Source organism: Chlamydotis macqueenii, chromosome 8 (genome assembly GCF_036417535.1).
Source record: "Chlamydotis macqueenii isolate bChlMac1 chromosome 8, bChlMac1.mat, whole genome shotgun sequence".
Lineage (NCBI taxonomy): Eukaryota > Metazoa > Chordata > Aves > Otidiformes > Otididae > Chlamydotis > Chlamydotis macqueenii.
In genome coordinates, this window is record NC_141563.1 from 20842910 (window position 1) to 20914998 (window position 72089).

Sequence of the window (72089 nt, forward strand, 5' to 3'; positions counted from 1 at the left end):
TATCCTGGGCTAAAAACCAAGACAGACAGGAACAGTTCCTGGCCGGACTGAGCACACCAGCAGCAGTGAAAAGGAGAGCTACCAGTGACTCTGGGAGCACCTCAACTGGCCGTGCCTGCCCTCTGCCACGTGGCCCATGTTCCTTGTGTTTTAAGGCTTGTTGCCCTTTCATGGGGACACTTGGTGCCCTGTGCTCCAGCCATGGGGTGCTGGGAGCATGAGGGGGAGACTGGCTTTGGGAAACTCACCACTTTGGTCATCTGCTGGCCCACTAAAGGAACCTGTTTGGTTTCTGGAGAAAAAAAAAACCCTATCAATAAATATTTTGCAAGACATCGGACACAGAAACAATCAGGTCTGAAATTTTCACATTTAGGTGTAACTTCCCTCAGAGAGCGTGTCTTAGCCTCCTGTGCCCTTATGAATGAGGACTCTTGAAGCCTACCTAGCAGGAAATCTGGGCTGCAAAGCTGGAAAAAAGAAGAAGCTTAAGTAAACGGAGGCCTTTTTTTTTTTTTTTTAATGAAAGCCCCAAGTGTCCTAGTGGTGCTGAGGGGCGGCAGTGGGAGCCCCAGGCCACAGTCTGGCCATTGGCATGGGTGCTGCAGTCACCCCGTCCCACCACCTCACCCAGGGTCAGCAGGGCCCACCTGTCCGTGGGCGGCCATGGGCCTTCCAGGGCACCCGAGGCAGACGCTCCCTGATGCTAGCTCAGCCTGGACTGAAAAGCAGCAGAAAAGGAAGCTTGTGCCGATGGCGGGTGCTCCTTGCATTGCCATGGCAACACACCTGCTTCCTCCATTTCCCCGCTCCCTGCCAAGGGAGAGCTCCAGCCCTGCCGGCGTCAACACAAGCCCAGAAGAAGTCCAAGTCCCAACAAAACACCTTTTCACCGGTGCCTCGCTCCCCAGGCCACAGCCCTCTCTTCAGTGACTGGAAAAACCTTTACTCTCCTACAAATAACTTGCCTTCCTGCTGCTGCCCTACTCATGCAAAAGCCACATAACCCCTGAGCACTCAGGTGCCCTTGCAGCACGGGAGCCAGCAGCACCCTTCCCCGCCATGGGTGTCATCACACCCCACAGGACACAGCAGCCCCCGGCCCCATCACCTCATGTTTTTCCAGGCCTGCCAGCTTATATTAGCCACCCTCAGAGGCTTGATGAGGGCCAAGTTTTTCTTTCAGCTCCTTTTCCCAGATTTCCCATGAAAGATCTTTTGCTTTGGGAGATTTATGGCAAACCTCCACTGACGAGTAGGCGCAAGGTCGAGCTCCTATTGATGCACCAGTTTCTCACTCACCAAGTCCCAGCCTCTCTTCCCTGAAGAAAACACCCACAAGAACTTGAGTGCTCACACAACAGCATGGGTTTTGGTGCTAACAAAGAGGTCCCACAGCTCTGGAGGAGTTGTGAATGGCACGGCTCATGTGGCAGAGCTGGACCATTGATGCCCAAGGTGCCCGGATGCCATTGCCAGCTGAGCCAAGCCCCTTGCGCAGCTGATTTCTGATGTTGGGCACAATCAGTAGTTTGGTAACAGTTCCTCTCTGCTTTCACAACTTCTGCAGAAACAATTGCTGGTGAAAGCAAAGTGTGTGCTTGGCAGTTCCTCTGCCAGCTTATCAGGGCATCTGTACCGAGCTTCCGGGAAGGGCTGCTCGGGCAGGAGCCAGCACCACCCGCTTGGCCGATCCAGCCCTGAATGGGGAGGACCACTTGGATGCTCTTCCACTGGGCAAGGGCTGGGCTTTGCAAAGCCATTTCCACCAGCTCAGAAAGTTAGTTTTCTCTTCTATTCAACCAATTCAGGCCCCAAATAAGCCATCTGGTTTGCTGCTAAGGGTAACTCTGTGACTGTACTGAAGTTCTGTGCCGCTTTAACTCCTTTCTTCTCTCTGCTTACAGCAAGGAAACAGGATGCCATAGCTTTGACAAAATATTTTACTAAATAAATAGAACTGCAGGCAGTCTCCACAAGCCAGTCTCGCAGTGCCACATGACCACAGCTGGCAAGACACAAGGGTTACATTTAAATTCAATGTTAATTCAGCAAAACATCAACACTTATTTACCACAGTCCATAAAATTCATCTGACAAAATACCTCCAACAGACAGCTTGGTAGCCCTCTTATTCCAGCAATGTAAAAGCACAACAAATCAAGTCAGCACATGTTCTGCAGCATCACACCAGGCTGGCAGCTACACATGTGCTAGCAAGTGACTCTGCGCCAAAATCCCTGCGTGCTCTGGGGCTCTCAGTGCATCTGGCAGTCCTAAATTCCCTTGCCACTTCTGTCCTGTTCCTGGAGGACCTTCCAGTTGTCTGAAGTAGCTAAGGAAGGATCCACCTTTAGCACAAGTTATACATTGCAGCTCTGTAAAAGGACACGGTCACACATATCCTGTTTGGCCCATTGACATTGCTTTTGAAGGAAGCTCCATCTTGCCACTACCATTCCCAACGCCCATGCCTCTGCCACTGTGCCACATCAAGGATGCTGCTGGATGTGCTACCCAGACTCTCCAGTTTAGGTGCAGCTTGATAAGCCTTGGCAGCAGAGGAGAGGATGGGCTGATAAAATCATGCTTGACAGCAGAACAGTTCAAACTTGCCTGCAATGTAGGTGTTTTACTCCACACCCCGGGATCCTGCACCTTTCCAGTGCTGCCCATGGTAATATCTGGGAATACAGCCATGGCCAAGAGCCCCCAAGTCCCACTGGCCACGATGGTCACACTACTTGAGGTTATTGCATTTGTTTTCTCATTGGAGGCACAACCTCTGGTTGCGCTTGGGCCCTGGCCCAGGACAGCTGGAGGAAGCCCCGCTCTGAAAGCCAGCTCCATTTCAGGCCTGTCCACCTGCAGGTAGAGGATCCAGCATGGCCCCACCAACCACCACGAGCAGCCTCACAGTTTACTTGACAGAGCCAAAGCCGTCAGCCACAGCCCAGTCACAACACGGCCTATTTTCTATCGAGACAGTGATAAAAACGCAACTTCTCTGCCAGCACAAGCTCCTTCAAACATGTGCCTGGAGCCAGTGGACCAGAGCAAGGTCCTCACTCTGGTCTAGGCTTCCTTATGTGGAAGCTCTGGAGCCATTGCCATCCATTGCATGTGTGCCAAACCTCAGGTCCCCCCCGTGGCATGCCAGCCCTCTCTGATCCCAGTGTGGATGGGGCAGGTCCGGCCCAGATTTGTCTGTCAGGTCTTCAGATCTCTGCAGCGGTTTTGCCTGCGCCGTCGTTCCCATCTCACTGGGAGCGGCCCGGAGATTATATCTCCTGCGGGTGGCCAGGAAGGAGCAGGGCTGCGAAGAGCAGACCAGCTTTCCCAGCCCTCCGCATCTTCTCAGGGAACAGCCCGGAGGTTAAGAGAAGGCGCTGTCAGCCAGGCTTCCTCTCCTCCTCCTGAAAGACCGCCTTGCCCCAGCAGCAGCGTGTCCCCAGCGCCCGCTCCCTGCCAGGCCTCATCTGGAAGCAAAGCCAACTCAGGCTGCTGCTCTTGCCACTCCCCTCTTTTCCCTGGGACCACAAGCACCAAAGATCAGAGAGGAGCATTTCTTGCTCCGTCTTGGCAAGACAGTGTTGTCTCATACAAAAAAAAAACCCCAAACTGAAGCACATTATTGCTTCCAACTTAAAAGATACAGAGAAACGAGGAAAACGTCCTGGGCCAAATGCAGGCAGCACAAGCCCATCACCTTTGTTCAGGAGATTTATAGCGGTTACGTCAGACGCAGTGGCTAACAGAATCATTTCCTTCAGCAGCGCAGGCACGCGACGGGGGGAGGCAGGAGCCCCCGCGCCCCTGGCTGCCGGCTGCCCGGGAAGCCAGTGCGGGAGTCTGGGCTGGCAGGGCCCTGCATCCCCCGCACACCCTGGCAGAGCGCAGGGACCAGAGCAGGGACGGCTTCTTTGCTGGCCCTTGAGCTGGCTGCCGAGTGAGGGGATGGAAGGAGTGCACAAGAAGCAGGACCATGCGGCTATAAATCCTGTCAAGTCTAACGATGTTTTTCCAAGCATATTTTCCTGACTTCCCTCCCAAGGGATGAAACCCAAAAGATGGTTATGTCTGATCTTTAGGTAACCCAGAAACAAAATGTTTCCCAAACAAATAATCACGTTGCAGTCTGACAATGTTCATTATTACAAAAGGGCATTTTATTTCCATCTTTTTCTGGGTGTACTATATTGCAACGTAACACTACACAGGTCTATCAACATATTAAGATTCTTGCTACAGAATTAAGAAGTTTGTCCATTTGGTCAAATTTCCAAGTTTTTCCTTGGCGTTCTTACAGGACTTGTCACCACTTTAGCACACGAAGTAGTGAAGTGCCAGAAATGTGATATGAGACTTGGAGAGGGTGCTTTCCAATCAGAATTTGCAAAAGTTGTTGGGCTGGCTAGATGCAGGAGGTCAGCACAAATATCCATCCTAATTTTGACAAAGGGGGAGATGAACATCTCCAGATTTTGATCACAAAGTAGATTTGCTTTTCAGGCCTAATGTACCATTAAGGTTGTCTTCTTATTTTTTATGCGCTCTTTGTCATCTCTGCTGCCGTTACCAAGGAAGATTTGTATTATTTTTGAGCAATAATGTAAAATGCCTTGCTTATATTCTGGAATTGTCTTACTTGTTAGGCACCTGATCAATGTAAGTAGTTATATAAACTCATACAAACCATGCCTGAAGTATTATCCACAAAACGTCCATCCATTCAGAGTCACAGACTATAGGTCAGAGAAAAGTCTAGTAGGCATTGCATGTGAATATACATATGAGCAGTACATGAATCACTGAGTAAATATGGCACTTTTACATATTTTCCTGGACGTCATACAGAATTAGGAAACAATCTTCTCTCAGCTGACGCATTTCTAAAATACTGTAATATGGTTTTGGAAAATACACCCCATAGACCAGACAGTAAGAAGTTTAGAAAAGTCAACAGTGCAGCTACCTGAGTTTGTTTCATTAAGTTTAAGCAATTAACAGTAATGTGATATTTTATCATTCACTGCGAGCCTGAGGGTTGTCCACCCACAAAAGCCATGCTGCCTAACCCTGCTATAGATAACACAGCACAGCTCTCCAAGCACGGGGCTCAGCAAGACGATGAACTGACCTAGCAGCTCAGCACCTCCAAAGTGACTTATCCCACCTTCTCCTTGTCCGGACCCTGGCTGCAGAGTCCTGTCCCCCTGCTGCTCCCACCCTAGTGTCCATCTGATCCTTTGGAGAGCTGATCCAGCAGAAAATTAGTCCCTTTTTAAAACTGGCGTAGTTTTCTGCTGGCTTAGAAAGTTGATTTGTCCTATGGAGGGATCAGACCAGCACCAGACCAGTCAAGGTACAGGAGAAGCAGCTGGAACATGTTGGCAGGAACAGGGAGCATGGAGGAGGAGGGAACTGCCCCTTTTTGGTGGCAGTGAGCTGTCAGATTGACTAGGCTGTCTCAGCAGACCAAACCCTTGGAGGAGATACAGTTATTAGCACGAAAGTGCTTAGACCGGTACAGTTTATTCCTATCTAGAAGACGAATAAAGACATACCAGCACAAGGCACTTCACACTCATGTAACTGTGTCCACATGAGGGGTTGCACTGGTATAAGTATAATCAGTAAAAACAAAAAACCCACATCCCTTAAGTGATGTATTTACAAAAATGGTGTAGAACAAGTCTCCAACCTTCAGTTATGAGGTGTGCACACCTTCCGTTCAGAAAATAGACCACAAACTACACATGAAACAACATAAGACACAAAATAAATTAGGGATTTAAAACGCTACATCTAGGAATTATAAAGATTTTTAAAAAAAACTTCAAATGTAATCCCGTATTTCAAATCAAGAACTATACAGCTCCACCGATTGCTTGGACATTTTAAACAGTTTACATTCATCAGGGACAATAGCACTTTGGTTTACATAATTAGGTTAATACGAGCAATGAAACGTTTCTCTCCCTCACGTTACATTGAAGTGAAATACATTTAGAATATATATACTGCCAAGCTGTTCCAATAAGTGCATTCCATACATGAGTAAGTGTAGCTCTTGCAATAGCTACATCAGTTATAGGTCTTTAACAGAACTAAATCAAACCCCTTCAGAAAAGCTTGCTTCGATTCCTTCATGCCTGACCTATTTTTGATTAATCGCATGGATCTTCTCCAGAACATAACCAAGCGCAAAAACTAAGTCTGAGTCGGTACTGTGGCAAGCTCACATACCAGATTGCATGGCACACCCTGGATTCACGAGGAAATTCTCATTTTCATTTGTCTCCCCACCTTTGTAAGTCAGACTCTTAAAACAACAGTATGCTTTTGTACCAAGCTCAGGAACTCGGATTAACTGTAGCTCAAGACACGCAACGGCAGTTAGAAAACATTTAAGAGCAACCAGCTTGACAATCATCAGACAATTATTTTACAAAACTTTAAACAATCAGCAACTCAACCTCTGCAATTTACGAGCAGCATCGCCTCCTAGAGAAAGCACTTATTCCTAGATATTCCTGCAAAGCATTGATCCAGTGCCTGCATCTGTTGTTGGATAGGATGAAGAGATCTCCCAGCAAAATATTTTACTGTCATATGGTTACTTGTTATCAGCTTAAATTAGCTTGTGAGCAGCACATGAGTTATCATATACCTGCCAAACTTGCTTAAAAGAAAGCAAATGGCTGGATTAAATAAGCAACTGAACACGGCTTCAGAGGATAAAGCTCTCAACCTGATCTGCAATCATTACAGATTATTACATTGTTTTAAAAAGTAGACTTCCAACTGCGTAATTTCCAATTTAGTTACTAGCTGGGAGATGAAAACACAGCCTTCATCATTGTCCTCTGGTAGGCTGAGACTTTTGAGAAGTTAATGTATTCATTTAACCTCCTTTTTGCAAATCTGCAAATGTGCCTGTGCTGAGTTTGGTTATATGACGCCCAAGCTCAACTGAGGAACGTATTAGATGCTATTTCCTTGTCAGAAGCTTTACAAACTAAACATGAGTGCGCTTCTTCCGGAACTTCTTGTTCCTGCAAGGTGCCAAGCATCCCAGTGGGGAAGGGAACTGAGAGGGGCAGAGGGCACCCGCTCCCTTGCAGGACGAGGTTAGTGGAGGATGGGTAGGGGACTTGTCAAGATAGTGTTTCATCTCGCTGAGTTGACGTTTCCAACACAGTGAGTTCATTGCCCCACTTCCATTGAAGTTAGCAGGAAACGGGCAGCCGCATCCCTCTGCACTGTTTGGAAAATCTTCAACACGAGTGACTTTGGTCCTGACTCCTCTGTGAACTGTGACCTTACTCTTCCTGCACCAGAGAGGAAATCGCAGTCAGTGCCTCCTGCTTGGTGCAGCGTGTGAACGGAGAGCTAGGCTAAACTTGCCAAAAGGCCCTGAAGGAGTTCTGCATGCTCCCTCAGACCCATTAAAATACATAAAGAACCTTTTCTACTTGCTTTGACCATCTGAGAAAACCACGTCATAAATAAAAAAGGACGGTCAACCCAGATTTGATCTTGTTAGATGCTGAACACCTTCTACTGCCACTGAAGAAAAGAGGAAACAAGGCATTCAACACCTGCAGCACCACCCGTTGAAGACCACATCCTAAGAGATTAACAATAACCAGGAAGACAATACAATAATCTATTACAAATTATGCAACCCAAAGCATATAGCTTAAACACAGTTCCCCTGCTAGGATTCGGCAAAGGAAAAAAAAAATCAGCAGATAAAACCATTTACTTTTACCAGTAAAAATTAAGTTACAGACACCCTCGTTTTCAGGGCAAAACAAACTTTAAAAATATCTTAAAATAGTGAAAAAATATGAGAAAATTTTATTTAAAAATATATGTCCTCCTTACTCCAACTTTGTTTGTACAGAAAGAACTTATTTGAAAAGAAAAAAATAATGACAAACTAAATGCATATTTGGAGTACGCACTTTCTACAGCGTATTTGGTAGAAGCATTATTTCTGTAAAATTGAGTGAGAGGAAGTTAGTTATTCAGCTTTCATTTGTTCCCTGACATCAGAAGGCAGCGTTTCAAACAAGGTGTCCTCTACAGTGAAACCACTCCGCTTCAGAGCTCTACATTCACCGAGCTCAGGTGGGAGGATTTCAAAGTGATTGCCTTTAATATCCAAGTAGGAGAGGAATACCAAATTACCAATTTTAGGTGAAAGGACTGACAAGTTATTTTTCCCAATTTTCAGAGTCTTAAGTTTTTTGCAAAAGTATAGTTCATCTGGCACGCTCTCCACCTTGTTGCAGGTAATGGAAAAGTACTGTAAACTCTGCAGAACTCCTATTTCAGGTGGGATAAAGCGAATGTCATTGTAAGACAAATCCAAATATCTGATTTTGTTGCATAGGAATAGGTGGGATGGAAGAACTTCTATTTTGTTATGGCTGAAGGAAAGCCGCTCGAGACTAGTGAGTTTCTTTATATGCTCTGGGATGTACGTTATACTGTTGTACCACAGCTTTAGGATTGTCAGTTTTCGCAGGTGTTGAAAACTTACTATTTCTTCAATGGATTTGAGGTTGTTTTCCTTTAGATCCAATTCCTGAAGACTGAGAAGGCTGAAGACTGCATGAGGAATGCGCTCTAAATCACAATGAACCAATTCCAGCTGTGTCAGGTTGACCATCTTCTTCAGGTTGTTGAGCATCACTAACTTAGTGCCATCATTATGGATGCACAATTTTTGCAGGTGACTTGAAACATCAACTGCAGATTGTGGGATTTTGGACAAATTACTTTTTACGTAAAGAACTTTAAGGCTTTTAAGTTCCCGAAAAGACTCCAGTGTAATGTTTTTGGAAATATCATGACTTAGGGAGCCTATTAAATAGAGCTCTTCCAAATTTCTGAGGCCATACATCCAGTGTGGAAGTTCTCTGATGTCATCAAACTTGACACTCAAAATCTTGAGATTCTCCTTCAGAAATGCCAAGGCGGCGCTGTGGATCTTCACAGAGCACTGGTGCAAAGAGAGCTCCTGGAGATTGTCCAGCTGTGCAATGGTTGCTGGTATCATTACGTTATTAATTATTTCAAGTTTTAACGACTGCAGCTCAGTAATTTCAAAAACTGTGTCTGGTAGTCCGGACAGCATGAAAAGCTGTAGCTCCAAATGGCCATGTGAGTTCGTCTGTAGCCTCTGTCGCAGTTTATCTGCAGTCCACTCGTTGTTTAGATTCAGCTGTTTCAGCTTATTTTCACTGACCTCAGACAGGAAGACAGCAAAACGTTTGGAATAGAGAGGATCGTACTGATCGATCATATGGAGCATAAAAGCAAAGTCATTCTTGACATCTGGGATATCATTAATTCCCGTCTCTTGCCGAACATATTCAAAAGAATATTCTTTCAGTGAACGGTAGAACAACCAGTACAGTGTATAAAGGCATGTGAGGCCGTAGATGCTTACAAAGCACAGGTAGCAGTAAGAAAGTTTAGAGAACAGATGTGCCATCGTGTGATTACAGCAAAAATTCTTATATCCTGTCATGTCTTCAATATCAACGTTACAGACTACTGTAAAATTAACTTCTGAGACAAGGGCTGTGTTGTAAGCAATAATAATAAGGAATTTAATTACCTTAAGCACAGTCTGGCGAACATACATGACGTAGAGTATATCGCCCTCCTCAACATGCAGTCTAAATTTCTTCACCTTTTCAAACAGTGCTTTGGCCTGTTCACCTTCTTTCTTATCTAATGCCCCAGGTGTTCCTTTGTCCACAACTAACTTCTCAGGGATTGATTTCAAAGACTGCGTCTTGACCAAAGTGCCTTCAGTGCTTGGCTGGATAGTATTCGACTTGTTTATGTTGTTCTTCCTGTTATCTTTCTCTTCAGAGTCTTCTCCGGATACTTCGGACAAGGCTCTTGTTGTCCAGGGAGAATCAAAACATTTCCCGAGTATCGAAATGAAGTGTTCAATTTTGGAGCTTGATCCAGGGAACTTGAACCAAAAGTTACTACACAGCATGAAGACCAGTGTGTGTATAAGGACAAGGTAAGGGAAATACTTGGCATACCAGTGCAGGGCACGCTCATAGCACACCTGATTTATAAAGCTGTATTGCTGAAGGTCCAAATCAGTCTTCAGTCCTTTCATTTCAACTGTAGCTGGAGGGGTGGATGGCTTGGGTGGAGGAAGCGGGGTTGTGTCTGGAATTGTGTTAAACACATTTGAACTATTAGATTGGTTCTGGCAAGGCTGTACGCGCTTTGGAAGGCATATTATCTTGTCTTGCATGACCTGAAACAGACAAAAAGATATCTTTTAAGCTGATGTACCGACAACAGTGGCAGTACCAATGGGTAGCTGTCCTTGGAGTTCCTCCAGCTGCCAGGCATTCCTCCCCACAGCCTGGCACTTGGTTCCACAGGCTCTGCTATTATTATTATTATTCCCCAAAAGACACTTGTTCTATACACCAAGAACTAGGTCACTCCTTTTCATCTATGGTTAGCTGTCCATAATTTGAATAGGAGGGCATTGAGATAACCCAGAAAAAGGAAAATTGTGGGTAATGCTTCCAGAAAAGACCAGGGATCTCCTGCATTGCTCACCCCAGAGACAGACTGTTCTTGTCAGGTGTATTCACACGGGCTACATGATGTTCAGAGATGCCTTAGGCTTGAAAGCAGCCTAACTGCATTCATGTGGCTGTATGCTCACACTGTGATGTCTTATCACACTGAAAATGGCTGATAAAGAGCTGGGACATTATTAATCTTCAGACAGGGATAACGGAGAATTGATGGCATTCGTATGCGTGTGCGCATGGACATAATATTTATTCAGTTTCTCATACATATACATAGAGTTCTCATATCACACACCTGAAGGAAAAAAAAGCAGCTGTCCTTCTATGCTTGAGTCTGTCTATAGTGAAAAAAAAGCAACTTTCTTAATTTGGGCTGGCCATCCATGTTGGCAAACTGAGGTCAGAGCGCCTTTAGGGACCAATCACCTTTGGTTTAACTTGGGATAACACTTTGAGTTCAGTGGAAGGCTTCCTATAGGTCTGAATTTAAAATGCTAATCCATGTGATAAACCAAGGAACTCCGTTATTTGCCCTGAATGACTAGCTGGGATTAGCCCAAACTAAGAATGCGTTTCTAGCATAGATGTATAGATGTATATTTCGCCATCATTGTTGTTGAAAGTACTAAATATGGGATATGCAACAAGAGCTACCAGAATCAGACCCTCCTTGATGATCCACTTTGGTGCAGCGAGATGCTGAGACCAAGCCACACACGTTTTGAGCAATATCAGTGCCATAACTGTTGACACGTCAAAAACTCCTGCAGTTAATCCTTGTCTGTAAATGCCATTCCAGCATGCACCATTACTTACACTCTGGATTCATGTCTCTGGTAATAAGCTGGAATTAAAACATTGCCTGATATTTGCAATGTTTCCACACATTATTTTCCAGTCTGCTTCATCCAATCAAGCAGGTAAACTTAAAAATAACAGATGCTCTACTTTGCGTGCTCAAGCAAACACTTAGCTACTAATGCAAAATTCAGCCCCATATACAGACATTTTAAAACATGGGCATCTTCTCTTTTCAACTGATAACACTTGAAAATGGAGAATACAGGCAAAACTACAGTTGATTTCATGTGAAATTTGGGATATGGTATGTGAAAATCTTGGGCTGTGTAAGAGAGCGAATCCCTCTGAAACAAGAGCTCTGTCAATGTATCCCTTTACCTCCATTTCTAAGTCATGCCAAGAAACGTGAGACCCATGTTTGAACTAGTACCATAACTTTCTATTTTTGTGGAGTCCATCCCAAACAGCACTTTCCTTTTCTTTTCAGCTTTTGGCTCTGTAGCAAAATGTAACTCCCAGTGATTGACAGTAATGTCAATTGTTTACATGTAAGCATCCTCAGAGATGCTTTGGAATGGAAGAGGCATAATATTCGTTGTGGGTGCTGTTAATAAAATAAGCACAGTAATTTCAAATCTCTTTGAAGCATAAAGACAGAAAGGACATTAACATTTGCTAAATAAAGCAAAATAGAAATTACAAAATTACATTTTTCAATAGAAAAATGGTAACAAATACGAACTTAAGTAGATCATCTGTTTTGTTACGTGAAATTGTGGTGAAAACAGGCATCCAGGCACAAGCCAAACCAACAGCTCTAATCTTAGCTGGCACTGCTCCATCGACCCATGCGTAACTCTGCTGATTTACAGCTGGTAGAAGTCTGGTCTGTGTTATCTGATGTTGCTACCTAAACAGCTTTAATTCTGGGACCAGCAAATTTTTGCTTTGTTCATGGTGAACCCAAGAGATAAACATGACACCATCCTTCCAAGGACTGTCCTCATTCATGGTGTTGTGAAAGCACTCCTGAAGCACCCGCCTCACCTCTGTCCCATTTGATTTACCTGTAATGTGCACCCAAACACACCAATCATCAGCATGGCGACGGAGAGATAGTCTGTGAACACATCCCACCAGGGCTTCAGCACCCTGAACGCCGGCTGCTGCTCCGAGAACTGGCGAAACTCCGTCACGGGAATCATCGTCCTGCAAAAGAGCAAGGCCTGCACTCAGCTTCTTGCAGGACATACCCCTCAGTCTGTGCAAGAAAGTACTTCTGTGAGGTTTGAAAAAATCAGATCTGGAAATGAGAAGCCCAGGATGTGGCATGCAAGTCCCCAGCTACCCCCCAAGCAGTCCCTCTGACACCCCATCTCGGAAGAGGGACACTTGTGCTGCCCCCCTGCAGCTTGGGTGAGGAAGATGGAGCAGGACCGGGCTGCCCTCCAGAAAGGCAGGCTAAACCCCTCCCTGCACTGACTCCAGCCTTATCCTATGGGTCATCCAGGCCTTCTGAATCCCTGAAAACCAGCCCATTCTGTACATACTTGAGACATTCAGCTTTATACATGTTAGTCTTGATCTCAAAGGTCTCAAAGGTCTGGCTAAAACGCTTGTCCTGCGGTTAAACTTCACAGGTTCTTTTAGCTATCATGGTTCATTCACTTCCATTTTATTCATAGTGGTGTCAGGGAGGCTTTGGAATATTTGTGTGCATACTCACTGCAGTTTTAAATCTACTATGTTTTAAGTGCAAGTTGCTGAAGTGCTTTAGCTAACCAAACCTACGGGCAGATCAAGGGCTTTATCTTCACCTCAGATGTCTAGGCTTACATCATCACGTCCTCTGAAAAATCAGCTACCTCATGAGCATGTACAGGCAAAGCAACTGATTTTAAAGCCTACAGCATATTGCGTAACTGAGCCCCTGAGATCAAACCAGTACTGAAACTCCCCAGTAAGTTATGATGGAAAGATAAATTTGCATGGGAACGGAACAAAAATACTCCCAAGAGCAATTTACAAAATTTGTCCTTTAACTAATATTGTAAATGCTCACCACAGTCAGTTCATATCACAGTAATATTTGAAGAGTCTGTAATCCTGACTCAGCTGAGCACTGGGACCCATTACTGTGGGTTTGGTGCCATCCAGCTGTGCGCAGGCTTAGCGATAAGCACACGCTTGCTGAGACACTGCCCGGGGACTTAAGGGATTCGGTTCATTCAGAGCTGGGGATCCGGCAGGGGAGGATTCAGGCCCTAATGGCTGCAATTCATCACAGACACAGGGCCATCCCAAGAATTTATAACTGACTCCCACTACACTGGCCATACTCATGTGAAAAGATGCCCAGTTTGACATCATCTCAGGGACTGCTGGGCCTCTGCTTGCCCAGCTGAGCCTCAGGAGGTACCACAGTCCTCCCAGGCACAAGGTGACATCTGCAAATTAGCTTGGGTTAGTAGCATAAAAACTTCTTAGCCCTTGCTCCCTGCTCCCCCCTCCTCTTGCAACCCTTCCACATTGCTGTAAGCACTACTTGGCCAGGCAGGAGAATCTCTGTCAGCCTCTTGTCCTTCTAAAAAGCTGTCCCTAGGACGCATGCCACAATGCCAGATGAAATCACACACATCTCTCACATGGCTGGCGATCCCCAAGAGGAAGGCAAGCTGTCCTCTGCAGCACTTGCAAATTAATAGACCATCAGTGAACACAATGGCAATGTCAGCCTGACTTCGCACAGCCAGGTCGGAGGCTCAGCAGCATCCATGCCAACAGGCTTGGATTGCTGCAGTAGTGGCGAAGGAACGCAGCATTCGTTATCAAATTGCATGCAGCCAGGAGCTGTGGTTCTGATTTTTGTGTGCCTGTCTTGTAAATGCTCAGCAGACACATCAGGGAAGATTTACCTTTACAGCAAAGAACAGCTCAGGCAGCTGCTGGGACAAACCTCTGCTGCCTTTCACTTCTCTTTTAGAAATACTGGTTCATACTCGTACACATTTCCCTGCCATCGGTAAAGAATTTCCCTCCTCTTTTTTATTTCCACATAAAACATAGGTGACTGGCAATAGCTGCTGGTAAGCTTTAAAAAATCATTTTTCTATCAAGCACTGAAAAAGATTGAAAATTCTTAAAGGAATACACTAATACAAATGTTAGCTCATCAGTTGCCGTGGAACAGTCCTGCTCAAAGCTTTGGAACACATATACTGCTGTTGGCTCAGGTTTTGAGGCCAGTTAGCTGACTGGAATGCCATCAGTATACCAAAGAATACGTATCAACAGTTGTCTTTAAAATCAAGAGGGTTTGACATGTTCTTTTTTTTTCCCCCCTTTTAATAATGGTTCATGGGTTCTTTTTCCTCTCCTGGTGCTGCAGCCTCTGGGGGTCTTATTTGTAAAGTTTTTCCAAAAGTATAGACAATTCAAGTGTCAGATAAGACCCAATCATGTTTCCTACAGTGAAGCCTCTTGAGAAAACACAAGTGCTCACATGCACCAAAGCACACAGAGACCACGTCCTACCTAGTCAGATGTCTAAGCAACTCTGCGGATCAGAGCTGTGGCGTTACAAACATTGGCAGCACTGAAACAGGGGCAGCGCCTGACAGCAGATGGGACTGGAAACTATCTTCCAAATTACTGTGCAGGGACGGCTTTTAAGACCAAAAAATAATTTGGCTGTTGCATTTGATGGGTTTCACTCTGTAGTTTTAGGGGCCTTTGTTGTATTATATATTTGCTTTATTTCTTCTAAGTGATGTGTGGGGAATTTAGATGAAGGCAGATAGTTTCTGGCACCACAACACAAGCTGCTCTGATCCCTTGTTCCCTTTAGAGGCTGCAGTTTGCATAAGGTGACTCCTCATTAGCAGAGCGCACATGCTGCTGCCCTGGCTAATGGGCCAAGCAGGAGGAGACCTGCATACAGAGAGCCTCTCTCAGCCGTGCTTGAAACCCGTGTGTAAGGGTGGAAGGTTTGCAGTCCAACACCAGACATCAAAATCTGTCTGCCACTTATGTTTTTCTTTATTGTTAAAAAAAAGAAAACAAACATTACTGAATAATGGCAATGGTACTGCAGATAATAATGGTAAATTAACCAACAAAGTCTAGTGACAGACAGTATTTTTTAACTTCAGGGCAAAAGACACTCACAAGAAGCTTTAAATGGAGATTGGACGTGAAGAACTGGGTAACCATTTTCCAACATTGCCTGGAGAAACCGTGTTGCTTCTCCCTGTTGCCACACCAACAATAAAGAGAAAATGCTGGGGAAAAGTGCAGAGAAGCCTAGGCTTACCAGCGGAGCTGGTATCTGCATGCAGAACAGAAAGACATGAAATTGCTTTGTATTCGTCTCCTGCCTCCCTCTAGCTTCCTTCCCGTTCTGTCCTGTCCAGTGACCGAAAGGCTAGCTATGAGCAGCGGCTCCGAGGCCTCAGAAAAGCCACAGCAGGTCCACGTGGCCCCGAGCAATCCTGAAAACCCTCCTGGCTGTGGCTGAAGTCCGGCTCTTCCCACTGCTACACCCGGAGCCGCACCACCGCCAGATTCATTTATAACCGTGCACAAACCAGGTCTGCACAAAATAAAGTGATTCAGTCAATCATTAATTTAAACAAATCAAAACAGGGATGCTAAAAAGTCACACTGCAGCCCAAATCAGAGCAGTGTCTGGGACAGCACACCATCTACTCTAGACTCTTATCTCTTCTTATAACACGGAGACAGAAGAAAAAGAGCTCAACATTTCAGCTGCTGAAAACTAAGACAGCATTACTAATTTCAGTTCACCCACATTCAAAATGCTATTTAATGGCACAACTGTAGCTGAAATGGCACATTGTAGCTGAAATGTGGAGTCCGACTTACGTTAAATACTATTCTAACCTACTTTAGGAAATATTTAATTCTAAATATTGGATATTTTATTCAATTAAAATCAGACTCAATATCTTTTTTCTCTCTTGCATTTCTAATAATCCTCAGTCTCTAGAGAAAAGAAAACTGTACATGAGAAAGTTGCAGATGCCCCAAGCCTGGAAGTGTTCAAGGCCAGGCTGCACGGGGCTTTGAGTGACCTGGTCCAGTGGAAGGTGTCCCTGCCCAGAGCAGGGGGTTGGACTAGATGATCTTTAAGGTCCCTTGCAACCCAAACCATTCTATGATTCTGTGAATAAAAACCAAACCAACAAACAAAAAACAAAACCAACAAAAAACTGAAGGGAGATAAATTAGCAGGGTTTTTTTATTATTATTATTATTAAATTTCTAGGAAATACAGAAGAGTTGATAAGTGAAAATGCATACGTGATAATAAGATGAAGTACTGGAATCCAGATGCAAGAATACCTAAATTCCCCTGCAGAGGAAAAGGAGGATCAGATAAGTACCTCAAAGGAACCTGCAAAGACTTGAAGATAAACAAACAGATGTGGCTTATGCTGGAAATAGAGATGTGGAAAAGAAATTTTTAAAATATTCAGACTCTTAGCTGATGTAAACAGGAACAGCCTCCAGCAAAATAACAAATATTCACTCCAGCAGAAAAACTAAATACAGAAATCTGCTAATGCACAGGCGATTAGGAGCAAGGCACAATGACTTAATGTGACCTAAAAGAGCTAAGGAGAATCAATAGATCCAAGTGAGAGAGAAAAGTATTGGAAACAAATTAGACTTAATGAATCAAGAGATTGAATCAAAGGATCGTTGTGAAATGGCCACACCATGGAGCAAACCAGCTTCTCAGCAACTGGCCTTCATCAGAGGGAATAAAGGAAAGTGGTGGGGACAGTTTGGAAGTAATGGTGGCTCTTGCCAGTCCGGCTAAAGAGAAAAATGAGTATGTTTTACGAATCGGGCAATCTGCGTGACGGGCACTGCAGAATATGAAGGAAATTAACTAATTAACTTCCTGCCCACTGGCAGCTCAGAGGATGCTGGGGCGGGCAGCCGGGGGGTTTCTGGGCAGGGACCGCCAGCGCAGCACTGGTGGCCCTGGGGCCGAGTGGCACAGGCGGGGCTGCTGGGCAGTGGCCAAACCTCTGCCACCAACGCTATGTCAGCAGGGCCTCTGAGACGCTGACAAGCGCGTTTCCAGCTGTAGCTGTAGCTACCCTACCTCCACCAGCAAGTGCAGCCGGGTGGACCGGCCCTCCCCAGCCGTGGCACAGGGTGCCCAGGCTGGCACTGCTCACTGCTGGGGCTCTTTGGTGGTCCTGGCTGTCACAGCGTGGCCAGCAAAGCCCCAGGGACAAGCCCCAGCCTCAGCTTAATGCTTCACATGTAGGCGCTGTGAGCAGCTCCCCGCAGCTTTGTGTCCACTGAATTTCTGTGACCTGCACGGCAGCAGCGCGAGAGGGACCCCAGTCAGAGTCAGACGCTTGGGGTTGTAAAAGTCTATACACTCGGCGTGTCTGAGATGTGTGTGGTACACCCCCTCACTGAGCTGTATTTGTTTTGCATCTTGAGAGATGCTTTACAAAGAAAAAACACATTAATACTCAGAGAAGTTCCCTGCCAGTACAACCCCAAACAAAACTGCTTTTGGCTTCTAGCAGCTGCCGGGCCCCACGCTCCAGCTATTGCTAGGTGACTGTTGCTATTTTTAAGCAGATTCTCACAGAGTAACTTCATTCATTTTATGGAGCGTAACTGTGTGGATTGACACCAGCCCTCAGCGGAATTAGAGGGTACGCTGGTGGAGAGCACTGTTACCAGTGAAAACCACTGCCCGGCTCCCACTCTGCCCCACCTCAGCTTTCAAGGCAGAGTTTGTAGAGACCCTGCCATTAAAAAAAGCACACTGAGCAAAGCGGAAAGAAATAACTGGAAGGCCCTGCCTTTATCTCACCCGCACCAGGTCTGCTAGCACGCATCTCCCACCCCAGCACCTCCCGTCACTGTCCCCTGCCATGACCAGATGGCTGCCAGGCCACCTGCACCATGCCATTGGGAAAGCTGCCAACCAGTCTGTGCCCTTCCACAGACAACACTCGATGGTACCCACGGACACCAGCCAGCCTGTGCCCCAGCTGCGGCCTCCTCACCCAGCAAAGGCCTGTCCCTGCGACAGAGAAGGGGCATGACTGCTGCTTCGTGTGCTTTGGGCAGGAGACTGGGACTTGCCAGAGCTGTGTTTGCCAAACTGCAGGTGTTCTTCACCAGAAGTCAAGCCCTCCGCTATTTTATTCTTCCAGTAGCAGTTACTCAATCTTGTTGCCACACGTTGAAGCAATCACTGTCATCCATCACTTGTTTTAGGAGAACGACCACCGCCGCACACCAGAATCAAGGCCCCTGGGTGCTGGACAGGCAATCAACATCCAGAATGTATTGGTTCAGTAGGGGCAGGGTGTGAATAACACACCAGAGGGAAAAAGGAGGAGGAATGCAGCAGGAGGAGAGAGACAACATTGCAGAAACAGTGACGTTTACAACTGGGAAGCATAAAACGTTGGTGAGATTTCTTAAGCTGACTAGAAAAGATGTTTAAGCGATTAGCCAGCTGACATTTAACCACATTTCCCTGACATCACACCAACCGTCCTCACACCCCACCTCCTGAGAGCGGCGCAGGGTCCAAGCAAGTCCCAGATGCTATGGACACGACCCCGACTCCCCCACAGGGAGGGAGCTTTCCGCTTGCTGCGAGGAGCCTGGGGCTGGTGGCCGCAGGGCCACAACCACAGCCCAGCTGAGTACGCCTGGAAGGGTCAAGGCTGAGATATCCTCAAGAGACAATTCAGATTGGGACTGCTCAGTCCTTCAGATTAGAGATCTACTGAAAGGAGAAAGTGCTGGGCTAGGCAAAACCTGCCCTCCTGGCTGTTTTAAACATAATGCATGTGTTAGAATAAATTATGAAATGCCTTTTGGGAATAGTGCTGCAAGCAGGCCTCGGGGTTGGTTCCCATACATGATTTATTGCATATTCATCTTCATTAAAGGAACTGAGCACAGCACATATTCAACACCCAACGAGCTTCTGACCCGCTAGCGGGGACTCAGCAGAGCCCGAGTGCTGCAGGCTGTTTGACACGGGACACGGCACTGCACACCCTGAGCACCACAGCCTGCTGCCCTTGGTTGTAAACATTTGTTACTCTGCAGAAATTCCATGAAGTCGTTTTTCAGATGGTTCTGAGTTGTCTGGCTTTGGTCGCCTGGGGCCAGGAGCTAAAGGGCGTGAGGCTGCACTGAAAAGCAGAATTTTGCATTCTTATTTTGCCTGAATGGTAACTACACACTGAGACAGTTAAACGGGCAGCGATAAGGGAGTTTCGCAGTCAGTTTCACAGAAATACTCAATTTAAAACCACTGGTCTACGCAGAGCCCCAGGCTCAGGGCCACAGTCTCCTCTAGCCAGGGACGGTAGGGACAGCCTGGCACTGAAATGGCTTGGTACTAACATCATCAGCCACAGTTTCTGCTGATTATAACTTTGCCAAATTCGTATTTGTGGGTGAGGCGGGGCCCCTGAAATGACCATAAGGAAAAACCTGCCTACTTTAAAGGACGATTTAAATGAAGATCTAGCCAGTAATTGTTCAAATCATTTCTAGAAACAAGCTTAGGAGAACAACATTGGACTTGTGCTCTTTTTATTTTAAACTTTCCAGACCCCCATCCCAAAAAATTTGGCCTGTGTAGCAGGGACGTACTTTTTACTGCAGTGTGAACAGTTGCCTGCAGCCGGCTGATTTAGAAACCTTTGGAAACTGTGGGTTTGCCTGTGTCCTTTGATCTCAGCAGCTGAACACTTCATCCTCTGCGCGTGTCCCGGAACCCCTCACAGCTCCTGGCAGTGCCTGTGCTGGCACCAGAGTTCACAGATAATGAACCTGCTTCACTTCATCACCTAACCAGGAGAGGACTAAAAGTGGACCCAGGGACAAGGCACCAAGTTTGGAAAACTAAAATTAGGCTAAGGGGAAATAAGATGATAACAGCTGGAATTAGCAACTCCTGATTCCCAAGGGGCTGGTGTTCCATCCTTATCTCTGTATTCTGACACACATTGTATGTGCAGAGAAAATGTTTGAACTACCCTGACATTTGGTTTTGGTAATTATCTTGCTATATGTTTGCACTGACCAAAATGTCAGGATAGCATTTTGCTAAGTGTAGGTGCTTGGTCAGTTTCCCTGCTAGGCTTTACAGCCTTTGGTGTTTCCTGTAACACAAAATTTAAATTAAAAAAAAAACATTGTCAATTTTTTTTTTGGTTGAAAAACTACTTTGAATGCTGGCTATTTGGAAGTATGGCAAAAAAGTATCACTGTTGCCACTTTTTCAAACATGATGGGTTACTTTTTGTTATGTTGATTTCCATAGGAAGAAATACCATCATTCTGAAGTAAGAAATACAAACAAATGATGCTGTTGCTTGAACATAAATCCCATCTGAAGGAACTGGAAGGCTATTAAAAACAAACCATTTGCATCTAAACAATTATTTTTAGAAGTCCATATGTTTACTCTGTTTTCAAATAAACTACTTGAAATTCATCTTCTTGGGGCTGAGGCTGGTGATGAAATGTGGTGTGAAGGAACAACACAGCGTGAGTCAGGACTCCTCGCTGGGACCCGGCCGTGGGCTCCCTGCCCTCCAGCTTTGGGCCCCCCACATCGCCCTGCCATGCCGTCGCTTCTCCAGCTGCACACCAGAAAAGTATCTACTTTCTTCGCTACCTTTGGTGGGAAATATGAACGAATAGTACTACAAAATCATAACATACTACTTTGTCCAGTTTTCTGCAATGGTTGAGCCTAAGCTGACAGCACACCAAAAACTTCCCTGCAAAGCCACCACAGTTAATTTGATTTCACACTACACATTACCAAAATTAGGTGTCATAGTTGGTATTAGTCTGAAATCTGGGGAGCAGACAAAACACAATCAGCCTATAGAAGATATTATTCCAGCAATCTCAGTTTAGTGCTCCTACTAAACATGTGCAACCTGTGCAGTTTTCACTGGGGATGGACCTGCATCAATGTGGAAGAAAGCAGGCTGGCCACGACCGGGCTGTCCCCTGCATGACAGCCATTCAGCGCAGAAATCAGGTTTCATTTCCAGACGTACTTAGGCTGTGCCACTCAAGCTCCAGCACAGCCACAACCCCGCTACTGGAAGACTGCCCTCCGTTACGCCAGCTCCCACAGCTGAGCTTCCCCGGTGCCCCAGCCCTGCAAGTCCGCAACCGTGGGCAAGACTCCAACGTACCACCGGGGCTTTAGTTGCTTGAGAAAACTGAAAAAGGTATAACTTCCAGAAACTTGCTGAACACCTAGACCTTTTCCATTCTTTTGTCTCTGAGCTGCAAGCATCCAGCGGACATTCAGGTTTCAGCTGCCCTCTGGCTAACACCCAAGAGGAAGCATGGCAGATCCAGAGGTGGCAGTGAATCCTCCTCCTCTGCTGGGGCTGTCAGTACCATCTGCTGTGGCAGTGGAAGATCAAAGGCCTGAATCCAGCACTCAAAGGAGATGTAAAGGATGTAAAGAGGAGACATAAAGAGGAAGTAACTTTAATAAACTGCATTTCAAAATATATGCTGCAATTTCCACCTACACATACAGTGAGTGCCGCTTTGGTGACGGATCCCAGACAATAATCTTGTTGTTTGTTTTAACTGAGTCATAGTACTTTTTCAGGTATTACACACCAAAAAGACTTCCTATTGTCAGCAGCTCTTTGACTTCAACTTGGTTGGACTGAAGACAGAAAGATGTTCAGGGCCAGATTCTGCCAGATAAAGTCTCTGTGAAATCAACAGGAGTTCTTTCTGTACCAAGCACATAGGCCTGTGTGGAGGTTTGGCTTTGCTGAGCTATTTGTCCAAATCTAAAGGAAAGTACGCTCTACGCATTTCCATGTCAAAGGCTACTTCAAAGGCAAGACTCACCATTTTTCAGCTCTGGGAGTAACATTCTTACTTTATCAGGGCTATCACTCAAGCTGCCGGCCCTCTTTCCAGAGCTGCAAAATGTTCTTAATGCGAGTGAAAACCTTTAACGGCAAACCAAAGCAGCCAGCAAGAAACTATCCAGTAAGTGGTATTCTAGTACTCCTGAAATATGTCTAAACGATTGAGAACAGCAAACTCACATAAAGTTTTAATCAAAGTTACACAGGTTTTCCACAAACACTTATTTAACAAACTCAGATAATGAAGACAGAAACAATACCATAAAATGTCACAGGACAGACAATATTACACAAACCAGTGCCACTCCTTGCCAAAGGAACAGCCAGGGGCCTCAGGCTAATACAAGTGCTCAGAATAAAAAATGTTCAGCTGATAACTAAAAATTAATTCCTAATTAGGACAGGAAGCACAAAGGGTCCATTCGGAGTCTTAAGCAGCTCAACCATCTGAAAAGTTAGTGAAAAACTTTTTATGCAGTGACTGAGCCAAAAATATTAAAGAAATGCTTGCTTTCACAATTTGTGAGACTTTTTCATATAAAGGATCTTTTCTGCTCCTGCTTGCACGCTACACAAGAGAGCCTTCTAAACTTTGCAATAAAGTATGGACAAACATACAGGTATTCTCAGCCTGAAACACAGCTGATGTATTTTCCTCCCCCCAACTATCCTATGCGACAGAAATCCTCATCAATAAAAATAAAGCTCATAGTCTCACCCATCCTCCTGAAAGAATGAGAAAGACTAATGCAGATAAATTCAGGCACATAAAATGGGTGTTATCTACACATACTGGAAGATAAACAGGAACAGCCACAGAATCAGGATCGCTATACACATAAGACGACTTTTAAAGATCATAAACTTCAGAGATGTGGAAATCCAGAGCTATCTGCCTAAATTCTTTATTGGACTTTTTCAGTACAGCGTCCAGCCATGGCCCACTGAAGAGGGATTAGTGTTAAACTTGTTCCACCAAAAACTGCGTTCCTGCATCATAAAACAGAAAGAAAAGCTGTATCCATCAAGCCTAAATTTTGTGAGATCAAAGCAGTTGCTGACCACACTATGGCAGGTGTGCAGGTCTCGGAAATTATGCTGCCATGGGCAAATGATGGCAAAGAGTGAATATTCTTTTTAATCACACTACCTTTAACGAAGGGCTTTTCTGACAATATTGTCTGTGAACACTGATCTGGCTCTATAAGCTTGCATGAAAACTATCTATCCCAGAGCCAGCTCATCAAGCATTCACATCAAGTGGAAAATGAGATCTCTAACGGTGCTTGCTCAGAACACGAAACCTGCTCTCTGGCAGCAACCTGCGCTTCTGAGCTGTTGCATTCTGCTGTAAATCACATGTACATCAGGATCTTACACTGCTGCATGCTCAGGGCAGGGCTTGACCTGTGCTCTGCTTCACCATATGCTCCAGAGCAAGCAATTAACCCAAGCTCCCACCTTGCTTTCAGTAATGAGTAAATAAAACTGGAAATGTTCTCAGCACTTCAGAAGTTTAATTGCTGGCTTGCTGAATTTTGGATTCCCTTCAATACAAAATCACTATGTGCTATTGCCACTGAAGGGAGACATGAGCTAGTGTCTCCGTTCTCAGCAGACCATAGCTTAGCCCACGATTTGAAGTTGGATGCTGCTCACCTGAAAGTCAATGGAAAAGTTAAAGTTTACTCTGACAGAGAGAGAAATGGATGTTCAATGTTAGTCTGCAGGATCAAATGTTTTCACATATGCTGGTTCAAATTCAGTGGAACTTTGTATGCTCACCTTGAGAGCAGTGTTAGTACCTTCCCAGGGAGAACGGTGCCATTCTGTGCTTCAGGGGAGGCATTTGCTTTACTTTAAAATCAAGAAAAAACATGCACTGCATCTTAATGCAGGATTCTTGCAAACAAAGAGAAATTGTGCAAAGCACATACACGGCACTATCCTACCTTTAAAAAAATCTGACCTGACCAACTACTAGATTGTAAATCAATCCTTCACGGGAGATGGAAACAGAGTAGACACAACCTCCATACTGGAAAAAAATGCTGAAAAAACCGACGCTGGTTTAAGCCTACGACTCTCTGGATGACACAGTTGTAAAGTTTATGCTGTGTCTGATTAGCTGCTTGTGTCAGGCACTAAAATGTAAAATGAATACAGTGCAGGAAAGCTGATCCAGGGTCTGTCGGGTTTGAAGACTGCTCTAAGACACTTTGCCTGCCTGGGAATGGGAAGACAGCGATGCATTCTCTGTATTATGAATGAAGCCAACGGAGCAAATGGCATATTCGTGCACACCCAAGAAAGTGAATCAAACCTAGTATCTTCTTAGTGGGAAAGATATCTTAGAAGCAAAGATACCAACAGAAGTCATCGCACTATAGCTTGAATTTGCATCAGAATTTTGTGCACAAAATCCCTGGGCAAACAGCTAAAGGATGAAGAAGACAGTAAAGTTTCCATTATGTTGACCATGTGAAATCCAACACTTGTTAACATTCTTCTGACAAATCATTCTGGAAGAAGAATGGCTTATTTGCTTTACTAAGTAAGGTTTTTAGGGAAGTATTTGGGGTTTCTCCCCCCCCCCCCCCCCCGACGTAAAATGTCTTTTTCGGTGTTTTCTTTAAATACACAGCCCCTCTCCTGCCCTTCACAGCTCTGTGACAATGAGGACAATATCTTTTCACTAAATTTTCTCAAAGAGGAAAAAATCCCCTAAAATAAAACTCTAGCTCCTGTTATTGTGAATTGTTTGGACGGTAACTGAAATTTTTTTTACTTCCCGCAGCATTAAAAAAGGCTTAGGCTGGGAAGTGCCTTTCTAGTTGTGAATAGGGGCCATTTCAACCAGTTGCAACTGAGGTCAGTGGACAATCAGGGGAACTGCTCCTCCCAGCACTCTCTGACCCAATTCATTATTCTGGGTTGTCACTCCGGCGCTAAGGCCACCTGAATATTGTTTAACCCTCTCTACTGCCCAGTCCGGATGCCACCCCCCTCGCGTCAAAGCTTTTTATTGTGGGCCTCAAAAACCAGATACCGAAGTGGGATGCAGCTGCCTCAGGAAATGAACTCGAACCGGTACAGGAACTGACTGCAAGATAGCACCAAGCACTGAGGTAAGGAACTTGTGAGAAGAATTCAGCAGTCTCTTATTTTGTTTTTCACCAACAACCAGCACTGTCCTTTTCCAATACCAGGCATACAAAGTAAATAGATTTTTAGGCTTTCCATCAGAAAGTTTCTTTCTAAAACTGCTTACAAGAGTAAATAGTAACAACAACGCACAGAGAGTTATATTATGTTAAAACCTCCATTAGTATTCAGACTGGAAGAAAACAGCATCACGGCTGCCACATATTCAGCAAACTCAGAATGCAACTGGAAAAGGAAATGATTCAGAAACCACAGGTGCTCAGCACCAGGCTGCTGTGCCTCGCTGGCAGCCCGTGGGCACGGGCACATGTGAGACAGCAGGAATCAAAGGCCAGGTTAAAATTAGGGATCAACTCAGAACTGTGCTCAGCCCAGCTCTCTCTGCTGATCTGCACCACAGGGGCAAACAGGCATTTCCAGGGGAAGAGTGAGCCCAGGGGGTGCGTGCTACCCTCCTGCTGCTTTGATCACACCAAAACGGAAAGTAAAAGCGGGTCTAACATACCAGGGGAGAGGGGATATATACGTACTCGGTTAAATTGGGAAGAAAGATTTAAAAAAAACCCAAACAACTTATTTCCAATATTGTCATATTTTTCTTCACTATCTTGCAAAGCACCTTTCTGTCCATCCAGTTTTTTACAGCATCACTCAAGCCTATAGTGCTCTACAAGAGCAAACACGTACATGTGTGTCTTCAAACAGCGCTGCTCATAATGCTCTTCCCTTACAGAAAGTACTTACTCCAAAAGTAAAAAAAAAATCAAAAGGTGAGCCATAACTCACATACTTATCTGTGCAGTGAAATTTTTCACTTTTAAACATTTTCATCCTAATTAAATTCTAGCAAGATACATTCGTCAGTCTTTCATAAGCCTCTCATTTTGCTTGGTCAACTCTTCCCAGCGAACTGGCCAAACGGCATTTCGTGAACAACGAACAAAACCGCCCGTCACGCTGCGACAAGGCAGGATGGGTTTTAAACCGATTTAAAATTGGGATTTTTTTTTGTTTTAATCTCTTGGAAAGCAGAGCCACGAGCGCGGGGGGCTGCTCTCCCCTCCGCCCCGCCGGGGCGGACCCGCCAGGACCACGCCACCTCCGCGGAGGGACCGCGCTCCCCGCCCCGCCGCCTCCCCGCAAGGCGGGCTGCTTCGGGGTTTGGGTTTTTTTTTCCGAGAAAAATATCGTCACGGGCTTCCCTGCAGCCGCCCGTCTCCACGGCGACGGTTTCGCCCCCGCGCCGCCCCCGCTCCCGGGAAAAGCCCCCCCTTGGCCGCGGGCCACCGCCCCGCAGGGCACCCCCGGGGCCGCCCGAGCGCCGCGGCCCGGCAGCGGGGGGCCCGGCCCGGCCCGGCAGGCGATGGGATGCGGTGGGGCGGGGCGGGGCCAGGGGGCCGCCGCGGCCGCTTCCCGGCGCCCCTCCGCCGGGGACAGCAGGCGGCGGCGACCCCAGATAAAGTTTGGGTACCCCAGCGCGGCCCAGGGGAGGGGGTGGCACCGGCGATGCCACCGTGGGGGCAGAGCGGCGCCCCCGCAGCCGCTGCCTGGGCCGGGCCGGGTCTCTTCTCCCCGCGGCGGCTCCGTCCCCGCGGCGATGCCCCGACCCCAGGGCGGGAAGCGGAGGGCCCGGGGAGAGGCGGGCCGGGTGCGGAGGCGCCTACCTGGTGCGCAGCCGGGCGAGGGTGCGGGGTCACGGGCGGCGGCGGCCGGGCGGGAGCGCGATCATGCCGCTGTGCGGTGCGGGGCTGAGCGCGGCAGGCAGGGCCGGGCCGGGCCGGGCCGGGCAGGGCCGGGCGGGGCGGGGAGGCCGCCTACAGCCGCGCTCCGCCCGCCGCCGCTCCGCCCCCAGCCGCCGCGGGGCCACGTCTGACGCAGGCGGCGGCGGCGGCTGGGGGACACGGGTTGGGCTGGGCCGGGAAGCCCCCGCTACGGCGGCGCTCCGGTTGTGCCGCCCCTGCTGCGGCCGGCGGGACCGCCGCGCTCCGCCCGCCCCCGCTGCCCGGGAGAGAGGGCGGGAGGGGCCGGGAGCGGTAACCAGCGACCGAGGCCTGCGGGAGGGCCCGAGGCATCCCCGGCGGGAGCGGCCGGACGGAGCTGCGGGGCGGGGGCCGGCGGGACACGGACGGCGTGAACGGGGCGGGAGGCTGTTTTTTCTCCTCCGCAAAGTGCGGTTGGTGCCGCGGGAAGTCATTAGGGGCGGAGGGGAGCCCGCAGTGGCCGTCCCCGCTCTGGCGGGGGCTTTGGTCCCTGTCTGGAGGGCGACAGCAGAAATTGTCACGGAAAGAGCTCGACCTCAGCGCCCGGGGCTGTGGAAAGAGCATCAAGAGAGCAGGCTGTAAAGCGCCCGGGACTGCATTAACAATAGAAAAGCGTCCCGAAGAGTGACAATTGGAAACACAAACTTCCAGCCCAACAATTCAAAAAGCGCAGACTGAAAACTGCTGCTGAGAGAAACCACATATTCAAAGGGACTTTTGTCCAGCATTTCCAGGAAAAATTTACATCTCTGGCAGAATGAAGAGACGGGACAAATTCTGTATCAGAGGGAGGTACTTGCCCTCTAATGACTTGCCCCTAACCTTAGGGATAGCACATGTATCCCCTTAGGGACAGCACAAATATGTAAACAAAGAAACACAAATATACAAGACCACTGGGGGAGAGTTAATGGAAACAAATAAAACATGAGGCACCACAGCTGTTTTGCTGTAAAAATATTAACTGGATCGGGATGTGGACCGAAGGTCTGCCAGGGACAGCTGTGGGTAATTCTGACTTCGTGTACTTTCTGACCCCTCTGCTTCCAGGGCTGCTGAGGGCAGACTCAGGTTCCTCATTTGGGAATCGCTGATATGATTTATAGCTGTGGGAGCTCAGCTCCTCGTTTGGCTGAAGTGTTTGCTTAAGTGCTTCACCGTGCAGAGCTGCTTTCCTCAGCTGAAGCCTCGGGGCTTTCTGAGGCACCTCAAGAAAAGAGGGTCTGAATCTGGCAGGAGCTGGAAGAGGTAGTTGGCATAGCTCCCTCACAGTCCTTTGGAGCTGCCAGCCTAAAAGACTTCACCAATATTGCACCATTATGTAATTTTAAGTATTAGCCCCATGCTTTGGGGGTTATAGCTGAGGAATAAAACAGGGCAAGTGAGCAAGATTTCATTGTGGACAAAAGCACCAGCTTTCTTTTTTCAAGCTAAAGAAATGGTTATGGTGACTGCTGCGTTCATTTTCTTTTTATTGGGTTCTTTCCATTACTCTTAACTCCTGGCAGCAGCTTAGATAATCCCTCCCTGTCCTGGATGGTTTCTTCTTTCAGACATTTGCAGACAGTTATTCTTTTCACCCTTTCGTCATCACTTAGCTCATTTAATCTTTTCTCATAAGTCAGTCCCTCCCGTTACCTAATCATGGTGCTGCTTTTCCCTGAACTCCCTCTCAGCTGCTCGTTTATTTTACGGTGAGATGGTGGCCATTGTTAACGTTTCCTGTTATGGACTTTTGGGTTATTTTTGTTCAGAGTTGCTGCAGTACTTGGAGGATTGAGCTAAGCTTCCCCTGTGAAGAATAATTACAGGCGAGGTCACTGATACTGCAGTAGAAAACATGGTCCATGGATAATTATAGCTGATGGATTTGGGGATGGAGGCTTAGTGCTCTTCTGGTATGTGAGCTTCTGGTGGAAGACGACCTAAAAATTCATGTCGGATATTAAACACACACAGCTGGGGCTCTGGGTACCTTTGCTTCACTGGAAAGATTTTACTGCCTGCAGAAAGCTGTGTGATTTCTTTGTGAACTCTTGCATTTTTTTTTTCTTTAGGACCATCTAGGCAGTTGAAGCCAGAAGTAAGTTGGGGGTATTTATTTTACTAAAAGTGTTGTTTCTACCAAAATGATAGGTGACAGAAACAGGATTCAACCATCCGAATGACTGCCAGTTTTTGACATCCTTTGATTTCAGGTTGTCTCTTTGTTTTTCATTGACTCCAGAGGAACGTGGGACAGGTCACACAAGAAATGCCGTTACTGCATTTGCCTTTACTGCCGATTGTCCTATTCATAATCTCTCATTCATAATTTACAAACTCCAGAAGTGTTATTGCTGCTGCTGTGTGCTACCTTGCAGTATTTACGCTACAACAGAACCAAGTGCAGTGCTGGTTTGCACCTGAGCTAAAACTATCACAGACCAGTTTCCAAAACCAGCTGGGCACAGGGACAGGTCACACCATCAGTGCTTATGTAACAGTTATCCCCCATTCGTGTACCTGTGGGCTGATTCTTCAGTGTGATACAGGTTCAGGATGCCCAGTCCTGAAGTCCTTGCTCAGCACCAACATAGCATCTGCTGGGATACAGCCCCCCACCTTCTACTGATTCCTGCTCAGGGTTTTGGTTTGGGTTTTGTTTTTGGTTTGTTTTTTTTTTTTTTTTTTTTCCTTCTTTCCAATCCCTTGAGAATTTCAGGATGCACCCTGAAAAACTTCAAAGCCATCCCATGCCCAAAAGTCTGGGGTTCCAGAGCAGCCCTGAAGCTGGGGCTGAGGGGATGGCGCTGCGCAGAGCTTGACAGATCACATCTCCTCTCAGCTTCAGGAGAGATTGGGGCAAGAAAACAGTTTGAGTGCAGGAGCTTTGTCTATACTTGGAAACACACCCACAATGAAAATGCTTTTCATCAGTCATCTCTGTAACAACCGTTGAAAACAACATGATCTGCTAACACAGGAAAGCTGAATTGCTTTCAGACAAAGTACTGAAAAACTGCTTCTGTGATTTGGTTCCACTCAAATCCAAAATGCATGCACTAGTGATTCTTAGCTGCTTGAAGTTTATCTTTTCCCCTAGTTTGCTTTTCTCTAGTTTTAGATTTTAAGCCTTCTCCCCTCAGGTTAGTGTTTTTTAAATATGAATTTAAGTGCACCAGATGTTTAAATAATAGTAGCATACTGGAAATAGATTTTTAAAATAAATTGCATGGATGCTATGGGCTGAGTTTGGGCAAGAGAAGCAAAGCTTCAGAGCAAGTGAGGAATATGCTATAATTTCTTAAGCCTGCAGTGTTTTCTGTATACCTGCTTTAGTCAGAAGGAAAACACTGAAAGGATGTTTAATCTTGTGAGCTTTTTTGTTGTTCCTAAGTAAAGAGGAGCCACATTCATTACTGGTATTATTACAATGAAAACAGTACAATTACATAAGGGAAGATTTTGGCCCAAGTAGTTCTCTGTGGAGAAGCTATTGACAGCTGTCCCCACATACCTCGTATTGTTGAGAAAACAGAGAGCTAAAGGCCTGCCAATAGAAACAGGACTAACTCCCATTTTCTGACCTTTGGCTGAACCGGAGCACCCAGACTTGAACGATGCTACACTTCTGATCATCATTAGGTTTTCTTCAGTGACCTGTCTGAAAAATCTTCCAAAGTGGGGGAAGGAAGATGCTTGCTATGCTGGTACGGCTATTGCAGCTCTGAGCCACTGAGCTGTGCGCCTCACACGATACAGCATCTTACCTAATTTTAGATGTGATGCGATGCAGTGAGTGGGAGTAGCTCACATGAGGCAGGAGAGATGGAGCCCAGCAGCCAGAGCTCAGAGTGAGCACTTTATAATTATTAAATGCTACTTTCAAAATAACAGAGGCTTTTATTACTATCAATGCATCTTTATGAGTGTGGCTGAATAAACAAGTAGTAGCAAGGACAAACACTTCTGGGGGAGGATTTTAGGACAAGAGTCGATCACCACCTCAGGTGGTCGCTGAGGCTGCCCCAGGCCCTATCTCCCGGCCTTTCCCCCACTCTCTGCACCCTCTGATGTTCTCTCCTGAATTGCTGTAGTTGGTCTCACATGCAGACAGACTTTTCTGCTGTACGGGCACCATCTCTTACCGTCGTTCAAGCACTCATAGAGAGATAGCTTAATTCAGGTGTTTGGTTTTCTCTCATACTTGGTTTTCTCAACAGCCTTCTGTCTCTCGCACAAGCCAGACCATGATACTCGCAGAGCCAGTCTGCTCATAACCAAATTTATGCGCAGAATCTATAAATTAATACAAATCAGTGCTACCTTTAGGGAAGTATCGACTTGCTCCAGCAGTGACCTATCTTGACCGGTATCCTGGCTCTGAGGCTGTACTGGACTGAGTCACTGGTTACAGGGCACGTTCCCTCAGGCTGGCATCCTGCTAAGAGATAACAGACATGGTGATGGTCCACTTCACATCCTGCTTTGGGCTTGGATGTTTCAAGGAGGATTAAAGTCCCTGAAATGTTTTTCCCTACGTGCCCCCACCATGAAATTCCACCACTGAATTATCCACCTTTTGGTCCTCTGTCTTTAAACAGTTATTTGCAGATCTTTTACTGCTAGCAAACCCATGTTGATAAATCATAATTTAAAACCACAAACAGCACATTCTTAAAATATCCTTTTACACATCTAACTGATAACATAAATGTTTGAGAAACAGGTCCCTATATTTTTAATGGTATTTTGAAACAGTAGTATCAAAATAAACAAAATCAAATGTTTGTTAATCATCTGGAATTTTTAATTCCCTATTTTGCATGGGAACCTGAGTTATCAGACATATGGTATGCTTCTTAGCTGGGAAAGGGTCAGGATTAGAACAGATTCTCAAAATTAGAAAGCCCTAAAATATAGCAGCAGTCTTGGCTGGCTAAACTCAAAATAAACCATATTTTGTGTTAATTGCTGGAACAGATCAACAGTGGAAAAAAATACATCTAAATGATTCTCTGAAATACAGTGCCTGGCAGAAGAGAGGAAGTCTCAGGGGACTGGGGATGAGCTAGTCAATAATTTACCTGCAGAGGGGATTACCTGATACAGACATCACTGACAAGGAGCAAAATGTGAAATGTTGTTTGGGGGCTTCCATATAAGCTCAGTAGCTTTGAGAGTCACGGGATTCCTAATGCCGAAGAATTTGGTCAGATAAAAGTAATCATATTTTTGGATTTATAGTGCTAAGCATTGCTGAGCTATTGGGCAGTAAAAGCATGTTCTGGTTTAAGTTTTCATGCCCAGTTCATAGGCTGTACTGCTGCCATCCGTGGAGGTACGATAGAATGAGAATCTCCACATCATCGTTCCAGTTTGGTACCAGGGTGATTCTTTAAATCTCTAGTGTAATGGCAGAAGACAGCTCCCAACATTTCCCTGCGTCATTAGACTAGGCCCACGCAGAAGATGAATGGATACTCATTTTGCTCCTTATACGTGAGACAGATCCAGGCCAACACTACTTCCGACAGTGTAAGTCGGCATACATCCTGCCCTGTGCTTCATGCTTATTCATCAGCCGACAGTTGCGTACGTGGAATGCATCTGACCCCGCTGCAATTATGCCTCCTATGTTCAGACTTGCCCTCATTTCAACACACACAGTTAAAAGGGTTTTTTCCTCTGTTGTTTTTCAGTCATATATTTGAGCCTTGCACTTCACTAGGAATCAATTTGAATCCAACTATTGGAAAATAAACCACAAAAACACCAAAAAACATAGGGTTAGTTTACAATTTCAACTCTGGCTACTTCACACTACTGCAGCAAGGGAACAACCTAAAAGATAATGTACTCTACTGCTTCAGGACTCCTTTGGTACAAAGGCCATGGTTAGCACAGCCTCTGAAGTGGGTAACCTCACAGGAGAGCAAACAGCATTCAGGAAGAGTGTTCAGAATGGTCTTCTGTGGTGAGAGGGCATCAATAACAGCAATCTGCAGCCTACACTAATTGTCAGTCCAACTATTCAGGCATCATACACACAGCACGCACCTGACTCCCATTTTTACTTTCCCCTTTTCTAGGTTGTCAATGGTTGGCTCTCCACTGGGACTACACCCAATTCAGCTAGGTCAGTGACTCCACATTTAAAAGTCTCTTTGTTGTTACTTCTTACAAGTGCTTTTGTATCCTCCAAGCTCTGGCTGCGAGCCATTCACACAGATGAAAGATCATAGTCTGAGGGCTGCGTCCTTCCCTTTTCACAGCTGTAGGTGCTTCTGGTGGATGTGATTTGCAGAGCTGTCCAAGCAGTCCAGGCTACATTTCCAGAAGTTTCTACCTATAAGAACAATTTAGTATTTAGAATTAAGGCTGTGCATATTTGCTTATACATACCCACGTGCTTACATACCAAAACAAGCCAGCACGCAGTTGACATGAGAGATAAGGTTGTTTACTATAGCACAAACATAAGGTGATGAAACATCCACACAAGCTAGCTGTTGGTTAGACTGTGTATGGTATAATGACACTTTGCTCAGCTCTGGCTAAAGATTATATACTTCCACTTGAGACATTTAAGACTCAGACTATGCAGTAGACAACTTCCCCTTTAGACTGGCTAATAATAATCTAAGAGACTGAACTGTGCATTTTTCTGTGCCTGGCTTCATCTGCTGTATTGCGTTTTTACAGCACTGTATATGACAAACCTTCCAGGAATCTCAAACACAAATGGAAGTTCCACTGAATCACTTGAAGCAGCTGAGGAACACCATCAGTAAGGCCACACAACTGCGTGGAATGTGATGAATTTCCAGGAATAGGATTGTTTCCCGGAGATTATTGTGTAAAGTACAAGTATAAAGAGAGAACAAAGGTAATGCCGACAGTCTCTGCATCACTAGGCTATTTTAGTTTGTGAAAAGAAGAATGAAGAAAACAGACATGTTAGAAGACCTTTGCTAAGCTAACAGGAAGCCTATATGTCAAGAGCAAACCCTGAAACAAAGCAGTAGAAAATTATCTCAGCATAAAATGTAATCTCTCCATGATTTTATCCTATTAAACCAAATCCACTTTTAGCTTGAATGCCATGCTAACGGAGAGATTAAGAGCTCTATGTCCGTGCTTCCATCTAACAATAATAAAGGAATGATTAGGTAAAAGGCAGTAATTACACAGAAACAGGTGAACTCTGCATTTCTGAAAGGAGAGCAGTGCATTTCAGGATTCAAAAGCAACAGGAAACCTGTCCATTAAGAAATCAGTTCTGCTGAGTAGGACCTACTCTGAAGCAGTGGTTAAACAGAGCACTTTCAAAGAAAAGCACCTCACAACATGTGCAAAAGTTTGGTCTCGGGATATAATGAAAGCAATTCTCCCAGTAGAGCCTTCTGCTCTTTTCCTTCAGGCAAGCTCTGCTCCAACATGCTGGAGGAAACCTTAGTTTTAAATAAGTTGACTCTTAGAGGTGCAAAATCTAGTATGGTTTCAACCTGGGAAGTGTTTGTTTCTCAGCTTTGTCAAGCACAGCTCAGGTCCTGACACTGGCTACTGGTGAGTAAAGAATGCAACTTCTAATAAGAGATCAGGTGCCAGACCCAGGTGACACTGGCTACTGTTCAGTGTTTGCATACTTCCAATTTCACATGGTCTTTCCGTCATATACAAAGATGCTGGGATGGAACACAAAAACTAGGTATAGCATTTCATCAAGCAGGTTTTCAAATGCTCTCGTATTTCTGTTACAAGCAGAGAGAGCGAGCCAGGACTATGAAAACCCCACCTGCACGAGTCCAAGGATATGCAACTAGACACTGTCAGCTTATCAAGGTTTAAAGAACATGACATGATACTGTAGTTACTTTTCATGTCTACTTATTGCAAAGAACAGCCTGTGTCCATACACCTGAACTCCTTTATTGCCACCATCAGGGCTACAGCCAAGCTGCCAGCTGGAACCAGTTGCTGGCCTGTGCCGCCCAGAGCATTGCTGGGCAGGGTGCTGACCGGCCCAGAGCTGCACCATGGACTATACGGCAATTTGCTGTGTGAACAGAGAACATGCTAGTGCTTGGGCCTCTGTCCCAGGCCTGTTTAGCTTACCCATGCAGACGTTGTCTGCACAGCTGCAGAAATACTTGCAGACAGAGGGAGGGAAGGAGGGAGGAGAGGGCAGCAGAGCCATCTCCATCAGCAGTACCATCAGTCCATGCCAGCTCACGGCTACTCATGGAATTTCAGCTCAGCCCTGACAACAGTACCGTATGCCAGATAGATAGCCCTCCTCCAGGCCTGCACTGGGAAAACACACAGCAGTGCTAGTCTACCAAATGTGATACACCGGCTCTGCACAGAAAATAGGAACAGACCTTTTTTGTCCTGCACCTATATTTTGCCATTATGTCAACAGCATCAGAGTGGTGTGGTCTTTCATCTCCGCGCTGCAGTATGACTCCCCCACACAAAGCACTGCTGTGCAGAGATCCTGAGCTAGTCCAGATGAGCCGGGAGAGCTGCCTGGCACAGCCCATGGGCCTAGCTTCTAGCGCAGAAGCAGTCAAGCTTTGTTAGCAAAAAAAGGAGACAGAAATGTACAACAGTCCAGCCAGCATGGAGGGCAGCCTGCATTCCCTCTCCTGGCAGGTCTCTTGACAGCAAGTGAGAAGACAACTCCCACAGAGGAAAAGAAAAAAAAAAGAAAATTAAAAAAAAAAAAAAAGAGTTTGTAATTTAGGCTATATAGCAGCCTTTCTGGGGTCTTTGTTTCAGCTGGGGGTTTCTGTTCCATGAAAGGGATGTGTAATTACTCACCTCCATGAGGAGGGTGACTGTCCTCATGTGCCAGCTTCAGTGACATTTTTGGCTAGCTCCTCACAGAAAATTTGTTTCCTTTTATCTCAGTCTAACAAATAAACAAATAAAAACATATTACTGGCTGAAGTTCTATAAATTTGAGATGAACACTATGGTTTTATGAAAAAAAAAAAACAACCAGAAAGACAGGAAATTATGAGCAACTTTCCAACAGAAGCAACAGCTACAATGAAAATCTTGGCTAGTTAAAGCCTTGATAATTACACCCAGATCACCCAGGCAATCTTATGCTGTGCCTTTGGATAGTTCCATGTTCCCGTCCTCTCCCTCATCTTCAGTGTTCCTCTTAGATCTACCAGATAAAGTTATAAGCTGAAAGGAAATTTGGTATATAGAGGCACACACTTGAAAAACTCATGAACTGTGCTCTCCCTAAAAGTGTTGCTTTCTTCACCTCTTTCAAAGTTCGTTAAATGTAAAGCGGATGATTTAGCCCAGAGGACACTGCGTTCACAGTAAAAAAATATGGTTTCTGCAGATTTCTTAGGATGAAGACTATTTATATGATATTCCTACAGGAAATTAGGTAAGGAATAAACATTAAACTAATGATGCGATCTGTGTCATCCCTCTAAATAAATACCGAATGTGCTGGCTGATTTCAAACAAATTTAACAGAAGAATAGAAGTCTCAGATAAAATGAGTTCCTTAAAGCTGCATGAAACTAGGCAACTGGCTACCTAGGAGAAGATGATCCTGTAAGTGTTCCAGCCAAGAGAAAGTATGCAAGACTAAGTTAAACACCAGAAAATCTGTAAGAGGGAGGTTACTTTTAAATACCCCAACTATGAGGAAATCTTCAGGAACAGATCTGTAGGTCAGGCTTCATTCCTTCAGCTGCTTATGAAATGATGCAGTGTTAGGATCTTCCTCCCTGGTTTCAGTTTTCTTAACTTCCACCCAGTTATGGAACAGTTTGTCAGACACTTCAGAGAGACTGTATGCCTGTCCAAGCTAGAAACAGTAAAAAGCATCTCTAAGTAGGAATGAAGATAACACTTCTGCATCTGGAAAATCCTAGGGATCCCCAAGAGTTATGATGCTGATGGAGTGCATGTTGTGGTGACAGGTATTCCTGGCTACATGCACGTTAGCTGGAAGACCTACAACTCTGACACACAGCACTGGCTCCAGAAAAGTTTGCTTTATTGCTCTAGCCTGTTGGCTTTGCCACTGTTTCCCAAGGCACTCACCAAAAGCAACCGCAGGCACAGAAAGGCAAAGGCCTTCAGATTTATTTTTCTCTTGCTCCTATTACCTTTAAAAAGCCCACACTGCGAGAAACTACTACTTCCTGTTTTACATCTTCTGTCGTCCTAACCTTGGACAGTGGCAGGATCAGTAACATCTCATCACGAACATTTAAAGCATTTAGAGAAAGGAACTGCTACAAGCAAGAGGCTGTCCTTTAATTACGTGGCAGTTAGTGCCCTATTAGAAGATGATGATGTTGACCTCTAGTGACTAGTCTGAGGATACCTGGTGGCATGATCACAGTGAAACTTCTCTGTGAAGAGCTAGCCAGAAATTTCACTGAAGCTGGCACATAAGGACAGTCACCCTTCTCATGGAGGTGAGTAATTACATATCCCTTTCATGGAACAGAAACCCCCAGCTGAAACAAAGACCCCAGAAAGGCTGCTATATAGCCTGAATTATGCATGCAGAGAAATTTAAATAGAGGACAATTGTACATGGATGCCTTGAGCTGTACAGTGGCTGCAACCTTAAGAGAGAAAATGCACCCAGACTGAGTGAAAGGACTGGACAAAGCAGCCCATGGAGGCAGGCATCGTGGTATAATCCCAGGAGAAAACCAGAGGGTGAAGAGTCAGTTAGGAAAGGAGACCTGAGCTGGAAGCAATGAATTAAACTGATTTCTCAAAACACAGAAATTAAGCAAGAGGAGACAAATGTGATTCATTGTAAATGAGCGAAACAGCAGAGGAACACCCCAACCCACTGTCTATTTCTTAGCTGACATAACCTATTAGACATAATATTTTGCCAGCTTATTAGTAATGGAAAATATTGTTAGATATTTAAATACTGGCCATCAGCAAGTTATAAATTCAGTTTTTTAATCTCATCCATTCTACATAATGAAGCTATTTATTCAATTATGTTTGAAAATCATGTAGAGTACATTATTTTGCACTTTCATAGAATAAAACCAGAAGACAATATATGATGCCTTAGGAAGTTACTCAGATCTTATCCACAGATTCAAAATAACAAGTGTTTTATTTTACCACTTACTCAAAAGAAATGAAGAAAAAAACCTCTTCCCAGCAAAGCCATTCAAGGCATATGAAGAAAATAACAGATATTCAGGAAAAGGTTAAAGAACAAAAATTACTCAAGGACTGGGAAAGAGAGTACATTCCAAACTAGTGACACAGCCCAAGTGATGTGGTGACTATATTGCCCCATGTAGAGCAAGATACCAGCAAAAGTGATATTAGGTGAGCAGAGCATGCTCCCAGGTAACTTTGTGAGATGGATTTGAACTGGGGAGAAAATTAACAGAATTTCTGGTCCCTCCAGAACTAAGAAATGGTAGCTGTTTCTCAATAGAAAAAGTCTTTTCCCATTTTTTTTGAGAACCTTTTCCATTTAATACAACTTTTCTAATAGAGCTTAACATCCATCTTAAATCACTGCTTGCTTCTCAGCTTGGACTGATTAACATCAAAATTGGGCAGACACCCTGGCAGCAAAAAAGTAAAATGAAAATGTACATTTTGCCACTCAAATACATACATTTAAACATGCAATTCACTTAGTTTTTTGCTATTTGGGTAGCGTATTTGTTTTGCATGCACTGGCTAACTGGCAGCGTGAAGATGAGCTGGTACTGCTGTCCCCCATAAGAGTTCCACTCCTGGTTTCCAGGGCTTTGCTCTGTACTGTAGTGACTGGAAATTGAGGGTGTGTTTACAGTCAAACCTCAGAAAGCCAAAAGGGTGATTTGTATTTAATTCATTAAAATACTTTAAAAACTATATATTTCAAAGACACTGTCCATACCTGAAATCGTTACTGTACCCATCCAGTCACGCAACAGCGCCGGCAGGGGGAGATGAAGAGTAAAATATGCTTAAAGCTGCATCAATTACGTGTAGGAGAGAAATTTTACAGTAGAAATACCTTACGCAAGGGTCTTGGAGCATTTAAAAGCTGAAATAAACTGGCATTTATATAGGAGATTTTAAAAATAAACCAAATGAAAAACAAGGTACTAAGGAGCAAGAGCACAAGGTAAATATTCTCTTGTTTTAGTTTTCTGGGTATAGCTGATTATTTCTGAACACTTACCTTGTAGCTTAATTTTTGAACCTTTAGTAATCATACACATGTACCTTATACTCATAAATGACTTCCATCCTTTTGTTAGTGTTCCTCAGCATATATTTTCTCCCAACTGGAGATGTTCTCAGGACATGTATCATTTTGGGAGAGAAAGGCAAAGCCATTACTTGGCATATCCAAATGTGTCAGGTCCTTAGCTGCACAGGATGCATTTCCTTTGCTTCACTGGTAATCTGATTCAACAGCAGTATGTACAGCCTAGACTTTTTAGCTTATTACTTTGTCTGAGAAAGAATTTAGGTAAACGCTACTCCCTCCCCAGTGACCTATGGACTTACATAACTGTCAAAGAAGCCACTGGCTTAACCCTATGAAGATGACAAAAATACTGCTGTTAGCTAAATGAATGCTAAGGATGCAAACAGAAATGCTGATCTTGAGAGAGACTCAGACCTACAACCAAAGCTTCCCCCTCCAAATAGTATTTTTTCCAGTACTCTTTGCCCGCTCAGTTCTTTCAACGTATAGCAGGGACAGCCTCTAGAGAATTGCTGAGTTTGCCTCCCAGTCTGTGTGTTTCTTACTCCATGTTCTACACTTGGATATGGCCACTATTTAGGTCACATTTCTATCTATGAACAATCAAAACTGGCACAGCCACTGAAATAATCAGCCCTGTGCTGGCATAAGAGCTGGAAGGGGCACAACATGCACAGATTCTCCTACATACCAGCCTGTAATTTCATCAACAGCTGGACTCTAAGGGGGAAGCAGCATTAGGGATTTAGTATTTCCCTGCCCTCAATACAGAAAATGAAGGAATGTTTACCTACACACAATGGAGACAATTATACTGTCATCTAGAAGCTGTAGGGGACAGCTTTGCCCTATGCAATTATTATTATGATTAAAACTCCCTTAAGGGTAGACCATTAACGAAATAAGGCAGAGTTTAAATCAGCTAGCACACAGGCCTTCCTGAGAGAAACTTCTGAAAAATGCAAGAGGGATATTGCAACATAAAGGAGCTAAAAGCCTTATTAACCATACTAGACTTCTGCAGCATGGCTTTGTTATTTTCCTTAAAAAAAAAAAAGCAGCTTTTTTTTTTCAGGGAAGAAAAAAAATCACCACACCTCGACTTGTCCTCTGCTCCAGTTCTGTTTTCTTGAGTCTGCAAGGTCCTGCAGCAATACTCCAGGGGAAGTGAATGACTGAGATCGGAACTGATGAAGCCTGAAGTCTTAAAAGACAGCTTGTCATGCACTATTTGCTACTTCACTGCTGACTCAAGAACATTCAGTTCATGTGCATATTCCACTTTCCCATCCGCCCACTGCTTCAGCTTCTCACCGACAGTTGCGCATTCCCAGCACAAACAGCTTTGATAGATTAAGAACTAAGTGCAGGGCAGTGTAAAACATGCAGAGCTTTTCATCAAAGTATCAGAAGTACTACTCTATTGACTATTAATCTTTATTTGTGAGCTTAACTTATTAAAAGCTTCCATTTTAACATAATAAATAATGTAACTATGTATTGTAGCCTACTGCAACTAGAAACTTCATGTAGAATTTCATTCTCCTCTGCTATGGAATATGAGGCTTTGTTTATAGTCTTGGTGGATCTGTGTAAATCTACGGCAATGAAAACCAATCCCTCTTTATAAGCTCCTAGTGTTATTAAATTCAGAAAAACAGGCAGCTATAGCTAAAAGCAAGACTCAGTAAATTTAAAACTTTATACCTAAACTTTATCAGATTTCTCTGAATCAATGCAGGAAAGAATATGTTATCAGTTAAGACCATTCAGGGGATTTATTTCTCAAGCTAGCAAAACCACACATGCTTGGCATAAAAACAGATTTAAATCAAATAAGATTCCTATGTCCTTGCCTTTGACATTGTTGCTTGTTTCTAGCCATTTTTAAAAACAGAAAACTGTTATCCATTTCCTTTTCATGCATGTTATAATTTATATCCACAGAACAGAAAGAAAACAAATCCTTGTTTTACAAGCTCCTTTTATCAAGACATCTTTAAGAATAAAAAGGGTTATTTGGAGTGATATGAATACCCTGAACTCCCACTGGCTTTGGGTGGGAGTCAAGCACATTCACTAAGCAGTTACTCACAAACTCAGCACCCTGCAGAATCAGTCCCTGCACAGCCCTCAAGGTACTTCATGAGTTTTCTATAAGGAGAGAGACTGTTTTGAAGAAAAACTAGCAGTGTCTCTCGCAGCCAGATTAAGGAACTGATTAAGGAGTGAAAATGGCTTGCTCTGCAACAGTTGGACTAGCTCCAGGCTTCACTCATCTCCTCTCTTCAGTTTTCCATCTCCACTGCAGGAGGGGCTCTGTTCATTTAACATAGCCACTTAACTTTCATCTACCTCACAAAAAGCGATGCCAATTTTGGGTTATCTTAATAATCCAGACTAAAATACAGTTCAGCAGCTGCTGCTGGAGAACCTGAATCATCCCTAAGTAGCAGAAAACTCTCAAAGGAGTATAGAAACCACTATCACTGCTCCATTATCAGAGCACTAATCGAGATAAAACGTAGGCAACTTGAGGAAAGCTGACAGTTAAGGACTAATGAGCCCACATAGTCACCAATCATTATGGGTTACAGATCTTGAAAGACCGATTAGTTTCCCCTCCTACTCCTACATTTTCAGGCAATCATTGGAGCCAAGGTAACTGAGCATATCTTAACCAGTAAGATCAGTTCAAGACATGCTATTTATGAACCCGTAAGTTTTAAAAAAATCTTTCTATTCTTATACTTTTCACTTCATTAATACCTTATTTTAGAGAAAAATATTTAGTATATTACTGTGTCCTATACCTGTTTAATTCCAGATCTGGATTCAATACCTATGTATGTGCAGATATGTAGCTATATACATATATATATATATTGCCTATGTAAAGAAGTCATGGCCATTTGATTGTAATAATGTACTATTTAAAAAAAAAAAAAAAAAAAAAAAGGCAGCCAAGGATATTTACTTTGCAAGCAAATGCAAAGTAGCACCCTAAGCAACCACCTCCCCATAAGGGGAGGTACTGATCTTTGTCCCATTCTTCTATTGACTTTGGTACTTTTCAGACTGTACCAAATTAATTCAGCCTGTTAGACCAGCAGAAAACCAGTACCATAAGTAGTATTTTGCCAGGCTTTTGCATTGGATCAGCTCAGCATAAGGTCCAGCAAAAGCCAAAACAATGGTGTAGTCAGAACACAGGGCCAAAGCACAGGGACAAGAGGATTGGGACCTCACCTATACTGATGCAGAGGGGCTAAACATCTTTAGCTATACTGAGCAACTTCACTCGAAAAAAAAAAACATTTAACTGTTTCATGTACAATTTTATTCAGTTTTGCTACTGAGCAAGGTTGATTTAAAATGATCTGTTAATTCACTATTTACTTGAGGTTAGCTATGTTTTCAATGAAGAGTAGTGACCTATGTTCCTCTTTTTTCCCCCCTTACCATCCATATACTAAGCCTCAACCCCAGCTTAAGACATTTTCAAGTTGCATTGCCAGTGAGATTGCAGTGATGGCATTTCTATGTACCTCCCATTACAGTTTTCATACTTGCACACTTTTCAAATACTAATCACATAAGTTGCTTTGCAACATCTTTTGACAAGAGCATTGATTCTGCAGTACATGGATATATAAGTATGAAGGAGGGGAAAGAAAAGAAAAAGTTTTATTCAGAGTTTTGCAAGTTTTATAAATAGTAGATCTATAAACACCATTTTTTATAAGAGGAAAAAAGCAATACCAAGTAATAAATTCACCTGTTTAACAGCATGCCCACAAGCACCATAGACTGATACCTCACTGTGTTGAGCACCATACTGTCATCACCGCCTACTAGCAAGTAATACTTGCCAATAGCCTTGCTGGGCTAAGTAGTAATAATGATCTCTCAGATATCTCCTGTGTTACTTTGAGCAATTATTCCTTTCTCCTTTCTCTGCAGGTAGACCAATTTTCATCCTATCTTCTCCACCTCTCCAAGTGTTAAATGCATATAGCTTGCACAGCCATACCATCTGAGAGTCTTTTAGCCAGCTCCTGCCAAGCAGAGAGTGCAATTGCACAAAATAATAAAAAGGAATTGTAAGTTGTTAAGAGGCCGGACAAAGAGAGAACATATTCATGTAAATGGAAGAACATAAGGAAGCAACAAGACAAAGATGTAACAGTTCACTTACTAAACACACTGGACTGAGTTAATGCCTAAACCCTTCAGATGCCAGTCTAGCCCTGGCGTGGGTTTCTACTTCCCCCTCCATCACCTGGGCCTCCTAGCAATGGAGCACTCCAATAGGCTCTTAATGTAATGCCAGGATAGCCACTTGTCCAGACACAGGAATTGCTGGATCCCACAAGCATACAGGACTATAGCAGCTGTGCTTGCTTCTTCCTATCAATTAACTACAATTCCTCCACTGGTGCCACAGCTTACATAAGCTGTCAACTCCATCACAACAGCAAGTAAACTGCACAGTCTCTGCCTCCTCTCTGGGAAATGTATTACCATGCTTGCATATTTGAGGGACTCACCCACCCAACAAGGCCAAATAAAGCATGAGAGCTTGATCAATTCCTGATCTCCAGAAATACCTGAAGTTGTGTAAAATCCCTGATATAAACAATCCATAGGATGACATGCACTGCCTCCTGCTTTCAGGACTTGTAGCCATATGTTTTGTAGTAGAACTTCAGTTGCTCCTATATTGTTCTCTATAATCCTGCCATTTATTGGGGTGGAAAGGGGAAAGGGAAAGTTTCACTTATTAGAAGCGATTACAGAATGAACTTCAGGTCACATTCTTGAAGATGGAATGTCTACATACCAAGGAAGTTTGTTAGTATGATGTAAATGGTTTAAAAAAAAAAAAAATCATTAAAACTACAATATATTGTCATGCAAACAAAATGTATGGATCTACAGGAGCATGCTCCAACAGCTTCAAAAAGAATAATCTGCCTTATTTTACTAACACTACCACCTCAAAACAAGTAAACCACAAGTAATTTTTTATTAGTTATTTCCTCTCCAAGAAGAAACAGCCACAGTTCTATAAGACTTGCTAGCAAGGTTCTTACTTTGAAAGATAAGCAGCTAGTACTTGAATATGTAAAGTGACTTGCATGTTTAGTTTTTCCCCTTATCTTCAAAACATGGGGCCAAACCCAGGTTCCCATAAAAAGCCATCAGGTATCATGTCACATTTCAAGAGAAATGAGATATTTGAGCTAAGACAACATACAGTACTTGAAAAATATTCATGATTTACTACAAGCAGTATTATTTTTAGCAGTTTAGCCACACAACAGCTGTATGTGCCAAGCTAGGAAGAGAGTCATTGCCTTCTCACTTCTCCCAGTACAATTCCAGGCTTGATTCGATATTTACCCAGCTCACAAAAATAAAAGTGTGAGACTTGGAAAAGGTTCTGTAACAACGACTAAGATAGAAGCTTAGTTCTAAACAACACAGGAGCTTCTCCTCTAGCCCAGAACATGAGAACTGCTTTGATAACAGAGCATAGTGTTCATTTCCCACTGCTGTTCATTAACCTCACACTTCCTTGTGGAAGATACACCTGCTAGCAAATAGGTACAGATGCTGTAAGCAGACTTCTGAGCTTTGCATTAAATGCAACATCTCATATGGAAAAGAAAGAACAGTTCATAAAATTGTAATGCAAAAAAAAATTTAATTAAAAAAAATTGCTCATGGTATGTAAGGTCACAATACAGAATTCTTCAACACAATACAACACTGAAACAAGCTGAAAAGCCTTTTTTTGATTAGAAGTGATAGTTTAATACAAAGACTAGATGCCAACAATACTTATTGTACAAAGTTTATGCAAGTAGATTCATACATTGATTCTCTGAAAATCCCCTCATTTTGAAGAAATATTGAATATTAAGGTCATGGTTGAAGTGAATTAAAGAAATTGAGAGTTATAGTTGTCTCCACCTTCAATTCGAAGCACTAGGATTGGGTTTCACGGTACAAAATGCATAATAAAGGCACACTGTGGTTTGAAAGCAAGGGTAGAGATTCTAGCCTTTAAGCTTTCTGGCTTTTGTTTGGTTGTTTTATAAACACTCAAACATGCAGTGAAAAAAAATCCAACCCTCCTGAGGGGGTGCAGAGTGAAAAAATATTAAAGTCTCAAAAAAAGAGTAACCTATTAAACCTATAAAACAGTATTTATGTTCTTATGCTTTTCTTGGTGTTTCCTCAAATCCTTCGAGGTTACACATTTTAGAAATGTAGTACCTTTCTCCAAGTTATTTCTGTTATTTCACTGTGACAGAACTAGCATAAAACATGTATTTAAGATCACTGTTTGCCTCCATCAATTTTGTTGATTATGGAAAAGGACAGATGTACTGCTAAAAAGTTGAAGTTATTGTCCAAGCCAGTTACTTGCTTATTTAACTTTTTAAACACAGCTTTCCAATTTAGAAAAAGCTTTAGCAAAAATGCTTGCTTAATCTTTTAAAAATTACCAGACTGCATGTCTTGCGTGTCAAGTTCTGGCATGAAGTGTTCTTCAATGTTAAGGTATAAAGGTCTGACAGACCTATTGCAATTATTAACAAAACTCTTGCCACAGGGTGCAAACGAATGTACTCTAGTTTGATCAATCTGCCACAACTAGCTCTGTTTCTGAACCATGTCAATTCCTATGGAACTATTATACAACTCAAAATTAGCTGAAAGTAGAGTTTGGAAGAGGACATACGGACACTATGAAAGACTGTTCCAGTAGCACTAGTCTGCACATAAACACAACTAATCAGTTTACATTAAACATTTCTAGATCTACATAAAAATAGTTTTACCACGTTTTGGTTCCCTGAGAAGAAAAATGCTCTATCTACAAAGGTCTTTGGAATGTCATCATACAGTGATTAAACCTGCACCACTTGCACTGCTCCTGCAGAGACAACTCCTACTTTCATGTTGATCAGACTTGGTTTTAGCATTTTCATTCAAAATAAACCTTAGTCTCCACAAAAGTGGCACTGGAATGGGAGCAAGAGATGACTAAACATAGTCTAGTACTAAAACTGGTTTATCTGGGATGATTTGTTATTATAAACTGGAATGCATACTTAGCAGACTTGATGAACACAAAATCATTAAGAGCACAGTTTACCTCATCTATTAAACTCAAAATTGAGATTGCTTTTGAAAACATTAATAGAATACAAAAAGTTTTCAAATATGTTTTTGTAAAGTATGCTCTCTTTTTTCCCCAGGGGCATAACTTACATTTTTAGAGAACATGATAAAACATTATGAAAGTTAGGACTTCAAATACAATAAAACAGCGCACAGCAGAAGAATAAAGTCAGGAACCATTTTATTTCCATCCAGTTTTGCAAGTGTTAAGGATGGCATAAGAGCTCATTCCACCACTATAATTTATGAAATTAAAACATCCTTAAAAGAGTCAAAGCTTAGAACGCTTCCTAGTTTTCCCTCCCATGTGCTTATAAGCTGTGTGATTATTTGGTTTGTTTTCTCTGTGTCTTTCTGTCCCAATCCAATACAAACCTCCTTCATCCTCTCCCCAGCCACAAAAATGCAGTAACGGGGTGTGGAGAAGCAGCACTGAGGCAGTCAATAATGAGAAGTTATAAAAATGTTAAACAGCAACATACACGACACTAACACCTGGTATGCTCACAACACACAGAAGACAACTTCGCAACTATATTGTGTTCAGTTTGCCATCGCCATCTATGAAGATCAGTACTGTAAGATCTGTCATTTAGTATATGTACACAACAGTTACTCCAGATTCTTCCAATTCCTCCCAATTTCTAGGCCAGAATTCATTTTGTATTTACTATTTTTAAGACAAAATACTGAAACTGGTTTCAGGTATTATTGTCTAACTGATTTTAATTGCAAGATTCCAATGGCATCTTCCACAATTACAGAATTAATGCTCAGAACTTGTCAAAAGCTTTAAAAATTAAGGTATGTTGAAAAATTACTTTCAATATACCCCATGCAATTGAACTGCTCAAATAGTTTAAACTCTTAATTTAACATATTTTAAGTTAGTGAAGAAGTTGTTTTAAGAAACTAATTCCAGACAGTTCTGAGATCTCATATAGCAGGAGATGAAACTGTTTAAAATTATCACTGTCAACATAAATTCCCATAGGAAAAAAAAGTATATACAGTGTTACTATAGGCTTCTAGAATGCAATGATGCAGAGTTTCATTTTAAACTTAGCACTTATCTGAGCATGTTTGCAAACGCTCTCTTACACGAAGTGGAAGTGTTTTTAACAACCTTTCTTCTACAATTAGACTATTCCGCTTTAAGAACTGACATTCTTCCAGTTCAGCAGGAAGTGATTCAAGATAGTTTCCAATGAGCTCCAACTGAACAAGATTCAGTAGCTGACCCACACAAGGGGACAAATTCATCAGACTGTTATTTCCCAGAAGAAGAAATTGCAGCTTTTTGCACTGAAATAATCCCTCAGGCAGCACTTCAATCTAGAAAAAGGAAAGAAAAGAACAAAAATACAGTACATTAGAAGTTGTTAGCCTACATGCAGCTGCATGTTTTGACATTTCCCGGTTTTATTTTAGGGTTAAAAAAAAATAAATCTCAGTTTATGGGCAGATAAGGAAAGGGAAGACTGTAATGCTTCTATCCTTATGTGATAAAGTGCTTGAGAACATGACGACGGTGTTATACACCTGTTTTATTATGAAGACACTTCGCTACTGGCAGAAGTCAAGACATAAGCATGGCAGGGGGAGCATATACGTGTGCACGCACAGAAGGGCACGCAAACACGTACATGTGCAGGTGGCAGGGGAGATAAATAGGCTGCTATCTCCTAAGAGTCACTTAATGAAGAACAGATTGTGGAGAGATATTAGCAGCATCTGTGTTGTGAAACCTGTACAAACAGCGACCTGTGCAGTACAGTAGTAAGTTAGTTCTGGTCCACACTACTGACTTATAACATCCGAAACCAATCTCTCCAGTGAAAACAATTCTAAACCTCAAAGGAAGTCACAAGTCTGGAGCCCACACTAACAAGCCAGACGGTTTAGTGCTGTTGATGAGGTTACCAGCTGTAATTATTTCCCTCCTCCCAGTCAGACAGCAGAGCTGCTCATCAACTAGCTGTTGATTCACTACAGCTTTCGGTTTGACATTTTAAGGTAAAATTTTAACACTGTTGACTCCCATTAAAATACTACATAGGATAGACAGCTGCAAGGACAGGGAAGATACGTTTCTGCAGCCGTCCTATTTCTGGATCAGAGCCCTTACTCTGCTACAGACCAGGCTAGTACTTACTCAGTATTACACAAGCTTTGATGACACTAAAAATTTAGTAATTAAACAGGCACTATCCCTTTTTTCAGCTTTACTGGGTTTACTTTAATCATGAACAACACAAAAACATTTTGAACCAGAAGCTCTTCCAGAAGAAATGGTAAGTTAAGTCAATATTTGATTGTGTTTTTTCAAAGCAGTAATTCAAAGTTCTACTTACATGGTTTTTCGTCAAAGCCAAGTACTGCAGATTGGTCAGATAACCAATTTCTTCAGGGATGGAGGTTAGCTTATTATAGCTAAGATCCAAATAGTGTAATTTTTTACAAAGAAATAGCTGCAATGGAACATTTTTAATATTATTATAATTTAGATACAGTTGTTCCAGGTTTGATAATGCACCAATCTGCACTGGGACATACGAAATGCTGTTGTGCCACAATTTTAAGCAAGAAAGGTTCTTAAGATGTTGAAAACTAATTATTTCTTCCACTGTTCTGAGATTATTTTCTTTTAAGTCAATTTCATGCAAATTGTTTAGGGTGAAAATGGAATGGGGAATGCGCTCTAAATCACAGCAGATTAATTCCAAGGTTCTCAGGTTTACCAGCTTCTTCAGGTTATTTAGCACTATCAGTTTATTTCCCTCATTGTTGATAGACAAGTGTTGTAAAGAAGGCAGAAGGTCTGTCACCACTTGAGGTATACGGGAAAGGTTGTTTTTTAAGTGAATTGATCTCAAATTTTTTAGCCCCTGAAAGCTTTCATTGTACAGCGAGTTGTGATGATCTAGCATGAAATATCCTGTTAAGCACAATTCTTGTAGGTTTTTTAGATGAAAGACCCAAAAAGGAATTCTTCCCATCTCACTAGATTTCAGGCGCAATGTTTTCAGATTTTCTTCCAAAAAGCTGACTGCTGGATAATCCATAGTTAGTGATGAATGATAAACATTGAGTTCTTTGAGATTGACTAGCTGGGTCACAGCTGGAGGAAGTTTGGCTTCAGGAATAAGTTCCAGGCTTAGGACTTCTATTTCTGTCAGTTCAAAGACACTGTCTGGAAGACCATTTAACATGAAAAGGTGAAGTTCAATCTTGTCTTGGGAATTTCTTACTAGTTTATTTTTCAGTTTTTCCACTGACCATTCATTGTTAAGATTTATCTGTTTCAGTTTGTTTTCACTCAGATCAGACAGGAATATTGAGAATCGTTGGGAATAAAGAGGATCATACTGATCTGCCAAGTGGAGAATAAATGCAAAGTCATTCTTTACATCAGGTATATCACTGTAATTACTTCTCTCTCTCAACTTCTCAAAAGAATATTGCTTAAGTGAACTTCTTAACATCCACCACAAACTGTAAGTACAAGTTAAGCCGTAGAAGATCACTAAAACAACATAAAACGAAGCCAAAACTTTAAAAATTTCTGCAAGCGAATAAACACACTGGTACCTTTTGTAGCCTGTAAAGGCTTGAACATTAACTACACAATCAATTTCAAGTGTAATAAATGATAAATAGTAGGGGACATAAATTATTATTATTACAAATACAATGACTTTCACTATAATCTGTTTCATATACACTGTATATATGACATCCTTCTCTTCAACGTGTACTCTGAATTTCTTCACTTTTTCAAATATAGCTTTAGCTTGCTCTCCTTCTTTTTTGTCTAGAACACTTGAGGAATTTTCTCTTCCAGTTGTTTCCAAGCCAGGTTGCGAATATGGCAGGGACTGTCTGCTGGCCCCTATATCTACTGAACTCCCAGGTGATGAAATCACTGCTTTTGATTTGGCTATCGGCAACTTCCTCACAGACTGCTCGGCAACTGTTTCTGAGAGGGCACGTGTTGTCCATGGAGAATCAAAACATTTCTGAAGAATGGCTACAAAGTGCTCAAGCCTGGAACTTGTACTAGGATAGTAAAGCCAGAAATTACTGCAAGCTGCAAAAATAAAGGTATGCAGAAGCACTAGGTATGGAAAAAATTTGGCAAACCAGTGAAGCTGTCTCTCATAACATACTGCATCAATATAGGAATACTGCTGCCGATGGAGATCATTCTGGATTTTAAGCGGGATGATTATCTGTGCTGTAGAGCTAGCCGACATGTTTAGGTTGGCTTTAACTAAATCCCAAGGCACGGCACAATGATTGTCAAATTCTAGCTTGCAAGGAAGACAACACAATACTCTGGTTTGAGTAAGCTGGAGAGCCCCAGCGAGCACAGCAACTAGCAGCATTATCATGGTGAGGTAATACCAGAAGACATCCCACCATGGTTTTAGTATGTGGTAGGATGACTGGGCATCTGCTAAGTATTTGAGTTCTGTTAGCGTGATCATGACTTTCACCTGTGAGAGAACAGCAGCTGGTAGAGGAAAAAAGAAAAGACATCCTTAGAGAATTGTTAAGAACAATTTATTTCACCATTACACACTTAAATCTGATTACCGTTTTCACAGTTTTAAATATGTATAACATTTGGCCTAACATCTAGAGCATAGCAAAAGGATCCAAGAACTCCTGGCACCTAACCCTAGCCATCATCATATTTATTTATTTATTTTAAAGAAAGTTACTTGAAATGCAAAAATTTAAATGAAGAGTGAAACTAGCATCAGAGATTAGGAGAAAGTATATTTTGACCAAAGTAGAAGCAACAAGCAGGTATAAGTTAAAGAAGTGTCTGATATGTGACTAGCAGTCCTTCACCACTGTCCTAAACTTACATAGCAAAAGTGATTTATCATTTATGAAGTCCAAAATAAGAGCAATATGTTAACATGGCTCTTTTAATTTATAATTTTCTACTAGATTAACTCATTCTACCCAATTAAAGAATAAAGAATACACAAAAATCATTCTACCCAATTAAAGAATATACAAAAATTCTCAAAAGAGCAATTTTTCATTTCATATATATAAGGACTTATCTTATACATCAAGAGAGTTAAGCATACTGATAGAAACAAAATTAAGCTAACAACTTGTTATTGTCCAATATTGTCATATATAAAAAAAAAGGGCACACTTAACCTTCACCAGCACAGGTTTGATTCATACTTACTTTACTAATTAAAGAGAATAAAATACACAGCACTGCTCAGTCAGGAGGTCTACACCTTTTAAAGTTCCTTGGACATGCCATCTTTACATTTGTCTTCATTCTGGATGGAGAAAACATTGAATATACTTTATTTTTAATGGCTTCACCTAAATAAAGGGCAAACGTTTCAGCTTTTATTGGAACTACTGCCTTACTGCAGACATCAGGATCCATTAAGTTCTGCATTGCTACAGCTACATGAAATGGAACAGAACATACTCAGACATGATCATATAGAATGTGAAGTCAGAATTTTGCACACTTATATCAACACAAAAACCAGGATACTGCCTACAGCTAGTGCTACTTCAAGTGGGAAGTGGTTTTTTTTTTTTTGCCAATTATATTAAAATAAAATGCACAGCATGCAAGACTTCAAGAAATAGAATTCAGTCATAATTTTGATACACCAATGTCTGGCAGAAAGGCAAGTTTCATAAAAACAGAGGCTGGTATTTTATATCCTGAAACAAATTAATAAATTCCCCAGTGTTGATGGCAATACCACAGAAACTACCAGCTTTGCAGAAAACTTACTATAAAGTTTATTAAGCAGCAGAGACATGAAACAATGGGAATGTTTTGTATTTTTCTTGATCATAGAATCATTTAGGTTGGAAAGGACCTTTAAGAGCATTGAGGCCAACCATTAACCTAGCACTGCCAAGTCCACCACTAAACCATGTCCCTAAGTGCCACATCTACACATCTTTTAAGTACCTCCAGGGATGGTAACTCAACCATTTCCCTGGGCTACTTATTGCTTCACAACCCTTTCAGTGAAGCAGTTTTTCCTAATATCCCCTGGCACAACTTGAGGCTGTTTCCTCTTGTCCTATTGCTTGTTACTTGGGAGAAGAGACCAACATCCACCTCACTACAACCTCCTTTCAGGCAGCTGTAGAGAGACACAAGGTCTCCCCTGAGCCTCCTTTTCTCAAGGCTAAACAATCCCAGTTCCCTCAGCTGCTCCTCATGAGACTTGTGCTCTAGACCCTTCAAAGCAGCTTTGTTGCTCTTCTTTGGACATGCTCCAGCACCTCAATGTCTGTCTTGTAGTGAGGGACCCAAAACTGAACACAGCATTTGAGCTGCAGCCTCACTAATGTACAGGGACACGATCACTTCTCTAGTCCTGCTGGCCACGCTATTTCCGATACCAGCCAGGATGCTACTGGCCTTCTTGGCCACCCAGGCACACTGCCAGCTCATAATAGTCATATATTGGTACTGGACATTTAAATACCAAGCCAAACTGACAAGCTGTTATAAAAAGACAAATAACAGCTGAACTAAGGCAGAACCTTATTCTCTACATTCGCATTTGAAGGGAGAAGAATGGTTAAAAATAAGTTAACTGTTCTTGCACTGACAAGGCTACTTTCAATAGAATATAGAAACTTACCAGGCCCACTCAAGGGAAAGCAGCTGAAGAAGGACAGGATGATTACAATACACTCCTGGAGAGAAAAAAAAGTTGTCATCAGATCATGAAATATCTGGACTCCAATAACTATGAGTATTAGAACAACAGCTCATTACTCCTTCCACAGCAGTGTTTTAAAGATCCAACATTTAATGAGCAGAAGATAATAATGTAAGATGCCATCCCCTGTCGAATATTTACTTGGTCACCATTTGAAAGTTGCTTTTCCTAAAGTCGAGATACCGTAACCGCCCTTCTCGTTGTCCCCTTTCTAAGCACTAAAAGCCATTTAAGCTCAACAGTTTTTGCATTTATGTAAAGTTACTATTCCTGCAGCTGAGATGATCTAATCATAGTTAGGAAATAGCAATTGCTTCAATCACTCCAGCTCAACTTGCAAAAACCACATCTGTAAGTACTTTTACAATTAGTTCTTTTGGTATAATTCTTTGGGGTTTGAATATAAATTCGTAGGTGTAAAACCACAAAAAAAGTACTAAACTCATGCAAACTAAGGCTTTCATTCTGCAAAGAATATGTAGATTGTGTGTTGACTCAAGCCAAACATGCTTGATTTGAATGTAGACAGAAAAATCCAAAGTTTTTTTTTTCATTTCCAGTCTAGAATTAAAACTAGTCAATTCTTCTCACTTGAACTTTGTTACAAAAATGAAAGACTTGAGACTCTTGTTAAAGTTATAAAGAACATGCTAAGAGATAAATATGCTGGACAATTCAAAAAAGTAAGAGCAAAAAGTATAAACTGTATTTTTAATAAAGAAAAACATTTGAAAAGTCAAAACGATCACTGAACTGGCTGAGAGTTTAAAACAGCGCGAAAGGTCTAAGCACGAGGATAGGAACAATTATTTTCTTGATGAACATGTAAACCTCATCAAGGACTTGGGCAGACATTAACATTTTAAGAGGATGTTTTATGTAACTTTCTCTAATAAGCATTTAGTTATAAGTAACACAATGTAATAATGCATTTTATACAAAGAACACCACTCTCTAGGTAACAGATGTATTTTGGGGAATAAGCAAGGCTCTTGTTGAGTATAAGGGACCAAATTCAGAGTATAATAAAAATTAACACTGATAAAGTATTTTCTCCAACAGCTACAGAAAGAAAAACAGAAAATGGAACTTAAACCAATTCTATTAAAAACATATTGCCATATTTGAGAATAGGCATAACCCAGTACACCTTCTTCAAGCAATGCCATTATGTTCAAACAAAAAGTGGTTTATTTTTATACAGATTGAGAACTGAAAGCGAGACTGACCCAGGTAAGCTTGTGAGGTCTCTTTCTATGAAATGCTTTCTTTGTCACCTCCCAGCATTGAACTGGAAAGTTCTTAGTCCCTATCACATATCCCAGAAAAGGGCTACAATTGTTGCTGTGGTTTTAGAATGTTTTCTATCAGAAAGCGAGTGTCACAATCACAATATTAAGTATTCAAATGCTTGAACCCTGGTCTTGTTAATGACTACTTTTTGAAACCTTCCTATGAAGCATGTGTATTCATTACAATTCTATGTACATAAAATAACAATTCCTATCACAAAAGTAGACAGTATACACAAGAGTAATATAAACATGTGAATTATTAACGATAATTTTGCTAAAGACAGTTTTCTTTCAAATCCTATCTGTATGCCAAGAGTGACTAATCAAATGGAATAATGCTGAACTGTAATGGGTTTGATAAATCTCATCTCCAGCAGCTTTCAACCCATATCAAAGCCATAAAAGCTTTTCAAAGTGGCTTGATTCAATTGGCAATCTTTCTAAGAAGATGAGAGACACAAGTCTAGCCCCAGGCTAAGTGATGACTTCAGGAGAGTTACCCCAGACCAGTACTGGGACGCAGACCAGAAAAATAAAGTAATAAAGATTACTGATATCTAGGCAATTTTTAGTTACTTCAAGACTTATAAATATGATAAATAAAAACTCATCCAAAATATGAATAAAAGGCTATAGTTTTGAAAAATATTATCTATAATCATCAGACACTCCTGCTCACCCTCCCCTGCTGCCAAAAGGTTACTTATTAACATTGCATTACTCTGTCATTTGGTCACTGCTTCCATAATTTTAGGCACCTTTAGTTAGGGATGGCTCTGCAGCAAGGTAAGTGCCTTGCTTGTCCTCCTCAAAGGACAATGGTCTACAAAAAGCCAGTACCTGACCGGAGGCTTTGTTTTCTTTTTAAGGCTATGCTGCTTTTGTTGATTGTTTAAGTATTCAACTAGCATTTCTGACACACTAAGTTAACAAAAATAGATTTATACAACTAAAGCATACCTTGACAGGCATTCCAGTGGCCCCTCTATTCTGCTTTTTCCCTTCTCCTCAGAGAAATGCAGCCATCAAGTTTTCAGGAAAGCTTGTTAGACTCATCTGTTATTCCAACAGCATGATATGCTTCTCAACTAAGTAAACGTGTCTGTTTCATCAATTTTCTATTAGAAGTGATTTCTGAACTACAGTACCAACTTTGCTTCTAGCTCGTTTAAATTTATCACTTTTTTTCCAAGGTTTTGGATTAAAAATCAAGTTCAATAAACTAAATTTGCAATAATCTTGCTTAATAGGCCATTTTGAGACTCCTATGGGATTCCTAGTACCTGCTTATATTCTCACATGCACAGCCTGAACCTCCACTTGCAAATAAATCCTCATTAATATTCCCAAAGGAAAAAAAAAAAAGTAACAAACTTTACCCATACACACACTCATCACCCAAAACACATCTTTCCTCGATAAAACTTCCCCTTCTACTGGCAAGCTACCATTTCCTTTTTCAAGTGTTCCCTAAACAACAAAAAGCCAAGCACTACAATATTTCTGAGGCAGGTCTGACTACATAACAAATACTAACAGAGTACTCAATTCAAGCACTATGTTTGATATATGGTCTTTCAGAATCTGTGCTTTGACCACTCGTGTGCCCATGCAGATTCAGTTGCAGGATCTTTTTGATGGGGATTGTATTTTTGGATCTGTATTCCACTGAATGCAGAACAACATGTAAACAAGATTAGAGAAAGCTTCTTTCCAGTTCCTTCTGAAGAAGGTCACAGGTGATAATTAAACATGTAGAAGTGATTATCCTTTTGTATTTAGAACAAACCTGAAGACATTCCCATACTCTACAATAACCAGCATGTTCCCCAAGCTTAGTCCAACACTAAGCTAACATTGTTAAAAGTTTCTATATCAACCTTTCAAACAATCAAAGACCGTAATGACAACTACAGACAACTCAACCATCTGTGTCTGCATTAACTAGAGGCCTTGCTTTTCTTAAACAGTCCGGCTTTCAAGACAGTACTGTTCAACATAAGATGAGGAACAGTAATAAGCAAAGTCTCATACTGTTTAAGAAGCAGTCCTTGCTCTCTGGAGAAGGCTGCTTACATAAGACTATGTAGTCCAATAACTTCTGGGAAAAAAAAAATATACATATATATATTTGTAAGCATATTTTTAGCTTAAAAGTTAGGCTGCACTTACACCTTTACTTTACGTGGATTACTCTACTCTGCTAGTACTTCAGAGTTAACTGCACAGCACATAAGCTGATACAAAGTCTTGCAAAATTAAGTAATTGCTACCCAGCAGAGGTTACACAGGTAGTTAAAATTACATACTGTAGGCCACATGATAATGAATCACATCAGCAAGGTCTGTGCAAGCCCATGAAGTTACTTAAGCCTAATTCTCAATAGCAGATGGGAGGGAGAAACCAAGTCAACTATTTTGAAGGTCAAACTTTGTAATGAAGCTGTATTAAAAGATGTGTGTTTAAAAGGTATATTAAATGTGCTTTTTATTTCATACTAGTCTAGCCTGGAGAGCAATTTTAAATACAAATTCATATTCAGATATACATACTTTGACTGGTAAAAGCACTTTCTCCAGCTCTCTCCTCAAGTTCAAGGTGCTAAGGATTGTGTTCTAGCTAAAACAGAAGGTCACAGCCTATGCTCCTAGAAAGGCCTGTACCAGCGAGGTAAGTATCTCATTTAAACCCAAGTTTAAGAGCAAATAGACAGTAGGTGAGAAGCAGTTTATGCAAAAAAAAACAAACAAAAAAAAAACCCCCAAAAACAAATTGAAGAAAAACTCATAAGTAGGTACAAACTTAGGTTTCTGAACAAGTAGGTTTCAGAGTTAAACAGACAAGCAATCTAATGGTAAAAAACCAAAGTATAATGAAAGGTAGACCAGCTTTGTTTTGCACGTAATTGCATCAATGCAACTTATCTCTTTGAAAGCAAGCTGTCTACATTCTGGGCAAATATCACTTCACTCATAGTCATGGTGCTTTCTAAGATCCCTACCAAACCAAGCAGAATCCAGACTCTGAATTGAATCTGAACATTTCTAGTAAGCAATAATTCATATAGTTTTGGTGTCCCAGCACTATTTTCAAACTCAGAGATGCATTTTTAAAAAAACATAAACTAAGATTATATCAGGTGATGATAGAAATATGACAGAGGAAGGATTTTAACTACACAGACAGGTGTTATTATGCTGTGGTCTCCTCTTTCCTTGGGGACACATTAAGATAAACATGCAGTCAAGCTGTAGTAGCTTTGCCAGACCACGGATTTATTTTCAGCTTGTGTTCTCATCCCTTTAATTATTTTAAACTACAAATATATTAACTTAAACTTGAGATGTATTAGCATCTAAAATACTGATTACAATAAATATCAAAACACGCACCTGTTTAGAAGAGAGTGCTTTGTATTGGGAATACGAAGAGTAAATTCACTCAGAGACATATATTGTTTCACCCTAATATTTAACTTATTTAATATGTATTCTCACTGGAAACTCCAGTACTCTTTAGAAAGCAGATTTTAAAAATTTGCTCCATTAATTAACATTTCTTCAAATAGCTGTACATTTCACATATTCCCCTTTAAAAATTAAATTATAAATAGAAAGAAACTGCCAAATCTCCACATTGGTATTACCCACTAAAAAAAAAAAAAACAACTCTCTGCTGTCACAAATGTGCTTGGCAATCCCTAAAGAAACATTGCAAAACCCATTAACAGATAAGAAAAAACCCTGGAAATAGTTCCATAAGGCTTTTAAAAAAGAAGAAAGTGTAACAAACTGTAGTAGTTCTGACTGGAAGACCATGGCACATTGAGGTCTTAGTGATCCACTCTGCCTAGTTGACAGGCCCAGGCTTGTGCTGCGGATCTCTTGGGCACAGGATAAATTTAGCCAGCTTATAACAGAGGAGTCAGCAGGCAGCTCCCACTTGGTACCAGCAGTTACATACACCACCTGCATGTCCTTGTCTTTATCAAGAAGTGCTGCAAGAAGTTCTCCTGTGAACATCCTTCCTGACTGACAGTAGAAATTATGCACGGAGTTGTTTTCTTGTAAGAAAATTCTATAATAGCTTGAATGATCGAAATGAGGTAACCCTTTCTACAGGCAGGGTCTGCACAGTGTGCTGCAAGAGAATTGAAGGTTCATTTGATGCTGCACAACTCATGTTCCCAGCTTCTAAAGGGATCTCAGATTATCTATACTATTCTCTTTCTTTATAGTGTCAAATCCAATAAGAAGTATTTAAAATGATACTGTACAGAGTCTGAGTACCTTTCTTACTGAGATCATCATGGAACAGCACCTCTTGGTGCAACACACAAACCATATAGATTAACTGTCTTCCAGAAGGTCACTTCTGAAATTCTCATTAAGTAAAAACAGACACCCAAAAAAACTGAAACAAAGAACAAGTCCAAAATATCTGTTATGTGGCACCAAAGAGTCTGATAGCATCTAATTAATTACTTAACCTCTGTGTTGAAAATTAAAGTGAAGCTCTGCCTCCTGTCAGCTTCCTTTTCCGCTTTTTTTTTTTGGCCCCATAACACTTTCAAGTAATCAAAACCTCCAGCATTGCACAAAAAGTAGGAGAGGGTCATGCATTCCTACTACTTCTAAAGTATCTCTACACCTCTGAGAGTCCGAAGAACTGTATTTTTAAGCTTGGCATTAGATAGCCCATAATGAAGTACACAATTTAATGCAACAAAAAGTCAGTCCATGTTAAGTCTCAAGAAGAGGAGACAACACAAGCAGAATAAGCGCCCAAGCAGTACAAGAAGCCTTTTTTTTTTAACAAATAAATTTGAAGCCAAGCATATTCAAAGCATGTATCAGTTATCTTATCATAGACAAACCTGCTTTTAAAATGAAATGTTAATGGATTTATGAAATAGGATTGTGAGGGCACTGAGATACTAGATTACACTGCCCACAGCAATACACAAATAATCAACATCACCCCAGAGTGGCCCATGTTATCACAGACCCAAACATACAACTACAAACTTCATGTATATATTTAAAGAAACAAGTCCATTTAGAAATCCATTAGTTTTTTTAATTAAAAAAAAAAAAAAAAGTCACTCAAGATATAGAAGGAAAAATTAAACAGAGCTTGCCAGACCAAGTAGGTACATTTCTTTGATAAAGTAAACAGTTTTCTAAACAAGCTGAGTGTAAGAGATTGAATCTAGGTTACAGAAAATAACTTCCAGAGTGACTCTATACTTTATCAGCTAAGACAAAGTTGATAATTTAATAAAAATTACAAGCAATTCACAGAAAAGACAACCCGTCACAGGCCACGCTGAAAACACAGACTAAATAAAAACAAGATTTAACACTTACAGGGACTGCAGTAATCGGAACACGTGAAAACAAAAAACCAAACTCTTGACATGGACAAACAACAGGTTTTTTGCTCTAACTTATGAGTCATTTGTTGGAAGCAACCAAAGGAGAAGGAAAACCCTACCTGGACTAATCCTTTGTAGGAGGAATGTGCCACCAGTGATATAGCCAGAAAGCAGCAAAGGCTATCCTACACTAATCCCCAGGAAAATACTTTTAGCAGAGAGCAGCACCACCCCTGTACAAATCTAACCTAGATGCCTACAGAGCATTATCATCCCATTTAGAAAAAGCCAACAAAACCAAATTCAGAACTGCAACAGTAACAATACTCAGAGGAATGGTGAGTCCTAAGAAAGTAATCTAAAGGAAGTGGGCTTTCTACCATAAGAGAAGTGAGAGTATACTGGAGGTGGAGAGGAAGGGATAGAACAGCATGGGAAATGCATCTGCCTTCTCAGGACGGAAGGACATCTGTGCTCAGCTAATGCTTATTCAAACCGGCGTGGGAGGAGACAACTCCCTCCAGACATGACTGCAAGCATGCCATGCTGACAAACATTCCAGCCCAAAGGTGCCATGGAAGATATCAGGGAAGCAGTGCAGATTACACTCTCAAATGATACCTGAAAGAACAGACCTCCTTTGTTGTTCCACCATCCCCCAATTGGGTTTTAAAATTAGTATGGCAATATTCTGAAGACAGAAGTAGTATAGCAATACCTCAAACAGTCCTTACTTCCAAGTTCCAAAGATATCATAGAGCAAGTTTGGAGCACTAAGTATGAGAAGTCTTGGTTCTTCATCCATTGCTTTTGGTGTAATCTTTCTTGCTTTGGAAAGAATCTCAAAAGGTCTAGACTGGGACTTATCTGTAGCATGCCATACTTCTTATAGCTCTCCCAGAAACCATCTTACACAACAGTAAATCAAGTCCTTCATCCCAGTACTAACATAGCTAACAGAGAATCAGACACCTTCCAACTGCATGAAATTACATTTTCAAGCTCACTTATAATGCCTTTTTATTCTTGTAACCACATTCTCGGGTCTTTCTCATGCTGAGAAATATGAATACATAACCATAAGACAATGGTATCAGCGGTATCTCTCCAGCATTCCAAAGGAAGTCAATGGTATCTATTTAATTCTGCATACCACGATAAGTACTACAATAGAAAATTAATTTTTACCCCCTTAGTTTCCAGAAGCTAGACAGATACTCATAATGTCCATTCATTGTGCTGCTGTGCTCAGGAGATCAGAAAGCAAAGCAGAGGAGGATTACACTGGAGAATATTCACAACTTAAATACTACAAGGTTTCTCGACTAGCAGATTTTTTAATTATAGTATAGTTTATTATCTTCAGTCTTCAGGAGCAGTAAAAGTACGAGAGAGCCAGCAGCATAAATCAGTTATAATGATTTAACAAAAGCCCATCTTTCCTTCCAAAAAGGCAGGGAATTGCTCATACATGATCCTCCATTTTCAGTGTACTTTTCAATAAAGTCATAAATGGTCAGAGGTCCTTGAAATGGCTAAGACAATTCCTGTAACCTCACTGGAAATAAGCCTGAAATAAGCAATTATTCTCAGAAGAAGGAGCCTTGGAGTATGCACACACCTGAACTAACTTTGAATTAATTTTTCAAGTACCACCAGGAGGGCTGAGTGGTATAGAGTGGAGTACAAATCCTACTTGAGAAGGCAGGTAAGCATTTGGGTCAATTTTGTAGTCCACAGGATATGCTGCTATAACTAGGCTATCAACATAATTCATTATATGGTAACGTAACACCATACATGTTGATGTATTAACTAAGGCATGTTCACACTCTGATCTGATGCTTCTAGATAAAGGACCTGTAAGGAATTCAACAGCACTGCATTTAGACAAAGATGGAAGGGGCCAACGTGCTTCATACTATAGGAAGTCCTGCTAGGTTTGCACAGAGTACTGAAATCTAATCGGTTTAGATATTCAGAACCTCCATTCTACATTATTTTCCTAGCTCAAACACTGCTTTCCAATACAATAACCATATCCAACCCAGTTAACGGAGATGTTTACCTCTAACAAGCTGAATAGCTCTATACAAGTCATTTTATTCCTCTCTACCTCAGATTGCTCAGCTGTAAAATCATGGTAACGTTTCTCCCGTTCTTCATAAAGTATTTAAATGAGCAACATTATACAGTAATAACACTTAACTTCTTACTAGGTAATCAGAGAGGCTATTCTGGATTGTAGTATAGGTTCCATCACTTTCTGAGAGCTAGAAGCACATATGCTATTACTTTTGCTAATAGCGGTCAGACAGGTATCATCTTTACAAAATCTCAGAAATATGAATTTGTATTTATATTCCTTATTCTAGCTAGAATTGTTCTGACATTTCTAAAATATTAACAGTTATCTAGTACAATAAGTTAAAATTTCAACATTTGGTCTAAAAAGGAAACTGATGTTTTTCCAATATTTATTTATAGACTGCCAAGACCAAACAGTGTCCTATCAGGATAACAGATATTGAGAACAAACAAATATCAAGTAAGGTCACAAATAAAAAATATATACCAAACACATTCTGTCTCTGCAACATAATTATTACCACACACAAATGTAGCTACAAGATTTAAGAACAGTCAAAAAGCAGTTTTTTGGTTTTAAGTTTTCCTGATGCTGCATTAGTTTCATGAAGAACTTTCCAGAAGGGTATGTTATTACTTCCACAGACCACAGAGAAGAATTTAACTGCATCAAGGAGAATATAATTATCAGGGTAGCAATACAGAAACACATCTGATTTCACTCTATTAGTTCTGACATTGGAAAGCTGATTCAGATTTTCAGCAGTGGGTCATATCTCTGCCCAGAAGCAGCAGCTTTTCATCTAGTTTAACAGGAAAGACAGTTACTCTTGAAAGTCAGCCTGACAAGTTGAAATACTTGATTCTAAATGTCTGGTCTAAACATCCAAAATAAAATAACAAGAACAGATAAGTTTACAATTTACATCTGATTCAAACTCAGGCACTCTTTTTGTACGCAAGCTCTCCTGAAACTCATCTTGTTATCTTTTTAAAGAATCTCCCCACTCCAAAGTAAAAAACAAAAACAAAAGCTTGTGAAACTGCAGTTAAATACAAACTCACCTAAAATGGAAGTGGAATAGGTTTTACTAATCCTCTGGCAGGGAGCATGGTGTCCGCACAATCACCTTAATCACTTAAGTATCTTCCTGTTCATATTACTCTACATTAGGTATTTACTAATTGGACAAAGCCAATCCACCTACATCTTATTTTCTTTTAATAAAGTGAAAGAATTGAAGAACAAATTTCACATTGCACATACTATGTACTAGCATATGTACAAATTACATACTAATGCCTAAACACAACTCTATAGTTTGAGAACTGCACGTACACACGCAATCACAAGGGGTAAAACCGTTGCTATGCTTAGCATTGTTCTAGGAGATGCTTCTGATAAGTTTCAGAACCGTGTACAAGTGATCAGACTTAAATGCTACAGCAAACCTACAATAATCTCACATTGTTTCCTGAACAAACACAAAGTTAGCTTAGCACCTATGTTCATCCTTTATACTTCCATCAAGCCCAAGTATGCTGTGCAAAATTTCCTTTTTGAGTAGGCTGTCCAGGGAGACCTAACAACCGTCAAGTTTTTTTCAGATCGCAGTACTACAAGACACACTCTTTTTGGTATGAAGCCAAATTCAATAACTTCAAAAACAAGAGTCACTGATTTATCATCACCTGAATCAATTAAGAACTTTGAAGTGAAAAAGCCTCCAGCTCCATATTTGTAAGAAACTAAATAATAGTTTGAAGCAAAGCAGACACTGCTTTTAACAACTCCAGTTCAGTAAAGCACTTGAGTATTGACATATCCTGTCTCGCTTCAATTAAGCAACGTGCTTTCCTGACTTTGAGTCCGTGTCATTGCAAAGCTAATGTTTAAAGGACGTTAATGTTCAATAAAAAAAACATTTATTTAGAAAATAGTTTTCCTGTACTGCAAAGGCACTGGCAAAACAATAATCATTTTCACACTTCCATTGGCATGGGATAGAAGTGATAGTTTATCTCGTTAATAATTTAAACACAGCCTAGAAATAGCTTTTAGTTAAAACTTTAAATGCCCTTCCTTCTTCAAGTATTTTGGATTATACAGCAAATGCACATCAAGATATTGCTTTTATTCAGATGGAAAAAATAGCTTAAAGGATAAATACTTTAGCATTAGAGTTTAAATGTGTCGTTCTTAAATTCCAGCTCAGTAGACTTTTACATTTGCATACAGATGAACTTTAGCTATCAAAAATACCTGAATAAGTATTTGACAACCTAAACTACTCATAGAATACCAGTGTTTTCCCTGGAAAACTAAGGGAATAATGTCTGGGAAATTGGGGATTACACTTCCCAGGGTTTTAAGCAAAAGCTTTAAAAAAAAAAACAAAAAACAAACAAAACCAATGTCACTTTAATTAAGGCTGAGTAAACTACACGACCATAGTTTTGTAGCTGCTGTGCCACAAAACTGAAACTTTGTTTCCATATTAAACTAAAACCACAACTCAAACTAATATCTCCAAAAGTGTTTATAACAGTGTCTTAAGCCTACTAACAATTAGCAGCAACAAAAACAGACTGCGTTACTACCATGTTCTTTATTGGTATCACTGGATCCCTTACTGGCATTTTTAATCCCTTCAGTTTCTCACGATCAACTAAATTATCAATTTCAGTATAAGAAATTGCATTCCAGTTTACAGTATCGGAACATATGAGAAGCTGAGCACTTTTGATGGAAATGTACTCACATAATTTAATTCAGGGTGTGTGAAGACATTATTTTGAATCAGAATGGCAACAATGGGAATTAAATTTAAGATACTCTATTATGAGTTTTCTCTACAATTCCCTTCTGATTATTGAAAGGCCCTAGAGTCCTCTTGGGCGTACATTGGGGGAGGGTGTGCCAGCACTGTACCCCAAGCTGCATTTGCAATAGCTTTCTTCAGAGCTGCATCATCTGCCACCTTTCCAATGTATTATACAGCTAGAAAGTATCGCCTTTTCATATCACTCAGTTTCAAGCAAATAATTGGGGAAACTATTCATAAGTATGATGAAACTTTAGTTCAATATTGACTACAATTTTATCTCGACTAGCTACAAATTAAATCCAGAACTAGGTCATGGCACACTAACAGCTCTTGCGGAAAAGAATCACCAAACCCAAGCATAACTACAATAAACTCAAGTCTGCTTACCAAGTCTGGCAAAACTCAAATTGGAATGCATACACAAAATTAAACTGCTTATTTGTAGGAACTATCAGTAATAACTTAAGATGACATGATTCCTGACAAGCTTTCTGATATTAATGAGGCTGACTGCCCACATGGTAGCGGCAGGGTTAATAAAATGCAGGCCACAACCTCTCCGCTGCATTTACCAGCTACCACAAAGCACAACTGCAAGTTTGTGATGTGCGGCTCTGAACTGACTCCATACAGGATACAAACATGTATTAGACAAAGCATACCATATCTTGTCACCAGTAAAAAAAAATAAAGCATATTCTTTATTAGTTAATTAGCAAAATAATTATAGATATATGTTGCTAAAGAAACACACAACCTATACCACGTAAACATTAAAATGACAGCATATTTATAATATTTAAATATTAATTCCACTTCACATTTCTCACCCTTCTACATGGCTACCCATGGTATCTGAACCAAATATCTTCACAACCACAGCACAGACTTCTAACTTATCTTTAGAAAGAGTAACTGCATGAGCAACTGTCAGAACAACACTATGAGCAAGACAACAGCTGAACAGCTGTTATAAGGATGCCTATAGAAAGAACAGATAAATCCCACAGAATACAGACAGCAGTGTGAAACATTTAGATAGGCAACATAGAGAGCAGTATAAACCACACCTTATCCCTTTAGTCACATAAAAGATCCATTTCTAATCCTAGCTGAGTAAAGCTTTATGGCTTTAGCAGTAGATATTGTAAGCTGAAGTGCCACAGCCTCTTTCGCTACCTGTAGCACTACAGGCAGAGCAGGCACAGCAGCAGCTAAAAGAACACAAGATTTCCCCCTCCACTCCTCCTCCAGAAACACATTATAGAAACATTTATTTGGCAGTGACATGCTGCTCTACAAAGTTCATTTTACAATGCTGAAAAACTGATGGATGTTTCTTTATCACTGTAGGTCCCCCTAAAATTTACTCAACATGATTTCATCAGCTTTAAAGAGCAGTTGTACTGGTATCTTGCAAGAAACAAAAGGCAATTTTCTTTTTCTTCCCATAAGAATCCTATTTTCATAAAAAAGGGGGAAAAAAAAAAGACCATCAACTCTCTTCTATCAAGAGTGCAAGGGAATAAGCATCTTAATACTGCCAATTTCTAAAAGTTACATGAATCCTACTGAAGTTGAAACTCAGTTACATTATGCTAATGTAAAATTCAGTAGAAATGTAAAAATATATGCTAATGTAAAACTGTGATAAACATTTTGTTATCTAACTACAACAGAGTGTTTTAGACACTGGGGAAAACCCTTAAGAAAACTTGTACCCTATCCTAACTCTTGGTTCTCTACTACCATCATTCTCCTTTCTGCTCTCGTTGCCCCTGCCCTACTCACCACCACAGATACTGAAGACAAGCACTGCTTCAGATAACTCTTCTATTCCCCACATGGGCAGCTGAGTTACACAGAGTACAGAAAATGCACGTAATACATGCATAATACATGTAGAGAATACATAATAAACTCTATGAATGATATACGATAAGATTTCAATACTTAAGCCTTACAGGCTTTCTTCCTCCTCTTTCTTGAAAGTTTAAGAACTCAGGCAAGACCGATCAATAAGCCCTGATCTGTGGCCCTCTCTGTAGGAAAGTACATAGAGAAGAATTCTGAGACACCAGGAAATAATTGTTGCTTTACCTTATCACTTCAGCAGACAGACAAGTAAAGCTGGGAGTCAGCAGAACATGTACCTTAAACACTTGAAACTGCAAGTGACCACATAGCTCCTAGCTTATTCTAGCATTACCTCCAAAGTGTTGTTTTAAATGGCCACAAGAGGTGCCAATTCAAACACAGTTTACCTGATCAGCATAATTCATGAAAATCTTCATATAAAATTAAGCTTTAGGGAAGTCTTCTTTAATCACTCCTACAGCACTGGTTAATTAGCATATTTACCACAGACAAATTCTTAATTGAAGCCAGGAAGCTGCCTCAGTTTCACCACAGGAGAGACTGGCACAAAGTAAGCCTGATGTCACTAAACCAACTCGGCTAGGATGCAAGGAAAAGCTACCACGCAAGTACAAGAACATCGCCTTGCTTGGGATGAGAAATGCAAGGGGACGACAGAGGAAAGAAAGAGAACAACAAAGAGGAGGAGGACGCTTCGTATTTCACATGCGGCACTGCCAGGCCGCGGCACTGAGGTGAAGTCTTCTCTCCCTTTGGGAGAAGCCGGGACCGGGCACCCGCCTGCCGTTGGCTCGGGAGCAGGGGCCGCCGCCACACCTGCGGCCGAGGGCTGGCAGCCGCCGCCCGACCGCGCCGAGCTCGGGGCAGAGGAAGGAAGCCCCGGGCGACCTGTAGCGCCCGGGTCGCTTGAGGACACGTGTCAATATCGGTTACGCAAATCACAAAACGGTTTTTCTCCAAGCCCCACCCGCACAGGAGCGGGGAGGCCGCCAGGCCCCGGGGCGGGCACAAACTCGCTCCGGCGTCCCGCGTCTGGGGACCGGTCCCTCCCCCCCGGCCCCGGCCGGCCCGCGGGGAGGCGGGAGGGCAGGTGAGCGGCCCCGCCGCGGGGCGCTGCCGCCGCGCAGGCTCACCGGGCCGCCCAGCAGGCAGGCGGGCGGGCAGCCCCCTCCCATCTCGCTCGCGGCGGGGGCAGCCCGGCCCCTCAGGGAGGCGGGAGCGGCCTCCCGGCGGCGGTGAAGACCCGCCGCACGCTGCTCGCGTGAAAGCCCCGCTCCGTCTTGCCCCCTGCTCGTTCACTCCCCCTCCTTCCGCCCGTCCCTTCCTCCCTCGCGGGGGGAGCCGGCACCTGTCAGCGGCGGCCGCCGCCCCTCGCTTTACCTGGCCCGTCCGCGCTGCCTCCCCTCCCGTCCGGCCCGGCCTGCTGTGACTGGCCCGTCCGCGCGCACCGCCGCCGCGCGCAACGGCGTGCCGCCCGCGAGGCAGCCGGCACAGCAGCGCCGGACACCGGCTCCAACCGGCGCTTCTCGGATCCGCCCCCGCCCCGCCGCCGTTGTCACGTTACCGGCCGCGCCAGCCAATGGGGCGCGGCCAGCGGAACCGCTGCCAGGCCGCGGGGCGCGGGAGGAGGCTGCGGCGGACAAAAGCGTCGTGCCCAGCCCTCTTCCGCCCCCTCCCCGCAGCATTCACCTGCGGAGGACACTTGGCGACCCCTCCCGGGCCTGGGGGCCCGGTTCGGCTGAGAGCCCCCCGGTGCCGGGGCAGCCACCGCCCCCTCGGTGCTGGCATTGCAGCAAATCGCGCCGCTCGCAAGCGGGAGGAGGTGGAAGGAGTGAGAAGGCAATTATCACCGGCCGTGAACAAACGGAATGACAGCAGGTGACACTGGCGAAGAGGAAACTTCATCTGAGAGGGGGCGTTGTCTTCTGGGCACTGGAGGCCTCGGCTGGGTCCGGGCGCTGCGGGCCCGGGGGCGGCTGTGCGGGCAGCGGGAGGGGATGAACCCAGCTCCCGCGGGGGAGCACGGCAGAGTGGAAAGCGGGACGGGGATATTCGGGAAAGTTACCGCGGGTGCGTTCAGAACAAGCTTAGGGCCCAGCTGCGCCCCCCAGGTGCGCGGTCCCCGTACCCGCCAGGCACACCCACCGTCCACCCCCCTTTTTGAAAGGGGCAGGCAAAAATCCCTGTTACTGTATGGCAAGACCCTTCCGTGGCTCTTCAGCTCCGGTGAAAACCTGATAACAATATTAAAAAGTTAAAAAATATACATCATGTTTTTTTTTTTTTTTAAAAAAATCAATCCTGGATTCATTTGACTTTCCTACTTCACTTCCTTCTCCAGGGGGCAGCGCAGCTCCCTCCTCCACGTGTCCGAAGGGGCTGATTCTGCTGGGTACCTGCACGAAAGCCTGAAAGAAAATTTTGGTTCCTACCGAGATTTCTTCAAGTAACTGGGACAAACGGGCTGCGTCTGCCTCCTCTTAGTCATACAAACAGCTCAATCTACTCAACTGATTTTCCTGCCATAGTTTCATTCTTAGAACGCCATTGCAAGAATCTATTCAAAATTCTATTTTCAATATAATTACACTTGTTACGCTTGCTCTGCTATAGTAATGTTTATGGTTTGTGTAGTCATCAGTTTCATGGAAAAGCTCTGTTTTCAAAATATTACTTTTCCTCCATAAAACACCAAAATTCTTTTCTTCTCAGCTGTACAAAAAAAACCCCCTTTATTTAAACAGCACAGACACTAAATTTTGAAAAAATAACAATTTGTAGGTCATATTCATTAAACATTTAGCTATTATTATTCATTTCAACTTAAAAGCACCATTAAAATACAACAGACTTTATGTGCTTGTTTTGAAACACAAGTATTGCTGTTGAGCCAAAAGTTAAACTAATTACAAATAAAAGTGAAGCTCACTTTTTAATCCAAACACATAGAAATACTACTGCAAACATGAATGGTGCAAATAAAAACAGCATGTGTCTTCCACTAGCTTGCAGTCGTATTGGTAGGGTAGCAGAGGATGTATCTGGTCTGTATTTGTTTTATGCGGATAATTTCTACTTAGGGGGATGTACTCTGATAGCAATCTAACCTCAGAGAAGCCGCTACTGGCATCACAAAGATGACAATAGGGCGGCATTGTCTGCAGTTACTGCTCCAGGAGTCGAGTTGTGGGTAAGGTTTAGTAAACAGCAGACAGCAGACCAGCCATCTTCCCAGGAGGCCAACTCTTTTTTGTCTCGTGTCCTGCCACCTCCTTAGCTGACTGACTGTATCTCCATTTTCATCATCAAGGCAAATTTTCCCCTCTGTTAGGGCTTCTCTGAGGAATTCTTTCATCCATCTCACCCTATTGGAACTATTTCCCCTTTCTGTGAGCAAAATAAATAAAAGTACATCTTACTCTGTAATCTTTCTTTCTACTAATTCAAAAGTCTGTCTCCAGGATTTGCCACATTGTCTTTTTGTCAGCAATAGGCTAGGAAGACAAATTAATGTTTAATTAAAATTTAAGAGTGAGAATGATTTGTGCTAAATTGTAAAACCAAGAACTACTTGTGCTAAAAATAAAAATATTGAATTAAGACTGAACTTCAGGTTCATAATTGCTTCAGCAAAAGATTGCAACCCAACTTTCTCGGTTTGGTTCTTTCTTACTCTGCTACTGAGTAGCTCCTGGGGAGGCGCAGGGGGAGCACTCAACTCATCAATCACACCCCACAAATGTCTGAGCGATGGTATCTGAGCAAAGGAAATATTTTGCTAACTGCCTACTCAAAACCACAGCTGTTATTTTTTTTTTTTCTGTGCAGCTCCTGACTGTGTACCTAGCAAGTCAAGTTCTTCTTTGGGGTTATCTTAGTGCAATTATTTTAGGATTAATTTCTTACAGTCTTTTTCAAGCAACATTATCCGGAAAATGTTTTTCAAGCTCTAACACCCTTTCTAATTGTTTGTCACAGCCCTTTATAAGACACTGAAAAACAACAGCGTGACAATCCAGGGAAAGTTGAGTTTCATTTCACACATCATGCCATCCCCTAATGTTTTTAACTTGATATTTAGATGTTACAAACACAGATTTTAATATCAAAAGACAGAACAGTTTCAAAGGTAATCTTCAGTGCGACTAATAAGTGTCCTAAGCATCAGCTTCAGTCCCTCCACTGGTACGATTTTGGGAAATCTGATTTAATAAGAAAGGGAAAGCTATATAGCACAGTCCTGTCTATTTAAGAGAGGAACATTTATAGTAAAAAATTTATTTTAAAGTATTTGCTATTGAGCATTCTGTTTAATATCAGACAGGTGATATTGTATTTATTTTTTAACCCTCCAACAATGCTTAGAGTTGCAGGAGCAACAGCATCTCGATTGACAATCATGCTGGCAGCAGTTATCTAAAGCTGAGCCAGTTCTTTGAATAAAGCACCCTATGACAACTTGCCTTGTGACCACCAAATGCATTTCTGACCGTCTGTTTCTCAAGATGCCATCTGAAAGGTTACAGCTTCATAGTTAGCTGAAGCATGAACTGGCAGATCATAACCCTTTAACCTCTAAAATGCCATACTACCATAAAACACATGTAAGCTCCATAGTTCTCCATCTAATTTAATTTCAGTCCCTGGCACATGCTGATTATTATCACACTTGCTCTTTCTGGCGTTTGCTAAAGCTTCTTTGTCTCCTTCTGAAAATTTATAAATCACATGCTACATACGCTCCAGATCGTGGGTTTCCTGGTGCAACAATGAGGCTTGCAGTTAACAAAAAAGGCTCTCACTGCAGGGTGGGTATTTTAGAACAACACTTCCCTCTGCTGGATCTGTGGGCAGTCACAGCTCTGCCTGCACTGGAGGGACCTGCCCAAATCTTCTGCCTCTAGCTCAGGTAAGACCCCTGCTCCTTCCAGCCAGCTTTGGACAGTAAGAAACTAGGAAAGGTCTTATTAATTTATCAAATTAACACGAGAACCATCACAGTTGAATCCAGCATCAACCGGGCAGGAATATCAATTTTGTTTCTGCTCAAGACAGGAGTATCTCAAAGCTGTAGGTATTGCTAAAATGGGGAGTCTTAGGGTCTGCCATTTCATATTCACTCCAAAACCCCGACACATTAGCTCTTGAGCTGCACTAGAGTACTTCAGAGTAGGAGATGCATCCTTGGCCAG

The 72089-nt window shown here is 42.4% G+C and overlaps 2 protein-coding genes and 1 long non-coding RNA gene across 6 annotated transcripts; 1 reads left to right on the forward strand and 2 right to left on the reverse strand.

Moving 5' to 3' along the window:
* Positions 1-4147: 4147 nt before the first annotated feature.
* Positions 4148-27290, reverse strand: LRRC8C (leucine rich repeat containing 8 VRAC subunit C). 2 transcript variants are annotated; one of them, XM_086753631.1, is made up of 3 exons: positions 27175-27290; positions 12464-12605; positions 4148-10303 (listed from the first exon to the last, which is right to left on the reverse strand). In XM_086753631.1, the coding sequence occupies exons 2-3, from the start codon at positions 12599-12601 to the stop codon at positions 8033-8035; spliced, it is 2409 nt and encodes an 802-aa protein (XP_086609757.1). In that variant the 5' UTR covers positions 12602-12605; positions 27175-27290; the 3' UTR covers positions 4148-8032. The 2 variants fall into 2 exon arrangements, with proteins under 2 accessions (XP_086609757.1, XP_086609758.1); XM_086753632.1 differs by lacking the exon at positions 12464-12605 and having other exon boundaries at positions 27175-27269.
* Positions 27291-47718: 20428 nt separating this feature from the next.
* LRRC8B (leucine rich repeat containing 8 VRAC subunit B) lies at positions 47719-68418 on the reverse strand. 3 transcript variants are annotated; one of them, XM_086753604.1, is made up of 4 exons: positions 68278-68418; positions 53350-53404; positions 49045-52005; positions 47719-48025 (listed from the first exon to the last, which is right to left on the reverse strand). In XM_086753604.1, exons 3-4 carry the CDS (start codon positions 51178-51180, stop codon positions 47753-47755), a joined length of 2409 nt encoding a protein of 802 aa, XP_086609730.1. In that variant the 5' UTR covers positions 51181-52005; positions 53350-53404; positions 68278-68418; the 3' UTR covers positions 47719-47752. The 3 variants fall into 3 exon arrangements, with proteins under 3 accessions (XP_086609730.1, XP_086609732.1, XP_086609731.1); XM_086753606.1 differs by lacking the exon at positions 68278-68418 and adding an exon at positions 63253-63271; XM_086753605.1 differs by lacking the exon at positions 68278-68418 and adding an exon at positions 56760-56830.
* A 234-nt stretch (positions 68419-68652) lies between these two features.
* On the forward strand, positions 68653-70504 carry LOC147599955 (uncharacterized). The gene is made up of 2 exons (XR_015259240.1): positions 68653-68775; positions 69239-70504. It is a non-coding gene; the product is annotated as an uncharacterized LOC147599955 (long non-coding RNA).
* Positions 70505-72089: the final 1585 nt, after the last annotated feature.

Coding starts and splice junctions, on each gene's coding strand:
- LRRC8C (XM_086753631.1), bottom strand. CDS start 12,601: ATGATTCCCGTGACGGAGTTTCGCCAGTTCTCGGAGCAGCAGCCGGCG. Junction 10,304..12,463: donor TGTTTGGGTGCACATTACAG/GTAAATCAAATG, acceptor TGTCTGTTTCAG/GTCATGCAAGACAAGATAAT.
- LRRC8B (XM_086753604.1), bottom strand. CDS start 51,180: ATGATCACGCTAACAGAACTCAAATACTTAGCAGATGCCCAGTCATCC. Junction 48,026..49,044: donor TGGCTTTGACGAAAAACCAT/GTAAGTAGAACT, acceptor TCCTTTTTCTAG/ATTGAAGTGCTGCCTGAGGG.